The following is a 60,948-nucleotide window of genomic DNA, read 5'->3' as shown; positions in this document are numbered from 1 at the left end:
CATTATTTGCTCAACAAGGAATTAAATTATCTTACAGTGATGTCATAGCAAGATCCACTAAGACTGTCCTAGACGATCTGCTAAGTTGTATTTTCTTGCATCTCCTAACATTATATCCTTATACCATAACTTGTGCCTTCTTTTGTTTCTTGACTCAATTTTTATGTACACTTCATGTGAATTAAAATGCAATTGACTTGTTATTGAATCAAATATTGAGTGTAATCCTTTGTTTGATTGAAAGATAACAAATGTATAGTGTAAAACCCTAAACCCTTAAAGCGATAGATTACACAAATAATACGAAACATGCAAAGGATTTAGATTCTACTTCTTCTATAAATCCAAACATGCATAAATAATTTTTCAAAACATCACAGCGGAATATAATATCATCACATGATCTCATCAACAGTTAAAAAAAATCTACAAGTAGCCATGCCACATAATCATAATACATCTCCAAATAAATCTGACACCTCAACATACTGAGTGATAAAAATCTCAACAAGTCAAAAAATGGAAATAATAGACAGACACCCCTAATCAGAGCTCGACACACTAAGACTCTGAAAACAAAAGACGAGGTAGCTCCAAAGCTAGCCTTCAGCAACTCACCAAGCAAAGCAACAACTACTTTTGTACGCAGTCTACCCATCTATACGAATAAGGTAGGCAGTCAACAAAATGACCACTAGGGGTTAGTTCACATTTCATAATTATAATATAATCAATCAAACATAAGAATTCAAGGATTTCATGCATAACACATATACATATTCACCACTTCTAGAATACTATCAACACATGAATATTATCTTCAATTTAACGCAATTCATAACAACCTACCTCTATTATAATACATTAAGTATATTCATGCTGTAAATCACCATAAAAAACTAATCATTTATAACATCTATCAATGTAAGAATTACTCACCTTATTCCCCATTAGCCGAATCAACTCAAAAGAAATATAATTCATCATTTCAAAAGTATAAGCAAGAAAATCATCGTCACTAAAGAGATCATCAAATCACATACATATAATTCACACTTCATTATTTTCACCAAAATAAACATCATCAATTAAAATCACCAAGTGCACAAGTATCACCAAAAATAACAAACATCATCGAGTACACATCTTCACACAAATTCACATAATTCACCAAATTTCATCAATACACGTAATCACCAATCACATAGTCAAATATGACATAATTTCACCAAATATCAAATGCATGCATTGTTTTATACTCTTCTCTAGATGCATGTGCTACCAATAGGATTTCGGAGATAATTTTACCGTTATTGAATCCTTCAACATAATAGACATCACCAAATACATATGTCAAAATACCTCAAATGACGATGAATGAATGGACTTCAAGTAAGGACTCGACAATGCATAACTCACCAACATATATACATTAACATAATAATCATCACCAATTATGTTTTTTTTACCAACGTTTGCATAATCAAATACTTACATTCATACAATCAATAAGTCACAATTCAACAAGTCATCATCAATTCATCAAGTTAAAATCACCAAAGAATCATCATCAGTAACAACAATCACCTCAAAGAAACAACAAAGTTTCAAATTACATTTCACATAAAAGACGGACAACTATCCACATCACGACATTCATCATATTAAACATCCAATCAACATTGATTCATTCTTATTCTATCATATTATCATGAACATAAACCAATTGCAAGTTATCCGCTCATAAAATCACATTTTGACAAAGTTTGTCTATTTTTACAACTTTCTACATTTTCCAAGTAATTTGACAAAACAATGTAAACGTGTTCAAATACCCCAACCTAGTACATACGCTACTCACATATGATCACAGTAGCATATGCATGTAAGCATCATAGGTCACTTTCGATTAATTCCAAAAATTCGCCTAAGTTCATCTCACTTTATTAATTTTCAAAAGAATTTCATTTTCAAAGCAAAGCCAATTTAAACCAAGTTAAATCACTCCTAGATCTTCAATTATATTACAATTAGATAAGGTTAGGTGTTTGGAACTCATAGGGATACTTAAAAAGTCGCGAAAACGCGAAAATCGAGTTTCCAGACACCTGAGGGTTGCGCACGGTCGTGCGGACATCACGCACGGTCGTGCAGACCAAGTGTGAATGGTACGAACGGTTCGTGCCCCCATACGCACGGTCATGCATGACGTGAATGTCAGATTCCGATTTTCTTGTTTCTCCGTTTCGTGCGTAAAATTTCAACTGTTAACATAAATAAATTAGTGTTACATAAATATAAAACCAGTTTTTAAAAACTATGATATCATTTATTTCTTTGGTATATGAGTTATTATACATTTAGTTCACTCTTAACACTTGTATAAGTAGTATATATTGTAAATCCTTTCAACAATTCATTCAATTAAACTTAATTACTTATGCTCTCTAATTGATAAATCTAAACACAGTAAAAGCTTCCATACCCTATGGCGGTAAATGAAAGTTTGGAATAACTTGTGAATTACATTTGATTTTGTGGTAGCTTCTGCTACTTTAGTTTTTTACTTTGATTCATATTACAATGGATTTGATTAGTAGCTATTTCCTTCTGGTAATTTATAGTTTGGTCCTAACTTCTTATAGTCTTGTCTTCGAGAATAGCAAAATATACGGTGAATGACAATAATGTGAATTTTGCTGATTTTTTTTTACTTCTTTTTATAGTTCGACCACAGTTATTGTTTTTCCATATAGACATCAGAAGAAGATGGTTCACTTCAGACACTCAAACAAGCGACTTACAAATTTATTTCAAATCGGCCTTTTTTTTTTTAATTTTTTTTGTTTACAAATCTTAACTTGGTTTTCACACTTAATAAAGTTTCAATTAATTTCTAAGTTATCACCTCATTTTATTTACTAGACTGGTAGACAAATAGGTTTAATATCAATCATTATTTTGTACCGTTAGTTGTTGTGGTAATTTTTGCATTACACATATTATTGCAAAGGCACGACAAATAATTAATTTGAAAAAAGACAGACAATTCAAGGGAATATACTACTATTTAAGGTTGCCTATACGATATGAACTTGAAAGGTAGCTACAAAATTACATGATAAGATCATAGAAGTCTCTTGTTTGTGTGCTTGAGCATATGGAAATTTCTTGCTTGCGTGCTTGAGAATTTGTAATTTTTAGTAATTATAGTAAAAATCCCTTGGAAATGCAAGAGGACTAGACTACTCCTAATTTGTGGAAGGAACCAATATAATTATTTTGTGTCTCTTTTTGTGTTTATATTACTCCGCTGCATTCAGAACCTGGACTCAGAACCTGGACTCAGAACTTGACTTAATCATACCTTGACTGGTAAAACACTTAGAAAAAGTTTGGTTTTAACTCAATAATTATGTACACTTCATGTGAATCAAAATGTAATTGTCTTGTTATTAGGTCAATTATTGAGTTTAATCATTTTTTTTTTTACTGAAAGATAAGAAATGAATAGGGATATTCACATAAGATGTTAAATAAACTTCAAACAGAACCCATTCATTAAACATAAAGGTCAAAGTCATACATCCTCCATAATAACAAGATCTATGACATAAATCAACAAAATATTAAGGTTAGCCTTTCATTAACATAATAAGCTTTAAATCATGCTAAAATAAAGAAACCATATATTCTAAGTTTCAAAACAATACAAAATAGTTGGAAATTATAAACTTCTTTGGGAGAGTGATTAATTGTGTTTCTCAATCATGTCACATTTTATGTTTTATGATTCAGAGTTAGAGCTAATTACAATTCGAATCTTATTGTTGTTGAAATGTTTATCTTGTCTATCATATTGCTCAACATTAGTCATTCTCAAGGTGTTATCACATGACTACTTGCATTGTTTTTGTGAATTTGAAATTTTTTTATGCCCTTATACATGATGTCATGTAAAATTCAAAGTAAGGAATGTATAAATCGACCCTAGTTGATCTTCCATTGGGATGGTTTAACCATCCATAATCTTGTCTCTCAAGTTCATATCAGCAAACCTTGCAGAATGTTGGACACATTTTAATTCTATTGTATCAATATATAACATCAATGAATTAATGTTACAGAAATATAAAACTAGCTATTAAAAACTATGATATCATTTATTTCTTTGGTATATACGTTATTGTACATTTAGTTCACTCTTAACACTTGTATATGTAACATATATTGTAAATCCCTTCAACAATTCATTCAATTAAACGTAAATACTTATGCTCTCTAATTTGATAAATCTAAACATAGTAAAAGTTTTCATACCTATAGTGGTAAATGAAAGTTTGAAATGGCTTGTGACTTGCATTTGATTTTGTGCCTCTTGTCCATATGTACAAAATATTGTTATTGATCAAAACATATACAAATTCCTACTAAATGAAGTAAGTTACGAGGGAAATCTATGTTTTGTTGAGCTTGTTGAATATTTTGTATATCTTGCGCACATAAACAACATTTTAATGTAGGTGTATCATGCATTTGTATTGTAGTACAAATGGATCATATATTATTGAAACATGAATGATAAAACCAATTGTAATAGACACAAATACTACACATATTTTTTTTTTGAAGAAGCTAAATTAGCTCACTAAATTGGCACTAAAGAGAATCGAACCTGAGATCTTGAGGAGGAGCCAAACACTACTCATATTATTATCATTAATCTCTTCTTCATTTCAATAGGGTTTTGCACTTCGTGTATTACAAAATTATTTCATCACATGTGAGACTATAGTTTATATAAACGTAAATAGATGAGATTCAACAAATAACTAATCAAAGTGCTTACTATGGACCTTCACCCCAGAACAAGGGCCACAAATGTCCAAATTTTCTTGCCAAAACATGTGTCCTAAAACAATAACTCCTAAACTTGACCTCAACTGCTTTATTTGATATCTCAAACACTAACTGTTCACACAACTTTACACCTCAACAAGACACTCCCACCTCACCTATAGCTATAACTCAACCTGATGTTAATCCTTCTGACAATCAACCTAGTCCAAATAATGTCCTCACACCTCATACAAATCATAACAATGTTGACATACCTCCATCACCTCTTGGAACTATTACAGCATCACTTACACTTCAAACTACAGTACCTAAAGCTTTGGGGTTTCTGGGATGAACACAATTTCTCTTGATCAAAAGTTATTTTAGTCATTTAAATAATAGTCACTTAACGATTTTACTCAATTAATTAATAATTAATAGTTTATTGAAAATCAGAATAAAAGAAAAACACTTAAAAAACGGTTGAAAACCCACAAAATGGATTAATCCCGATCATTCAATATTGTAATTATATTATGGCTGAAATTACATATTTATATATTTATCCATCATTTGGAAGACTGGCTCATATTAGAATTTGTCATGTTTGTTTATTGCATAAGTAAATCCCATTTTGTTTTGGCTCTATCATGAAGTCTGTATATTCAATTGAGGTATCTTTTGATATATTGAAAAACTATGAGAAAGCTTTGGAAAGACCTGCTGTTGATGAGTCTAAGAAAGCTTTGGAAAGAAGTCACAAGAAATTTATGGTGATGACTTTTCTTCATGGATTTGATTGAATTTTGGGTTCTAAGTAACCGGTTGATATTGTTTTTGAAGCATTGAAAAGCTAAAGAAACTCTGTTGGTCGCATCTCAACTACAGATTATACACAAAAGTAAGTTAAGAACTCATGTTTTACCGTTGAAGTAAAAACTAATGGCCATTCTCACGAAAAATACAAAGTTCAATAGATTTTGCCATTAGAGAAGCATCCACACAACAGAGACATCCATTTTTGGATACTTAAATGGTCTCACGAGTACAAATCACTTATTTATAATTTTTTAATAGTAGTCTATAATAAGAACTCAATCCTTTTAACCCAGCATCTCACAAAAATTTCTTAAATAAGACCCACTAATCAACTATCAATAACTTTATATCATTACATTTCAATTTTTTAAAATTGAAATAGTGAGGGTCTTAAGTAAGACCCCGGGTCTTATAAGACACTAAAAAAGATTCTCCTCAATGGGGTACCTAATAGATAGTGGGTCTTAACTGGTTAAGACCTTCCATTGGAGATGTCTTACAAGCTTAAGAAAACTTTGCATGTGCAAGAATCTATTTAAAATTTTCAAATTCTTGCCACAACTTCCAGGAATATAAAGCATGCAGCAAATAACAAGTCACCTTTTCTTAAACATTTCAATTTCATCTTGCAACTTAAAAATAAAAAAGATAAATCCTTGGTGGTATCATACAGATGGGTCATCCCATACCATTCTCTCTTTACAATAAAAATAACTAGAAAATCGAAAGATTCAGCTGCTTTCTTCTACTTATATTAAAAAAGAAAAAGAGAAAGGCTAAACTTAACTACCATGAATCTAGTCGATGTTCAAATAGTTTACATGTACAAATCCGAAAGTTACAGAACAGAGAGCTGATATGAATTTTAGACAACCCTAGAGTATGCTATTCTGAGATAAATGCATGCACTCAATGATGATGGGTATTATCTCCATCATGCTCAGCCTCTTCTGCATCCTCGAATCGTTCATCATTGATTTCAAGCTGCAATCAATAAAACCAAAAAAATAAATAAGCAAGCATAAGGGAAAAGATTATACAAACAGGTAAATCACAGTTTTCCCGTTGATTTAGAGATGAGAGATGATCATATATAGGGTGGAAAGTTGGCGATCCAACATGAGCAAATGTGAAGCAATGTACATTCAAGACATGAATTCAAAACTCACAATATATATGACAAGAATATTGCATACTGGTTGTTCAAGCATCAACAAATTAAAAGGAAAAATGATTCAACCATTAAGATATTGTTTTGGTGTTCTTCTCATTTTCAGTAAATCTATATTTCTTCAACATGGCAGGCTGTTTACAGCACCATCTTTCCCTTCATATATTTTTTCCGCTAATTAGTTAACTCGGATAATAATATTGCGTGAAAAAAATTTAAAAGAATAAATATATTAATTAAATAGATTCTTGGAATACCTAATGACCCATGACAATCAGGATAGATGGATTCATGGAAAAACAAATTTCGCCAAATTCAATAGGATCAACAAATCAAGAAAAAATGAAAAAAAAAATTATAAAAGTAATACTACAAAAATGAAAAAGAGCACATCAAATTAACTAAATAAGTAAAAGTCATAAAAATAGGAAAAACACAGTTTTCCCATTGATTTAGAGAAAGGATCATATAAAGGGTGAAAAGTTGCAGATCCAACATAAGCAAATGTAAAACAATGTAAAGTAAATTTAAGTCATGAATTCAAAAGTCACAAGAAAATATGTGGTTAGAATACTGCATACTGGCTTTACAAGTACCACGAATAAGTGGATCAACAAATCACAAAGGGATGTATTAAATAGACATGATAAAATATATGCTTCAGCCATTAAGATATTATTTTGGTGTTCTAATCATTTTCAGTAAATCTATATTTCTTCAACATGTCAGGTGCTTTACAACACCATCTTTCCCTTAATATTTTTGTCCACTAACTAATTAATTTAGAAAATAATATTCTAGTTTGGGATTTCCGAAATCATAGATGCATCATTTCCTAATCATAGAACATTGATTTCCGAAATCATAGATGCATCATTTCCTAATCATAGAACATAAAAATGGAAAAGAATAAGCATATTAAATAGACTTACACACTACTAGTATGTTTGTGATCCATCAAAGGACATTCAAATTATCCTAAAGTTGATCTTATGAACAAAGCATTATATTGTCAAAAAGATATGGGTCTGATAATTGACCCAAATGAATTGTAGAAACTCTATACAGAGCATGCATGGAGTTTCCCCTCATTCTCGAGATTACATTTGTACGATAACAACTTAATGAATGAGCAGTTAATCACGTTGACTTTTGGTAGGGTTAACAGATCAAGAAAAATGTAATAAAATCATGAAAATGAAAACTACCAAAATGAAAAAGAGCATACAAAAACTAGTTAGACAAATATATCAGGTAAACACATAGGGAATGTAGACATTTCATAATGATAGACATGTTCAAAGTAAGATTGTCTCGAGGAATATGCAGAAAATTACACATCACAAAGTTCCAAAAGGATGGGAAGCACGTCAAGTCAAAGCATCAGACAACCCAGATATATCCGGGTTTGTTGCAGTCAAAGAATGTTGCATTTATTGCATTCAGCAAAGGGCCATTAGAAAAATATTAGAATTGTCACATTTCGACCTCAACAGATCAGATTCAAAACACAGTTGGAATTTGAGTCATCCAATCTTTAATTTAATGGCTCTTATTTACTATAGGCAATGAATACATTAAATCTGGGTGGGTCAGTAAATCGATACTGGATATATAATTACAAGTTAGATCATCGTACCTCAAGGATGTTACGAGCAAGGTCATGATGTCCATTTGAATGACCAAGAGTATTGGTAGGGTTATGAGATAAATAACCTTCATCCTCTGAAAAAAAGAATATATTTTAACAATACTATAGTGACAAAAAAACAGACCATTAAAAGAAACAATCCAACGAATGATTAGGATATAAGATTAAAGCCTTGTTACACTTGCCTGCTTCTTCATCTTCCATCTGATCGGCACTGAAAATCCAATTATGTTCTTCTTCTGGCTCCTCTAAAATAACAAAATCAACTTAAGTAACTCACAAAGACAGGAAAAAACAGAGAGCATATTCTTATGAGAAAACACAAATAACACTAACCATTGTTTGGATCTGGATTAAGCTCTGCACACTCACAGAATACTTGAAACAGAGAATCCACTGGAAAACAAGAAAACATATTGTCAGCAGCAATTAGCAAACAGCATGTCACCTAATTACTAAATCATGTGTACAGCAAAAGCTTTCTGTTTCACTGTTGGATTTCTGAGTAGTTAGTGGTTTACTTGTTAGTCGCTGTTAGTGTTTTTAAATAAAGGCAAAAAATAGTGTTTATAAATTAAACCAAAGCAGGTACAAGCAGTATTGTCAAATATTGACCATGGCGCTGCCATGGTGGTTATCGGTGGCAAGATTTGGGCTCTCCGCTATGGTCAATTTCAGCCGATATGGCAGGATTTTCCACCATAATCCAATAAGATAGTGCCACGTGGTGGCTGATATGGCGGGAGTTTGGCTCTCTGCCATCGACAACACTGGGTACAAGTAGTACAACCCCCAGTTCAACAATACCACTCCGAATGAATAAGATACATTACAACACCAGATGCTGTTACTGCCATATTGAACATCATAAAACAGCAACAATGCACACTGTTTAAAGTCACCAAAACTGAGGGGTAAACCTCACAAAACTTAATCAAGACCACACCAACCCCACCATAGATGATGTTAGTTTCTTTTGTATAAATAATTCTTGTATCCTCTCATTTTAGTATTATTTAATATAAAACCTTGCTCCAATGGAGTTTATCACACACCCACAGACACACACACACACACACACACACACACACTATTATCCTATCAATCCTGATACCTAACATAATGTACATGATTGTTGGAAGAAGAATAAGAATATCATACACTGAGTTGGATCAGATGGAATTAGCCTCATCTCTCTGACATTTGATAAATCAAGAACATGATTGGATTCTGAATCTGAGTCGTCGGAATTGAGATCCTCATCAGCCTCCGTTTCAATCTAAACCAAGTAATAAGAATGAGAAAATTAGTACAGAAAAAGTAAATGCTAAATAAATAGTTTGATGCCGACAACAAACATACATCTATTTGATTTCTAAAATAATCCTTAAAATTTCAAATGTAGGTCAGATTGGGTATTTTTAGGATAATAATATAAAAGTTCCTTGGTCCCCTGGAGATTTTTTGGGTACAGTACCATATAGCAAAATTAAAATTCACTTCAAAATAATTAAATATAAACAATGACAAGGCACAAAATGATTGGATGTTGGACACCGTTCCCAACAAAACTACAGGGTGCCGAAGTGTTCAACAACAACAACCAAGCCTTATCCTACGATTTGGGATCGGCTACATGGATCAAATTATGCCATAATGTTCTATCATAAACCATATTTCATACAATATTCACCTAATACTATTTATAAACATTTTATTTTATGACTAACTATTTTATTAGGAAACAAAGGAAAATAAAGTTTCTGGCATCTAATTTTACGATCAATAAACACGGAAATTAGGGAGGGGTCTCAACAAAACTAAGATTTATAAACCCAGAGCTTGCTTTAGACAAGATTGACGCTATTGGCAATCATAAAGTGCAAAGTATCATTAACATTATTAAGAATCACAAATTAAATTGTACCATCTGTTTGAAAAATAATTAAGAAAAATTATTAAAAAAAGAAAGAAAGAATGAAGCCTCAGTCTAGTATTGTGCATCAGGCACCATATAAGAACGGTTTTTCTTTCAGACGGCACTTGCTATAACAAGTAATCATCATTGGCTTCAGCAAATTTATATAATCAGATAATTGAAAAGAAGGAAAAAATGAAAAGAACAAGAAGAAAGGTACAATTTTCATTTTGCAGTATGAAATGAAAAATATTTAAGCAGAAAATTTATTAAAAAAGTAAAAGAAAAAAGAATGAATCCTCAGTCTGGTATTGTGCATCAGGCACCGTATAAAAATGGTTATTCTTTCAGACGGCACTTGCTATAACAAGTAATCATCATTGGCTTCAGTTAATCACTATAATCAGATATTTGAAAAGAAGAAGAAAAATGAAAAGAACAAGAAGAAAGGTACAAGTTTCATTTTGCAGTATATAGTGAAAAATATTTAAGCAGAAAATTTATTAAAAAATAATGAATCCTCAGTCTGGTATTCTGCATCAGGCACCGTATAAAAACGGTTATTCTTTCAGACGGCACTTGCTATAACAAGTAATCATCATTGGCTTCAGTTAATCTATATGATCAGATATTTGAAAAGAAAAATGAAATGAACAAGAACAAGAAAGGGACAATTTTCATTTTTCAGTATGTAAGGGAAAGACAATGACCTTGTTTTTTCAGTATGAGGGTATATAGATCCTAATTTTAGTAGGAAATTACTGAAATTAAGGTTTATAGATCCTAATTTTGTTGAGAACCTCTTTAGTAGGAAACCACAAAAATTAGGGTTTCTTGCACCTCAGTGGCTCCACACTGCATAGTAACCCACAAGCTTTGATACTCTCGATCAGCTATGGGACTAAATCTTAGGCGCTTAGGTCGCAGATCAAAACCCACCGCCCCTCTCAAAGTATGTTTTACTGAGATCAACAAGGGTCAACTCCACACCACAAACACTGCTTATACAACTGAACCAAATCCATCGGGTATTTAAATTTAACCCATATTTCATATTTTAAATTAACAAATTGATCATTTTCATTTTCTCAAACACAACAAGTATCCATATTTTCCCTTGAGAACAATTTCAGTATTTACTCTAAAAATAGAGGGGGAAAACATGGTTATAGCTTATAAGCTATGAAGCACTGACACAGACACAGACACAACACTGCCACTCGACACCGGTAATACTTTGAGAAAATGAATCAATTGAATCTAACCACAGTGCGTGTGTTAGTGTCCCACAACACACTGTTATTAACCCACATTTTATATTTTGAAGTAACGAATTGATAATTAAATAATTTTCATTCAAACACAAAACAGGTCTCCATATTGCTAAATTTGAGTATTTACACTAAAAATAGATGAAAAAAGTTTGGCTATAAGATAGACACGGTCACACGGACACAACAGCATGATTTAACTGAATCTAATCACATGTGTCAGTGTTGTGCCAGACGCTTGACACTGGACCAGGGTCATCTCCACACCACAAATTCAACACTGCTTAACCAACAGAACATCTGAACCACACTCATTGGGCATTTTAGACTAATTTAACCTACATTAAACATTTTCAAGTAACACAATTTGATAATTTTCATTTTCTCAAACACAAAACACATCTCCATGTTTTTAGTCGAGATCAATCTTTATCTAATCACATTTACTCTAAAAATATATGATAAAAGCTTAGTTGCTATTATTTTTTTGACAGAAGATAAAAGCTTAGTTATAAGCTAGACAGAACACAGCAACACTGACACATCGACACCAGTCAAAATTTGAAAAAATGAATTAACCGAGTCTAATCACTTGTGTCAATGTCATTCCAGACACACTGTTAATCGGAAGTTATAAACCAACTGAACCACGTTCATTGGGTATTTTTAAAACTAATTTAACCCACATTTCATATTTATAAGTAACAAACTGATAATTTTAATTTTCTAAGTATATTCACTCGAAAAATATATGATAAAAACACAGTTATAAGCCAGACATAACACAACAACAATGACACAAGTAACAATTTGAGAAAAACAAATTTAGGTGAATCTAATCACATGTGTCAGTGTCATGTTAACATACACTAGGCCAACAACACTATCGCATCAACATCGGTGATAATTTTAGAAAATGAATTAACTGAATCTAAGTACATGTCAGCTCAGTATCGTGTCATACACTTATGGAACACTAGACCAACAACAAAGACACATCAACATCAGTAATAATTTAAGAAAATGAATTAAACTGAATCCAATCACCTGTGCCGCTGGATACTGAACCATCAACAGTAACACATCAAGTAATAATTTGAGAAAATAAATTAACCAAATCTAATCACAGGTGTTAGTGTCATGTTAACATACATCGGGCCAACAACACTGTCACATCGACATCGGTAAATAATTTAAGAAAATGAATTAACTGAATCTAATTACATGTCAATATCGTGTCAGACACTTATGGAACACTAAAACAACAACACTAACACGTGGACATCACTAATAATTTGAAAAAATGAATTGATTGAAATTTGAATCTAATTATATATGTCAGTGTCGGACACTAACACTTGTCAGACACCGGACACATCTTCAATCAGAAGTTACAAGTAAGTACCTGAGTATAGAGACAAGGAGCAGAGTAAGCCTCAGGATCTCTAGAAACAGCATGAAGAGAAATAGACAAGAAATCAACAGCGTATCCTTTAGATTTATCCACATCACTAACCCATATCACTTGCCTGTAAAACAAACAACAACATAATTAACAGAAAAAATAATTCTGATTATTATAAGTGATTATGAATCATAATTACACTTACTTGGTAGTGATGTAAAGAGTTCCAGGGGATTCGCGAGGAAGATTAGCGAGGGCTATGTCGACACCAGGTAGGACACGTTTCAATTCTTCGCCGTTTTCTGTGTCGATTACTGGCTCGCCGCTTATTGCTCTTAACCCTAATGCCATTTTTCCAGTTTGTTTGCTCTCTGGTCTGAAATTTGTGACTCGGGGAGACTTTGTTGTGTTGGTTTGTAGTCAGGGTTTTTTAGGGGTTTTATTTTGATTTTGATAATTCAAATCCTTCAAAAAAATATTTTTTTTTTTTTGTTTTGATATTTCAAATGAAAAGAATATGAAATTTCTTGTCAAAAATTAATTCCGCTGTTCAAAAATCGAGATTACCCTTGTACCAAAAAAAAATCGAGATTATTTTGTTAAAAACATGAACATCAAGATAATGTTTTTTTTTTTTTTTTTTTTGCGGCGGGGTTCAAATCCGAACCTTGCATATATTATGCATTGTCCTTATCAACTGAGCTAAGTTCATGAAGATATCAAGATAATGTTTTTGGCTATAATATTTTGAGTTAAATGTATTTTTAATAAAGATGTGATGTCAATTTGATTTATGGGGTTTCACTAATCAAATGTGAATGTGATGATAGAAACCATTGTATGTTATCTCACAACTGAAAACTTTGTAATCAAATATTTTGTTAGTTTTTTGTGACATTTTCTTAGTTTTTTTTATATTAAATATCTTATAAATATTAATAGTGGATGTCCAAATAGCAAATAGGTTTATGGGCCATACTAATAGGTTATTGGGCTTAGTTCATAAGCTACTCTATTTCCCTATAAATAGAACTCATTTGTAACAGTGAGTGAGAGATCGGTGAATAAGAATACTGCTCATATTCTCTCTTCTTCTCCTTCTCTCTATTATTATCATCTCTATTTACTTGTATTCATAACACGTTATCAGCACGCTCTAATCACTGAAAAGAATGAGTAGCTATAGAGAAATGTGTCTCGCTGATAGTGCAACTACCCACACCATTCTCAAAGATAAAAAATATTTTTCTTACCTATTAAAAGGAGAATCGACCGTTAATACCATATCTGGTACTACAAAGATAATTGAAGGCTCCGGAAGAGCTAATATATCATTATGTGGAGGGACAAAATTATATATTAAGAATGCGTTGTACTCACCTAAGTCTCATAGAAATTTATTAAGTTTCAAAGATATTCGCCTAAATGGATACCATCTCGAAACAAGAAACGAAGTAAGTGTTGAATATCTTTGCATCACAAAACATGACTTAGATAAAATATGTGTATTGGAAAAACTACCTACTTTTTCCTTTGGATTGTACTACGCTTACATTAGTACAATTGAGGCAAATGTAATTGTAAACCAGAAGTTTACAAATCATGATAAATTTGTGGCTTGGCATGAACGGTTGGGCCATCCCGGATCTATAATGATGCAAAAAATAATTGAAAATTCATGTGGTCATCAATTGAAGAGCCGGGAGATTCTTCAATCTAATAAATTTTCATGCACTTCTTGTTCACAAGGGAAGTTAATAACTCGACCATCACCAACAAAAATTGGAAGTGAATTTCTAAATTTTTTAGAACGTATACATGGTGATATTTGTGGGCCAATACACCCACCGTGTGGACCATTTAGATATTTTATGGTTTTAATCGATGCATCAACTAGATGGTCACATGTTTGTTTATTGTCAACTCGCAACCAGGCGTTTGCAAGAATGATAGCTCAATTAATTCGAATAAGAGCTCACTTCCCTGATTATCCTGTAAAGAAAATACGTCTTGATAATGCTTCTGAGTTTTCATCTCAAGCATTCAATGACTATTGCATGTCCATTGGAATTGATGTTGAACATCCTGTAGCACATGTTCATACACAGAATGGACTTGCAGAATCATTTATCAAGCGTATAAAGTTAATTGCAAGACCACTTCTCATGAGAAGCAAACTCCCAATTTCCACTTGGGGACATGCAATTTTGCATGCTGCAACATTGATTCGCATCAGGCCAACAAGTTATCATGACTTTTCCCCTTTGAAATTGGTTTTTGGTCAAGAACCTAATATTTCCCATCTATGATTTTTGGATGTGTGGTGTATGTTCCAATTTCTCCACCACAACGCACTAAGATGGGTCCTCAAAGAAGGTTGGGAATATACGTTGGATATGAATCTCCATCAATTATAAAGTATCTCGAGCCCACAACAGGAGATTTATTTACAGCTAGGTTTGCTGATTGTCACTTTGATGAATCAAATTTCCCAACATTAGGGGGAGAGAAAATGCAGCTGAAAAAGGAAATCAGTTGGAATGAACTTTCATTGTCTCATCTTGATCCTCAAACTAAACAATGTGAACTAGAAGTTCAAAAGATAATTCATTTGCAAAGCTTAGCAAACCAATTGCCAAATGCATTCACTGATCCAAAAAAATGTGACTAAATCATACATACCAGCTGCTAATGCTCCAATAAAAATGGATGTTCCTGTTGGACTATCTCATATTGCAAACGAGTCTCAACCACGCATGAAGCGTGGTAGACCAGTTGGTTCCAGAGATAAAAATCCTCGAGCAAGAAAAGGAGCTAAAAGAAAAGATGGTCCAAACGAGGATATAGAAACTGTAAAAGAGCCTTCTGACATAATCAATATTTCAGTTCCAGAAGAACCTAATCAGGTACCTGAAATACATGAAAATCAAGAGATCTCCATAAATTATGTCACCAATGGAATACAATGGAACCGACATGAAGTCAACGTTGACGATATTTTTGCATATAATATAGCGCTAAATGTGATGAATGATAACGAGGATCATGAACCAAGGTCTATTAAAGATTGTAGACAAAGCGAGAATTGGCCAAAATGGAAAGATGCAATTAAAGCAGAATTATACTCGCTCAACAAGAGAAAAGTCTTTGGACCTGTCGTCCGAACACCTAAAGGAGTGAAACCAGTTGGGTATAAATGGGTGTTTGTGCGAAAACATAATGAAAATGGTGAAATTGCAAGATATAAAGCAAGACTCGTTGCTCAAGGATTTTCGCAAAGACCTGGGATTGACTTTAATGAGACATATTCACCTGTAGTTGATGCAACTACTTTTAGATACTTAATTAGTCTTATAGCTTATGAAGGGCTAAATTTGCACATGATGGATGTGGTTACTGCCTACTTGTATGGTTCACTTGATAGTGACATCTACATGAAGATCCCTGAAGGATTTAACTTGCCTGATACAAATAGTTCAGGATCTAGGAAAGACTACTCCATAAAATTAAATAAGTCTCTCTATGGGCTAAAACAATCTGGACGTATATGGTATAATCGCCTAAGTGAATATTTGCTAAAGGAGGGATACAAAAATGACTCTGTTTGTCCATGTATTTTTATGAAAAGATCTGAAAATGAATTTGCTATAATTGTTGTCTATGTTGATGACATAAACATAATTGGGACTCCCGAAGAGCTTCCAAAAGCCATAGATTGCCTGAAGAAAGAATTCGAAATGAAAGATTTGGGAAAGACAAAGTTTTGTCTCGGATTGCAAATCGAACATTTAAATAATGGAATTTTTGTGCATCAAGAAACTTACATAGCAAAAGTGTTAAAACGTTTCTACATGGACAAATCTCATCCATTGCCTACTCCAATGGTTGTTAGATCACTAGACGTGGAGAAAGATCCTTTCAGACCTCGAGAAGAAGGTGAAGAACTACTTGGTCCTGAAGTACCATATCTTAGTGCAATAGGAGCACTAATGTACCTTGCTAATTATACGTGTCCATATATATCATTTTCTGTCAACCTATTATCAAGATACAGTTCTTCACCTACACAAAGACATTGGAATGGGGTCAAGCATGTATTTCGTTATCTTCGAGGTACAATGGATATGGGTTTGTTTTATCCTAAAGTACCCAAACTAGAATTAATTGGTTATGCAGATGCAGGTTATTTATCAGATCCTCATCATGGGAGATCACAAACAGGTTATTTGTTTACAAGTGGAAATACAACAATTTCATGGAGATCTGTGAAACAGACAATAACAACAACATCGTCAAATCATGCGGAACTTTTAGCATTAGATGAGGCAAGTAGAGAATGTGTTTCGTTAAGATCCATGATTCAGCACATCCAAAAGAATTGTGGTTTATCCTCCGGAAAAATGGATGCAACAATAATTTACGAAGATAATACAGCATGCATCGCTCAGTTGAAAGAAGGATACATTAAAGAAGACCGAACAAAACACATTTCTCCAAAATTCCTTTTCACTCATGATCTTCAGAAGGATGGTGATATCAACATTCAACAAATTCGGTCGTGTGATAATCTTGCAGACGTTTTTACAAAGTCACTCCCAAGTAAAGTTTTTGAGAAACTTGTACTAAAAATTGGTCTTCGTCGTCTAAGAGATATTTGTCTTTATGGGGGGGGGGGAATAAATGTGTTCTGCACTCTTTTTCCCTTCACATAGGGTTTATCCCATTGAGTTTTCCTGGTAAGGTTTTTAACGAGGAAGTTCACACTCAAAAGGATATAGTACTCTTTTCCTTCACTAGTTTTTTTCCACTGGGTTTTTATTTTAGTAAAGTCTTAATGAGGCATATCCTCAATGGACATCCAAGGAGGAGTGTTATAAATATTAATAGTGGATGTCCAAAGAGCAAATAGGTTTATGGGCCATACTAATAGGTTATTGGGCTTAGTTCATAAGCTACTCTATTTCCCTATAAATAGAACTCATTTGTAACAGTGAGTGAGAGATCCGTGAATAAGAATACTGCTCCTATTCTCTCTTCTTCTCCTTCTCTCTATTATTATCATCTCTATTTACTTGTATTCATAACAAAATATAAGTTTTTTGATGTAATTCGCTCGCTTACATTCAATTTCTTTTATCCAACCTCTGTTAGTGAGATGAGTGAGTTAGGAAACTCATTGAATCAAACTATAAAAAAATATCTAAAGTCTCCTCTCTCCCTATAAACTTCTTCAAATTAAACACTTTTTTTTAAGAACATTTGTAGGATTTGAGATCAAGATTGATGAAGTGTTACAGGATAATTTCAGGTTTTGTTTCATTTAAAAATCTTGGTGGAGCATTGTTAGCCCAGACTTAATTAATGCAGTTGTCATACCCCAAATTTTGACCACTTTTCTCTATTTCTACCCATTTTATTCGTATTTTTAAAGCCAGAAATTTTCGTTATTTCAGACGAAATTTCGACGAAGAGTTTACTTTGAAGTACCTCATTTGGTTTCCGAAAGGGACGATCTTAAATGTTTTATTTTATTAGTTTTATTTTTTTATTACTTTTACTTTAATTTTACATCTTTTATTTTATTTATTAGCATTTTATTTTATTTTAATCCATTTTCTATGCTTTTTAAAAGTCATTTTTGTTCTTTTTAATATTTAATTAATAGTCTTTGTTTTTAAAACTTTTTGTCCAAATATCTTTAGTGCCTTGGTGTCACCCTTTGAGAGGGTATTTTTGTCCAATCCAGTCACTAGTCTTAACCTAATTTGTCACTATAAATAAACTCCCAATCATTGGAGAGAGGAGGCTGCACTGTTCACACACGGACACACCAATCATTGGCAGCCGCACCAATTAAAGCAACAAACCCTAATTTTCTTCCTTTCTTCAATCTTTAGAATCAAAACAAACAAAAATCATCAAAAGTCATGAACAACCTATGAATGTCCATCGTGATCTCTTTTCACCTTTGTCGCGTCATTTTTTGGAGATCAAGGCTATTTGATTAGCTTTTGACTCACTAATTATTTCACGACTGAACATTTAATTTTATTAAGAGAAGGGGAAAAAAGTTCAAACTACCCCTATTTGAAAAGATTTAGGGTTCGGGGGTTAGTTACATAAAGGGAAGGTATTAGCACCCTCTATGTCCGCAGTACTCTACGGGAACCTCTTGGTTTTATTTAATTCAATGTGCTATAACTTGCTTGCTTTTGAAAAGAAGGAATTAATGTGATGAAAAAGAAAATAAAGTGAGACCTAATTTATCTACATTTTTTATTGTTTGGAAGGACGAGTGTCCTCTGCCTACGTACCCGTGAAGGATCAAAACCTCGTAGTTCGGGGTAGAAAACAACGTTTGATTGGTTTTGTGTTTTTTATTAGTTTTGAAAAAGGTTTTAAAAATAAAAGCCAAGTGGCAAATAAGAATTTGTTTGTATTTTTTTATTAAAAAAAAGGAGATAACTCGAAGTATGATTAAATTGATTGATATTTGATTAAAAATAAAATGAAAAAAAAGGACGATCACTTGATTTAGGATCAAGGTTTATTATGGAAAAATGTTTTTTTTTGGTTTTTTGGTTATTTGCATGTTTTTGTGATTTTTGAATAAATATATAAACTAACGGAGCATAAAGAATAAAAGCGCGGCTACCCTAAGTTAGAGATATAAAATCTATGACTATTACATAAAAAGCCTATTTACATTCTAAGGTCTGCAATAAAATTAAAATGCTAAGATAAATAAATAAATACGAAAAAAGAATAAAAAAAAGGTCCAAACACATGGTGGGGTGCAGTGGTAAACAGGGGTGTGCAGAAAGCAGAAAAAAAGAATTGGGCTTAAGGAAACGAACCGGGTCGCGGGTCATGGGTCGACCCGGTTTAGGGATATATAAGGGTTGTAAACCCTAATTCCTTCATTTCTTCTCCCTCCTTCTCTCTCTTCCGTCCCCTTCTCTCTCTAGCTCTCTTCTTCTCCGGCGGAGTGTGTGGGGCGGCCGGCGAGCCATCGCGGCTGCGCCGCCGCGCCGGAGCTAAAAAAGCTCCCTTTTTTTTATTTTTTTTCGCTCTTTCTCTTCTACTTCCCTCCCTCCGTTCACTTCTAAACCTAGATGTTCAAAAACATACACACAGAGACCTAGATCTAAAGGTAAAGAAAATACTACCTCTTTTTGTTTTTTGTGAATCCGGTTTTGTTATGGTGCTGGCTTGCGATTCCCTTTTGTGCGTGCGTTACCGTCTGTGTGTGTGCCCGGTTCGTGGTGTGATTGTCGCTGTTGTGACGGTTTGGGGTTGCGCGCCTCTGTGTGTGCGTGTGTGTGTTGTGTTGCGCGCCGGTTCTGCCTTCTTCTTTGGATCTTGTTGTTGTTGTTTATCGCTTGCGATTGCTCCTGCTTCTGTTGCTTTTCTGTGTTTCTCTGTATGTGTTTGTTGTGCGATGCCGTCCTCTGCTTTTTTTTCGTGTTTTTCTTGTGTTGTGCAGGTCTCTATTTATAGCACTGGGTTGGGGCTAGGGTTTGTTGAGAATGAGCAGAAAATCAGTAGCTTGTGGAGGAGAAAAGGGACTTGTTTCTGTTCCGTTTTTTGCAGATAAGGCTGGGAATTGGATTGGGATGGAGAAAGAAAGGAAACGCGTACTGGATTTGTTTCAGAGGAAGTGTGAACTGGATTCGGACTGGAACAGCATACGCGTGATGCTGTTATTCTGAACCTGGACACTTTTGGACTTTGGACTTTTTGGACTTAAAAAGAAAAAATAATTAAAAGGATAATATCTACATTTTTGGTTTTAAATAACAAGAAAAATTTAAAATGGGAATAAAAGAAATTTAATCTAACTTGGACTAAAATTAAAATTAGAGTTCTAAATTAAAAGATGGAAATAAATAATTAAAGACTGAGAGAAGAGGGCCCGATTCGGAACTTTATGAGGTATTTCAAAATACCTCCCTGCCGAATTTTTTACTGAAATGTGAGTCTGGTCCGAGTTCGGGGACGTGTGTCAGTGGGACCTTAGGTCAAAATTTGGGGTATGACAGATGCCCCTATTTAAGTTTCTTCGCTCAGAGACTCGAAGGTAAAATCTTTGACTCGACGAGCCGAAGAGACTTAAATACAAAAGTGCACCAATTTTTGACCTAAGAGGTTTATGAATGCTCATGATTTAATTATGAATGCATGATGACAATGACGGCTCGACTGGAATGAAAAGACACTAGGATACCCATATTCTTCGAAGAAAGGGATCCGACTTTACTGGGGAATCTGGTTTCACTGGGGAAAATGGTTGTTCCTCATTGTCTCGACATCTCGAAACAAAAGTGCAATGGTTCAGACTTCAATGTCCATTTGTGGACTTGGTTTTGAAAATGAAATAATAGAAGGATACAAGCTATTTGTTGGTTGAAATTGGCCACTTGTTACAGGCTGTTCGTTGGTTGGAACTGGTCGCTGAGCATAAAGATAAAAGATTGACATGAGTTGTTCGTTTGTTGGAACTAGTTGCTCGGAAGGTAAAAAACATTGGCATAGGCTATTCGTTTGTTGGAATCGGTCGCTGGGCATAAAGATAAAAGATTGTCATGAGTTGTTCGTTCGTTGGAACTGGTTGCTCGAAAGGGAAAAAAAACTGGCATAGGCTATTCGTTTGTTGGAATCGGTCGCTTGAAAAGTTTGGATTGGTGACATCTCTAGAACAGCTACGCTGGGGATGATACCTGGAGTTTGAAGTTGACATCGAGATTAACTAGCGTTGTGACTAGTACGGCTTTCCGCCGGGGATGACACTTCGAAACTAAAGTTGAAATTGGCATTGATTAGTGACATGACTTAGCACGGCTTTTCGCCGGGCATGACACCTTTGAAATATGGAAGATAAAATGGAAGATGTTTTACTCGTAGAAACTTGCGGCTTGACGCAATGGTAAACTAAGACTGGACCGAAGTGATATGGCCGAAACGATTGATGAGTTTATGTATGAATTAATGTCGTGCGCATGTTGTGTACGCACGAATACATGATTACTAGTAAATGCATGATTGTTATGAGCTTGTGGTTGTATGAGTGCATGGAGGCGTTGATGTGATGAATGCATGTGTGTATGTATGAACGTGACTTTGACGATCATGTCTTTTGTAGGTGATAGACAGAACTCGATGAGGCAGAATATGGTATGTAAGGTGGGAAATGGATTGGCACTTTTGTACTACACTCTTCGCAACCATTTTGTGAACAAATTTTGAAGAAGAGGTCGCTGTTTGCAAGCCGGCACAGAGTGTCGCTCCATTGATATGCCTTGGCAGTCATGCCTTTTTGGAAGAAGTCCTTAACCCTTACTTGGACCACCTTTTCGGGCTCTTAGTTCCCCGGGATGCTTATTTTGTATTTGTTTATTCAGAGACTTCCCTTAGTGTTGAGCCACGCTTTTAGCAGGATCTAACCTCTCTTGAGTTGACATATGCCTTTTTTACTCCCGAGTGCCGAGTTGTATCTATTTGTTTATGCTTTTTATTATATAACTTTTTAGAAATCTATTTCAAAGTATTATCATCAGTAAAAGAGGAAAAAATCGAGAAACAAAACAAGTAGGAGTCAAAAGAGAGGTAAAGGCTCAAAGTTTATTAATCGAATGACACTATGCCAATGGCATGGCTTCATGGAGTTCTTTACAAAGTTTGAAAAGAAATGGTAATTTAAAATGGAAAGGTACGTTGAACTTCATAACCCTATCTTTCTCTAACGACTTTGAAATCCCGTTATCTTGCGGCTCGAACACTTTTGATAGCAGGTATGCCCCAAGTGTATCTGTGCCTGACTGGATGCAGTTACTTTGTCTTTTTCTTTTAATCCTTAACTTTTGCATAGACTGCCCTTTCGGGTTTTCACTCTATCAGGATGATGATCTCTGTTTATTGTCTCTAATTTTTGCCTGGACCGCCCTTTCGGGTTTTCAGTCCACCGAGACGCTCATTTTTGCCTAAGCCGCCCTTTTCGGGTTTTCGACTTACCGAGCTGTTCTTTAAAATTTTTTAGACAAAGTATTTCTTGACTGCATCTGTGTTCACAGGTCGTGGAAGTTCTTCACCGTCCATGGTTTGTAGAGTCATGGCACCACCTGAGAAGGCTCTTTTAACAACATATGGACCTTCATAATTAGGAGCCCACTTGCCTCGGGAGTCTGGTTGGAAAGAGAAAATCTTTTTGAGCACAAGATCACCTTCTTTAAACTCACGGGGACGAACTTTCTTGTCAAAGGCCTGTTTCATCCTTTTTTGATATAATTGTCCGTGACATAGGGCTGTCATGCGCTTTTCTTCAATTAGATTCAACTGGTCGTATCTATTCTGAACCCATTCAGCTTCTGATAAGTCAGCCTCCATTAGGACTCTCAATGATGGAATTTCGACTTCTACAGGAAGTACTGCCTCCATGCCATATACCAGGGAGAAGGGAGTTGCCCCTGTTGACGTGCGTACAGAAGTACGATATCCATGTAATGCAAAGGGAAGCATTTCGTGCCAATCTTTATAAGTCACCACCATCTTCTGGACAATCCTCTTTATATTCTTATTTGCAGCTTCGACAGCACCATTCATTTGAGGTCTGTAAGGTGAAGAGTTATGGTGCTCGATCTTGAAATCATCACACAATTCTTTCATCATCTTGTTGTTTAGATTCGTTCCGTTGTCGGTGATGATCCGGTTGGGGATGCCATAACGACAAATGATATGATTCTTGATGAATTTGACCACCACTTGCTTGGTCACATTAGCATATGATGCGGCCTTGACCCACTTAGTGAAGTAGTCAATAGCCACTAAGATGAAACGGTGTCCATTTGAAGCTTTGGGCTCAATCCTTCCGATCATGTCAATGCCCCACATAGAGAAAGGCCACAGAGAGGAAAGTAAATTGAGCGTAGTTGGCGGCACATGAATCTTGTCGGCGTATATCTGACACTTGTGACACTTTCTGGTATGCTTGTAGCAATCTGATTCCATTGTCATCCAGTAGTAGCCTGCTCGCAATATCTTTTTAGCCATTGTGTGCCCATTAGGATGAATTCCGAAGGATCCTTCGTGTATTTCATGTATCAATAAATCAGCTTCATATTTGTCTACACATCTGAGCAAGACCGTGTCAAAGTTTCTTTTGTACAAGATATCCCCATTCAGGAAGAAATTACTAGATAATCTTCTGAGAGTCTTCTTATCTTTGTTGGATGCTCCAGGAGGATACTCTCGAGTTTGGAGAAACACCTTAATATCATGAAACCAAGGTTTATCGTCGAAAACTGCTTCAGCGGCAAACACATAAGCGGGTCTATCAAGGAATTTGACACTGATTAGTGGCACGTCATTGTGATGATTCACATTGATCATTGAAGACAAAGTAGCCAAGGCATCAGCCATCTGATTCTCATCCCGAGGGATATGATGTAATTCCACTTTGTTGAAGAAGGTCAATAAACGTCTTGCATAGTCTCGATAAGGTATTAGTCCTGCATGAAGAGTTTCCCATTTTCCTTTGATCTGGTTGATTACAAGAGCTGAATCTCCATATATTTCGATGTTCTTGATTCTCAGATCAATGGCTTCTTCAATACCCATGATGCAGGCTTCATATTCAGCGATGTTGTTAGTGCAGTCAAACCGGAGTCTTGCTGTGAAAGGGATGTGAGCACCTTTAGGAGTAAGGAGTACTGCCCCTATGCCGTTGCCGTATACATTGACAGCCCCATCAAATATCAAACCCCACACTGAATCTGGATCAGGACCTTCTCCGAATAGGGGCTCGTCACAATCTTTCATCTTTAGATACATAATCTCTTCATCAGGAAAGTCAAACTTGATAGGTCGATAGTCTTCAAGTGGTTGGTGAGCCAAGTGATCAGCAAGAATACTGCCTTTAATTGCCTTCTGGGAACGGTACTCGATATCATATTCAGATAATAGCATCTGCTATCGTGCAATCCTTCCTGTCAAAGCGGGCTTCTCAAATATGTACTTGATTGGATCCATTTTAGATACTAGCCAAGTAGCGTGATTAATCATATAATGACGGAGGCGTTTGGCAGCCCAGGCTAGAGCACAACATGTCTTCTCGAGCATGGAGTATCGAGATTCACATTCAGTAAACTTCTTGCTTAAATAATAAATGGCGTGCTCTTTTCTTCCGGTTTCATCTTGTTGTCCGAGCACACAACCCATGGAATTTTCTAACACCGTTAGGTACATGATCAAAGGTCTTCCTTCAACTGGAGGGATGAGAATCGGTGGTTCTAGCAAGTACTTCTTTATGCTGTCAAAAGCCTTCTGGCAATCTTCGGTCCACACAATACCTTGTTCTTTGCGGAGTAGTTTGAATATCGGCCCACAAGTTGCAGTCATATGAGAAATGAACCGGGAGATGTAATTTAGTCGTCCAAGAAAACCCCTTACTTCTTTTTCTGTTCTCGGAGCAGGCATCTCTCTGATGGCTTTGACTTTGTCAGGATCTACTTCGATGCCTTTCTGGCTGACAATGAAACCTAGAAGCTTTCCGGATCTGACACCAAAAGTGCATTTGTTGGGATTTAGACGAAGTTTGTACTTCCTCAGGCGCTGGAACATCTTCTGTAGATACTTGACATGGTCTTCTTCAGTAATCGACTTGACTATCATATCATCCACATAGACCTCAATCTCTTTATGTATCATATCGTGGAAAAGAGTAGTCATACCCCTCTGATAAGTAGCTCCTGCATTGATTAAACCGAACGGCATTACTTTGTAACAAAAAGTGCCCCAAGGTGTAATAAATGATGTTTTCTCTCTATCTTCGGGTGCCATCTTGATTTGATTATATCCGGAGAATCCATCCATGAATGAGAAGACTTTAGACTTTGCAGTACTGTCAACCAACACGTCAATATGAGGTAAAGGAAAGTCGTCTTTCGGGCTAGCCTTGTTCAAATCACGGTAGTCAACACACATTCTGACCTTACCATCTTTCTTTGGAACAGGCACTATGTTAGCTAACCACTGGGGGTAATTTGATGTGATGAGGAAACCAGCGTCGATCTGTTTCTGTACCTCTTCTTTGATTTTGAGAGCCATGTCAGGACGTGTTCTTCTCAACTTTTGTTTGACTGGCGGACACTCAGGTTTCAAAGGTAGGTGATGTACCACAATATCAGTGTCTAGACCCGGCATATCTTGGTAGGACCAGGCAAACACATCAACATACTCTTTGAGGAGCTCTATCACTTGCTTTTTAACACTTGTTCCGAGCGATGCCCCAACCTTGATTTCTTTCTTGTCTTCTTTGGTGCCCAAGTTAATCACTTCTAGTTCGTCTCCATAAGGCTGAATGGTCTTCCTCTCTTGTTCGAGTAGTCGAGAGATTTCGTCAGGGATCTCTTCATTCTCTTCTTCCTCCGCCTCATACACAGGGAACTCAAAGTTGGGAGAGATCATAGGGTTATGTTGTTCAACGGGTTCGTCGATTTCTAATCTGCACATGTGATGGATGATTTTTAGAAAGAAGATACATGCAGATTTTTTTTGAAAATTCATGTTGGGTTTTTTGTATTACCACTTTTCAGAAAAGCATAAAAGAAAATGAGACAAAACATCGGGAAAAAAACGACGTTTTTATTTTATTGATGATAATTTCTTGAAATAAAAAGCCCTAGATAAGCTCACTTTCGCTTGGGGCGGGGCGAAAGGATGTTTTTTTGAAAAGAAAAGCATAAACTAGACAAATGCATTACTTGGACAAGTGAGCAACAAAAGGGACATCTACAGCAACCCAATTGTGGCTGGATACTCCTGGCGTTATAAAACCTCGTGGCACACTTTCAGGATCATCTTCAATGATTGCATGGATAAAGCCCGAACTGTGGAAAGTGCCCTTCTTTGCTGTGGACAAACCAGTAGATGGGAAGAAACCCAAACCTTCTCGGTGCTTGTTTTCTGGAAGCTCTATCAGCTTTCCCCAGCTTGTGGACCCTCCTGCTTGTATGACCTTCTGAGCATCTTTCAGAGACGAGATAGAGGCTTCATTCCTCTTGGTATTCTTATCTTCTATAGTAAACCCTTGAAAAGGTGTCCCTTCGACATCGTCTGCCCCAATGAAAGAGAAAGATGACAAATGACTCACCAATAAAGCGTCTTCACCGTTTACAGTTACTAGCTTCCCATTCTTCACAAACTTCAGCTTTTGATGCAGCGTGGATGTGACAGCCCCTGCCTCGTGAATCCAGGGTCGACCCAGTAGGCAACTATACGAAGCTTGAATGTCCATGACTTGAAAATTAACTTGGAAAACTTGTGGCCCAACTGTGATGGGTAGAACCACCTCTCCAAGGACATCCTTCCTCGAGCCATCAAAAGCTTTCACCATTACCCCACTTCGTCTCAAAGGTGCGTCTTGGTAAGCGAGTTGGGTATAAGTTGTTTTGGACAACACATTCAAAGATGATCCAGTATCCACCAGCACTTTTGACAAAGCATCGGTTTTACAGTTCACAGATATATGCAGCGCCCGATTATGGTTCCTTCCTTCTGCTGGGAGCTCTTCATCACTGAAACTCAAGTTGTTGCATGCAGTGATGTTCCCTACTATTCCGCCAAACTGACCCACCGTTACATCATAATCCACAAAAGCTTGTTCTAAGACCTTCATCAATGCATTTTTATGGGCCTCAGAATTTAGTAATAAGGACATTATGGATATTTTGGATGGAGTCTGCATCAGTTGGTCAACAACCTTGTACTCGCTCTTCTTTATTAACTTGAGAATCTCATCAAACTCTGCACTTGTACCAGCCCCATTGGGTTGATCTACTTCTTTGGTGATACCAGCATCTTTAGTCCGAACCTCCTTGTTTATTGTAGCATCAATCTTCTTTGGGAACACTATGGGAACAACACGCCCATTTCTCAGAACTCTACTGTCTTCAACAATATTATCCACACTAGACAGAGGCGGTATTGGAACCTCACGACCCTCTTCAATCATGGTGGCATTGTATTTGTATGGAATGGCCTTTTTCAGAAGCATATGGCAGTGGACCCGGTAAGCAGATCACCAGAGGGGTGATAGTTGACTTTCGACTGTCATAAAATACCTCCAAAGGCCCCTCAGGAGTTATTACACACACATCATCACACTTCCTTTCGACCACAAGCTCTCCTCGGTCTAGAAGCCCTTGAATATCATTTCTTACTTTCTGACATCCTCCGGAGTTCATAAGGCATATTTCACAGAGATCATGATCATGCTCAAAAAGGTCGACTTTGCATAACTTGGCATGTAACGGGACCAAGGGTGTTCTGATATGTTGGACATTCAGAATGGGACGAGTCTTTTGGCAATCTTCGATCATGTTGACTGTTGCGGCACCATGATTCGGCAATGGGTTTGTTTGAACATTTGGCGCCGAGTCTGTGAAAGTTATTTTTCCATCATTGATCAACCTCTGCACTGTGCTTTTAAAGGCATAACAAGTTTCAATGTTATGGCCACGGCCCCCTTCATGGAAGTCACAAGTTTGGTCAAGTCTATACCAAGATGGTAGTTTTTCTGGGATAGGAGGAGCTGTTCTAGTTTGGACAAGGTTTTTCTTGAGTAAGCCGGGAAGTAATTCTGCATAGGTGACTGGTATTGGGTTAATCGGCATTCTTGGTGGTCGAGGTTGTTGTGGGCGTTGTTGATAAGGTTGTTGTTGGAAATTTTGTTGAGGGTATTGTTGGTATGGGTATTGTTGGTATGGTTGTTGTTGGAAATTTTGTTGTTGAGTATTTTGTGGTGAAGGATTTTGTGGGAATTGAGGATATTGTGGTATTTGAGGGTATTGTGGTATTTGAGGATATTGTGGTATTTGAGGATGGTTATTTGTTTGTTGAAAAGGGTGAGAGGTGGGTGTGATGGCAGCAATGTGTTGATAGGCTGGATAAGTTTGTTGAGGCCTTCCATGAGTCACCATACCGACTTCTTGTTCTTTCTTCCTCGGGAAATGGTTCCCGGTCTTCTTGGTCCCACTGGCAGGAGTTGTATTCTTTACTAAGCGTCCTTCTCGGACTCCTTCTTCTAACTGTACTCCCATACCAACCATCTCCGCGAAGCTCTTTGGTGTACTCCCGACCATCTTTTTGTAATAAAAATGATTCAAAGTTTTTAGGAAGAGCTTGGTCATCTCTTTCTCCTCAATTCGTGGGCTGACTTGGGCAGCGGTGTCTCTCCACCGTTGGGCGTACTCTTTGAACGTCTCTTTATCCCCCTGAGTCATGGCTTGGAGGTCACTTCGGTCCGGAGTCATGTCTACATTGTAACTGTACTGTTCCACAAAAGCTTCACAAAGGTCACGGAAAGTTTGAACCCTTGTTTTGTCTAGGTTTGTGTACCACTTTGAAGCAGGGCCGGTCAAGCTTTCTTGGAAATAGTAGATAAGAATCTGATCATCTTGGGCATACGCAGGCATCCTTCTCACATACATTTTTAGATGTTCCTCAGGACAAGAACTCCCTTTGTATTTCTCGAAATCTGGAATCTTGAATTTGTGAGGTACCTGCACACTTGGTACCAAACAGAGATCGTACGCAGTCTTCCCGAATTTCCCTTTTTCATGGAGAGCTTTCATGTCTCGGCGTAGTTCATCATATTTCTCTCGTAGGTCGCTTACTTCCTCGTAAGCCTCTGCATTCCCTGAATGAAAGATAGGCTCTTCAGTCTGCGGAATTGTATGTATCACAGGTGCTGAGTAGGTCATGGTGGCGGGAGTGACCCTCATGGCAGGTAGGGGTACTTGAGCCGTGTACTGGTGAGTGGGCATCTGAGCTTCACAAATGATAGGACGAAATATCTCCCCAGCAGTGAAAGGTGGAAACCAAGGCGTGGAATGTTGCGGAGCGGACTGCATTGGAGTGTCAGCACATAGTGTCCAAGAAGAAGATGCCTCGGCCTGAGTTCTGACAGGAGGAGGAGGTGCTTGTGATCGGGCCTGCGCCTCTGTTAGGGCCTGAGCTTGAGTTCGCGCTTGTGCCAATGCTTGCGCTTGTGCTTGAATCTGTACTTGGGCTTGAGTCTGAGCTTCCGCCATTGTTTTTATTAATTCAGCCATCTCGTCCATCCTAGTCTGCATGGCTGTCATTTCTTCACGAAGTACCCGATTTTCCTGCTCAAGATAATCCATCTTCTTCTTTACGTTTGCTCGAGTGTAGTGAGTACGGGTTGACTTGTAGATGATACGTGGGGCCACCTTTTGAAACGAGTTGACCCTTTTCTCTGGAAAAGAAAGTTTTGTGTGAGACTTTGACTTGAGACTATGAAATGCAGGATGATGCATGATGTTTATGCAAAAATATAGACGTATTTTTTATCGAAGGACTTATGGAAAATATTTTTGTAAATATCATAGTTGAGAGTTCCATTTGAATAATTTACATACTACGAGATAATTCCCTTTCTAAACAACGAAGCCAAGGGATAGACTTTGCAAAAATAAAATAAGATAAATATCTAATCTTAAAGCTAAAAACAAAAATAAAAGAAAAACTGGGAACTCTCAAGCTCTTTGAAGTAGACTATTCATCAGAATCTGAATGTGCATCTTTGAAGAACTCCCAACGCTCCCCTGCGCTGATAAATTGTGATAGCCTTGTGCTCTGAGCTCGGATCTGAACATTCTTTTTTACTATTTGTCGTCTCAACTTGTGAACCTCATGCTCTCGTTGCTCTATCTCACCACTCATAGTTTCCATCTTGAGCATAGCTTCATCATACTTCCTCTTCCAAGTAGCACCTACATATTCCGATCGGGCCAACTTCTCTTGACATTCCTCCACAGTTGCGGGGGCCAAGGGTAAAGCCGGCGCTGGGGTTGTTGAAGATAGGTACCTCGGCAAGTGGTATGGTAAGACTAGATCAGAAGCTCTATTGATGACCCATTGAGTGTAAGACCCCTGTAAAGAGTCTGATCTCCTCGCCAATTGGCTTCTATTGAGTGTGCGAATGGCATCCCATGCTTGGACAAATCTCCCTCTTTTGTTTGAGGGATCTTCATGGTTGAAGTAGAATTCACCTTGTAAGTAGATGTTATCTGGCTTAGCTTCCATTGGGCATCCGAACTGACGTTTGGCAAGGATAGGATTGTAGCTGATTCCTCCTTGCGTACCGAGAAGGGGTACATTTGAGTATTCTCCACAACTGACAATGATGTTCGTGAAGTTACAAGTGGCACGGTACCAGGTTATGTCGGATGGGGTAAGGGACATGATTCTTTTGGGCCAGGAGAGATTTTCTGGGTTGGCTTGAAAGGAGTGGGTCTGAGGTAAGTGAGAGGTAAACCATTTGTATAGTAAGGGTGCGCAACCAAGTATAGCTCCACGACCTACTTGGGTTCGATCGTGAATGGAATGATATATATCAGCTAACAATGTGGGGACTGGGTTCTTTGTGAGGAAAATTTGAATGGCATGGATGTCAACATAGTTATCAATATTCGGGAACAATACTAGGCCATAGATGAGTAAAGCTAGGATAGAGTAAAAGGCCTCAACATTGTTTGTTTTGGAAAAATCGGAGGCTTGTTGGTAAAGAAATTTAGTAGGTAAGCTTGGGAGATTCCCTTTTAGGGTAAGTTTTTCTTTTATGAGGGAGGTTTTGAGATGGAGGGCATTTGCAATAGTGGCGGCTTTGGGAAAAGGTTCTAAACCAGTAAAAGGTACCTTATCAAGTACGGGCAGGCCAATTAAGTGAGAGTATTCTTCGAGGGTGGGCATAAGCTGGTAGTCGGGAAATGTGAAACAGTGGTAAGCAGGGTCATAGAACTGGACCAAGGTCTCCAAGCACCCCTTATCGATATTTGTCCAGAGGACACCAAGCAAATTCCCATGACGATCACAAAAGTTCTCCAAGCTAGTTACTTCAAATGCAAGCTTCTTTAAGTTCTCTAGATCCAATTTCCTGAATGTAAACTTCCTAGTATTTCTTCTTTCCATGCCTATGATATTTACAAAACACAGTATAAGTCCTTCGATATTTTTGATGAAAAAAGATGAAATTATGAATGAATGCATGTATGCATGATTATGCATAGGTTAAGCTCATCATGTTGGAGTTTAAAGGTAATAACCCCCATTTGGTAAGGACTATGGTTTTATTTGTACCTATATCACGGGTTCTATCCAGTTCCCAAAGTCATCAACTACCTCCGAATGTTATCAGGTTACAAGACTACTCTTGATCCAATAATATCCGTAGGAAAGTTTCATTTGAGTGTAGTATCGCGTATCAACTAATTCAAGACTACTCTTGATTAGCCACCGCACTACGTCCTAAAAGGCTAAGATGGGTTAAGGGTAACTAAAGGTTCTCAACTTCGACGGTCACTTGAAAATATAATGCCAACACGACTATTCATGCCAACATAAATTACTTTCAAGATCCCTCCATTGAGTGGGGTTATACCACATGAACCTAAACACGAGACTTGACTCTCGGAAAGGCCCTTTGGTTATACCACCGTCCTATCTTATGTTTCTCTCAAGCCCGGGTGTAGGGCTTTATCTCACCACTCATATTTAAGAAGAAAGGAAGAAAGAGAGAAAAGAGAAGATAAAAGATATAATTATTTCCATCTTTATATTTTTTTTTTTAGCAAGTTATAGCATAGAGAATTAAATAAAGCCAAGTTAGGCTCAACCCTCTTAGGGGGTCCCCAGTGAAGTCGCCATTTCTGTCGCGTCATTTTTTGGAGATCAAGGCTATTTGATTAGCTTTTGACTCACTAATTATTTCACGACTGAACATTTAATTTTATTAAGAGAAGGGGAAAAAAGTTCAAACTACCCCTATTTGAAAAGATTTAGGGTTCGGGGGTTAGTTACATAAAGGGAAGATATTAGCACCCTCTATGTCCGCAGTACTCTACGGGAACCTCTTGGTTTTATTTAATTCAATGTGCTATAACTTGCTTGCTTTTGAAAAGAAGGAATTAATGTGATGAAAAAGAAAATAAAGTGAGACCTAATTTATCTACATTTTTTATTGTTTGGAAGGACGAGTGTCCTCTGCCTACGTACCCGTGAAGGATCAAAACCTCGTAGTTCGGGGTAGAAAACAACGTTTGATTGGTTTTGTGTTTTTTATTAGTTTTGAAAAAGGTTTTAAAAATAAAAGCCAAGTGGCAAATAAGAATTTGTTTGTATTTTTTTATTAAAAAAAGGAGATAACTCGAAGTATGATTAAATTGATTGATATTTGATTAAAAATAAAATGAAAAAAAGGACGATCACTTGATTTAGGATCAAGGTTTATTATGGAAAAATGTTTTTTTTTGGTTTTTTGGTTATTTGCATGTTTTTGTGATTTTTGAATAAATATATAAACTAACGGAGCATAAAGAATAAAAGCGCGGCTACCCTAAGTTAGAGATATAAAATCTATGACTATTACATAAAAAGCCTATTTACATTCTAAGGTCTGCAATAAAATTAAAATGCTAAGATAAATAAATAAATACGAAAAAAGAATAAAAAAAAGGTCCAAACACATGGTGGGGTGCAGTGGTAAACAGGGGTGTGCAGAAAGCAGAAAAAAAAGAATTGGGCTTAAGGAAACGAACCGGGTCGCGGGTCATGGGTCATGGGTCGACCCGGTTTAGGGATATATAAGGGTTGTAAACCCTAATTCCTTCATTTCTTCTCCCTCCTTCTCTCTCTTCCGTCCCCTTCTCTCTCTAGCTCTCTTCTTCTCCGGCGGAGTGTGTGGGGCGGCCGGGAGAATTCCGGCGCGGTGGCCGGCGAGCCATCGCGGCTGCGCCGCCGCGCCGGAGCTAAAAAAGCTCCCTTTTTTTTATTTTTTTTCGCTCTTTCTCTTCTACTTCCCTCCCTCCGTTCACTTCTAAACCTAGATGTTCAAAAACATACACACAGAGACCTAGATCTAAAGGTAAAGAAAATACTACCTCTTTTTGTTTTTTGTGAATCCGGTTTTGTTATGGTGCTGGCTTGCGATTCCCTTTTGTGCGTGCGTTACCGTCTGTGTGTGTGCCCGGTTCGTGGTGTGATTGTCGCTGTTGTGACGGTTTGGGGTTGCGCGCCTCTGTGTGTGCGTGTGTGTGTTGTGTTGCGCGCCGGTTCTGCCTTCTTCTTTGGATCTTGTTGTTGTTGTTTATCGCTTGCGATTGCTCCTGCTTCTGTTGCTTTTCTGTGTTTCTCTGTATGTGTTTGTTGTGCGATGCCGTCCTCTGCTTTTTTTCGTGTTTTTCTTGTGTTGTGCAGGTCTCTATTTATAGCACTGGGTTGGGGCTAGGGTTTGTTGAGAATGAGCAGAAAATCAGTAGCTTGTGGAGGAGAAAAGGGACTTGTTTCTGTTCCGTTTTTTGCAGATAAGGCTGGGAATTGGATTGGGATGGAGAAAGAAAGGAAACGCGTACTGGATTTGTTTCAGAGGAAGTGTGAACTGGATTCGGACTGGAACAGCATACGCGTGATGCTGTTATTCTGAACCTGGACACTTTTGGACTTTGGACTTTTTGGACTTAAAAAGAAAAAATAATTAAAAGGATAATATCTACATTTTTGGTTTTAAATAACAAGAAAAATTTAAAATGGGAATAAAAGAAATTTAATCTAACTTGGACTAAAATTAAAATTAGAGTTCTAAATTAAAAGATGGAAATAAATAATTAAAGACTGAGAGAAGAGGGCCCGATTCGGAACTTTATGAGGTATTTCAAAATACCTCCCTGCCGAATTTTTTACTGAAATGTGAGTCTGGTCCGAGTTCGGGGACGTGTGTCAGTGGGACCTTAGGTCAAAATTTGGGGTATGACAACCTTCCTTTTAGAATCAATCATAAATCTCAACAAACCACAACAATAACTTGTTTCCTCTCTACTAATCCAACACGTTTCCGGCGACGAGATTAAACTCACCAACAATAAATCGGATCGGAGCGTGAAGGAAGAAGAAGAAATCGAACCGGCCTTACAACGCTGAAGCACAAACCGAATCGGCTCCTCCTTGTTAGAGCAGATCGGAATCCGAGGTAAAGAATGTAGTATTTTATTTTCGTGTTGTTTGATTGTAGATCTAGAACGTGTTGTTGCTTTTCTTTGAAATCTAAGTCCGGATCTATCATCTACACGAAAAAGGATATAATAATATGTAATTGTTTTTGAAAAAGGAGTGTTTTGAAAACTCCGGCACGGTGGTACACCACCGGCCACCGTGCCGGGATTTGAAATCTCGTCGGAGAAGAAGGAGTTTGGGGGCGGTGATTTTTCTAGAGAGAAGGAGGAAGTTTTTGTTTAGAGAGAGAAAGTAATATATGTTATGTTTTTTTGTTAAGGAATTTGCTTTTATACTATTTTTGTTGGTTCTATCTATTCCTGTGTATGCGTGACTATTTTGCTGCCATGTGACCTCAAGACTAGACCGTCGGATCGATCCGACGATCCGGGATGCTCTTGGGAGGATTTACGTGTGCTTTGTCTTTTACGGTCTACTGTGTGCCTGCTGTTTAAACCGTCAGATCTTTGATCTGACGGTCACTGTGCTTCTTGTGCTGTTTCTCTACTTTATGCTGTTTTTTAACCCTTGGATCTTTGATCCAGTGGCTGTGATGAGTATTCCCTGTGATTGGATCTGGATCCTCTGATTAATCAGACGGTCCAGATTGGTCCAGTCTGAGCCCACTGTTTTTAAAATTCATTACTGTTTTATTTTTGTCACCACTGTTTTTACTTTCTGCACCTCTTTTGCTTAAAAAAATTTTCTCTAAAAGTTTACAAAAATATTTTGCTTTGTGTTAATTGTTTATTTACTGTTTTTTTATTATTGTGATAGTATATTTGCATTGGTATTTTAAATCATCTCATGCATGTTTAACTTTTGTCATTTTATTTTATTGTTACAATTTTAGTGTGTATTTAGGAATTGATGTAATTTAATTTGTGCACTTTATTTTCCTTGTCATTTATTTTTTTCTTGAGGCTTTAGCTTGTATCTAGGTCCCTTGTAAATATCCATAAATGAGAATATGCACCGACACATGCACCGACACTTCACATTTATTTCTTATTACGTTACGCCGTTACGTTAGTTTAGAAAAAAATCATTTTCCCAAAAAAAAAAATCAAATATGCAAAACTTCAAAAATATTTTCTTAATAAACCGTGGTTCGTAACCCAAGTTGCTTTTTCCTTTTATTTTCTTAATCAAATGCTTAATTGAATTAATATTCATATTAGACTTGATTTTCTTGTAATTAAAATTTGACCAACCTCATCTTATTTTTCTCTCATGACTTGAGGCCTCTTTCTTTTCTTAAAACCATTTTCAAAAATTCTTAAAATCAACCTAACCCATCAAAGAAATTTTTGAGGTGAACTACATTGGTTTTGATCCCTTTTCTTTAAGGGTATGTAGGCATAGGATTTTTATCCTTCCAAATCAAATAAAAATAACCAAAAACATACTTTTTCTCCCCCCATTCTTTCACTTAGATTTTTTAGGTAATAATTTTCAAATAAGCAATGAATTTAGCACAAGATAATTTAGGTAAGAGGTTCCTACGGAATACCGTAGACGCTTAGGGTGCTAGCACCTTCCCTTCGCGTAACCAACCCCCGAATCCAAAGTCTCGATAAGGGTTTTTACTCATTTTTTTCCTTCCCATGAATAAAAATCGAGAGTTCAAAGATTGACGATTCAAATCAATTAATGGTTTGATATCCGAAAATCACGAGCACAACAGTCAATGACGTTTGACATTTTGTTCTTTAAAGAATTAATTATATTATCTTTAGCATAAAGATTTCGACATGGTCTGGGACTTAGTATTTGTAAGAGTTCAAGAGCTTTGAAGCTCGACAAGAGGTAATTCAAAGAGAAGATTGGTCAAAGTCGAGCAGTTGTTGTCGAAGGAAAATAATTCAAATTCAAAAGCATCAGTTTATTATTAGGACGTCGGGGACATGTAGTTTCTAGTTGAGGAAGTGCAACTTGTGACGGTTTGGTTTTTTGTAGTTATTTCTTCTATGTATAAATAATAGTTTTTCATAGGAAAAACGGGTCGCAAATCATATAGAATTCTAACACTCGAAGTATCGGCGTCTAGAGAAAAGAGTCATACAAAATGTATGTAAACCAATTTGTCGAACCACCTTTACATTTAAATGCGATGCAATTTACATTTCTTTAAGTTTATGTGTTTGAATTTTTAAGCCATTTTACTTGCATTTTTCCTTACTTCTTTCCGTCGAAAGATGTTTCTGTGTTTGTGAAAAATGCCAATTCAAAACAGAAACGTGTGAAAAAGACGCAAGAACATGAAATAGGAGATGCTGTCACTGTGCACCTCTCGGGAAAAACCCATTTTTCACCCCAAAATCTCAATTTTGACTTCTCAATGCCCAAATTTGATTCCAAAACTTGTCTAACCATTTCTACACATGATAAGACACTCAAAACCATATAAAACTTGACCCAAAACATTATTTTAGAAATTCACCAATTATCAACCTAATTCATCGGATTATCTACTCTTTCTACGATCAATTTTAGTTCCAAACCCTAATTCTACAACATCAAAACCTATTAACAACTACAAAGTTAAACCCTTTTTTTCAGAATTATACAACCCATTATTAGAGAAAGCTAGTCCCACCCTTACCTTAAATTAGATGATCGGACTCTACAAGATTGCTCTTCTTCTCACAAGATTCTTCTCTTCTCTGACTTTTCTCTTCTCTTGGTTTTCTCCCTTTTTCTCCAAAAACAGGTTTCACGTAATCCTTATTTTCTTATTCTAACTCTCCCATTTTATATAAATCCTTAACCTACTTATTTTCTCTTATTTCCAAATATGCCCTCCAAGTCTCAATATTCTATTATAATATATATATATATAAAATATTTCTATAACAAATAACAAATATATTTCTACCCCAAATAACATATATATTTCTACACCAAATAACAAATATATTTCTACACCAGATAACATATATATTTCTACACCAAATAACATAATATTTCTACACCAAATAATGTAATATTTTTACACCAAATAACATAATATTTCTACACCAAATAATGTAATATTTCTACACCAAATAATGTAATATAATATGCTACTAAAAACACCAACATATAACACAAAAATAACACACATCACAATAAATTAAACAAATTACTTTAAAGGACTCTAAACTCAATAAAATTATAAATAAATAAAATAGGGCGTTACATTTAGAACATTGCATGCACTTGGAGTTTGGTGAAATGTGTAACACCCCGTTTTCCCAATATAAAAATTTCTAAACATTTTATCAGAGTATTCAGCATAAACGGGATATCACATACAAAACATAGTCCAAAATTAGTTAAATAACAATTTAACTTTAACAAATATTTCAAACGTTGCAGCGGAATTTAGTTCGTAATCCATAAATCAGTTTGGCACGTAGGCCCCATCAAAATATCTCAAATGAGTTAAATCAACTTCACAAAACATCATAATTGTTCAACGTCATAAAACATAAACATGATAGTCACGTAAGAGAATGAAGCATGCAAATAACCCCATCCTGTTACGTATCAGAGCGACCTAGACGACACAGTGAAGGCAAGGCCACTCACGACGGCAACTGCACACTAAGCACGATCACCTGCAAGTTACCCATACGAAGGGCAACATTTTCAAGCAGAAGGGGTGAGATTTCATAACAAAATAATGTTAATCAAAGTAATTCGAATCATAATTAACATTAACATCATAATCATTCTTAAATAACTTTGCATATTCAAATGACAAGTATCACGTATTCACATATTCAATCGTCATCAACAACATAACATCATGGACATGACAATGTGACAATGCTCTTAGACTCCTTATATGCATGTGGTACCAATCGTCATCATAAGTATTAATATACTTTAATCGTGCGGAGGACAAAGCTCCTATAAATCGTGCGGAGGACAAAGCTCCTAATAATCGTGGTGAGGACTAAGCTCAATGAAATGCTATGCATGGACTCTTATGAACAAATCACCGTAATCAACATATCAACATGCATCCAATAATTTGGAGCTAAACGTCATCATTTCATCATATAAATACACTATGCACTTAGTTAAATAACAGCAGCAGCATAAACAAGTCACATAACAGGATGATATCATTATATCAATAGCACATCATTTGTATCATAGTTAAACCTTCATATCTTACATAATTGCACAATACATTAACCATACTCAATTAAATTTCAACATATTTTAAACAGCCTTACAGACTGCATTAAACGTCATCATTAGGTCTCATTATCATAAGGGGGTTCACTCTTGATCCAAACGTGCGACACAGATCGCACAAATACTCAAGACACTCAAAACTGGAAGTGCTCACGAGGCGAGAGTTCTTACTCGCCATGGCGAGTACCAAACAATTCCCAAACTAAAATTGTTCTGGGTCCAATCTTGTCCTACATTCATCCCTAATCATTACTAGGTATGTTCAGACACTCAAAGGCACTCAAGGCCTAACTAAAAAGGTCGAAACACAAAATCTAGCATGCTCTCTGCCTTAGCTCGCTATGGCGAGTAAGGTTGCTCGCTATGGCGAGCGATACCAAAAGAACTCGTGAGGCGAAGGAAAAAGCTCGCGTGGCGAGCGATGAAGATCATCACTCGCGAGGCGAGGTTCATAGCTCGCCGTGGCGAGCGATGAATGTCGCTACGGCCAGGCTTCCTATTTTCACAAAAATCCGACGATTCTCAGGGTTCTAAGCTTAGTATTGATTCCAAAGTTTGTCCTAAACATTATCTAAGGTCCAGGAACACTTTCTACACCAATTTAATCAATTCCTACTGTTTAATCATCAATTTTAGGGATTTGACCTAGTTTTCGTTTTCTCCAATTCAATCCTAATTCTTGCTAACTAATCATCAGAATTACATTCAATTAACAATACAGAGTTATTAGTCTCACCGTTACCTTAATTTGCATAAAATCGCAGCTCTCCCTCTTGGTTTCTCTTCTCTTGGCTTTTTCTCCCTTTTTCTCCAAAAACGTACGTACAACAATGTTTTTCTAAAACTAGGTCTAACTCTTTTATATCTCCTCTTAATTACTTATCTTATCTCACTTTCTCCCCCAAAACTATCTAAAATATCAAAACAGCCCTCAACTAAATATTTTATATTATTTTCAAATCTTTATTTTATTTAACAATAAAATAAATCCCTTAATCTTATCAAATCTTCCAAAACTCATAACTTAACACAATATCAACCAAACCATCAATATAGTCGTAAATCATTCTAATCATATCAAAATCATGCATATATTATATAAATATAATATAATCGCCTAAACTCGATTAAATAAGCAATTAACAAAAGTGGGCGTTACAACTCTCCCCCACTTAAAAGATTTTCGTCCTCGAAAATTTACCTCAAGCAAACAACTCTGGATAAGACTCCAGCATCCTACTCTCAAGCTCCCACGTCAAGCTTTCACCAGTCGCTCCCGTCCAAACGACTCTCACGAGAGGTATCTCCTTGCCTCTCAACGTCTTCACTTTACGATCATCAATCCTCACCGGTAAAGTCTCTACCGTAAGGTTGTCTCTAACTTGCACATCGTCACTCTGGATTACATGAGATGGATCCGGAACATACTTCCGAAGTTGCGACACATGGAAAACGTTGTGCAAATTCGAAAGATGAGGTGGTAAACCCACTCGCTAAGCCACCGTTCCAACTCTCTCCAATATCTGATACGGACCAATGAACTTCGGGGTCAACTTCTTTGACTTCAAAGCACGTCCTACACCAGTCATAGGAGTGACTCTCAAAAATACGTGGTCTCCTTCCTGAAACTCAAGATCTTTTCTACGTTTATCGTGATAACTCTTTTGTCGACTCTGCGACGCTTTCATTTTCTCTTGAATCATCTGAACTTTCTCAGTAGTCTGTTGAACAGTCTCCGGTCCTAAGACCACTCTTTCACCTGACTCGAACCAGCACAACGGAGTTCTGCATCTCCGACCATATAAAGCCTCGAAAGGTGCCATTCCAATACTAGAATGATAACTATTATTGTATGTGAACTCGATCAACGGAAGATGACTATCCCAAGTTCCTCCTTGCTCAAGAACACAAATCCTCTAGCGACTGAATTGTCCTCTCCGCCTGACCATCTGTTTGTGGATGATACGCCGAACTCAATCTCAACTTCGAACCCAAAGCCTCTTGCAAACTTTTCCAAAATCTAGAAGTAAATCTTGGACCTCTATCTGATACGATGCTCGAAGGAACACCATGCAACTTCACAATCTCCTTGATATAAATCTCTGCCAACTGGGCAACAGGGAAACTAATATTAATCGGTAGAAAATGAGCCGATTTCGTCAATCTATCAACAATAACCCAAATTGCGTCGTTCCCTCTAGGAGTATTCGGCAAACTCGTCACAAAATCCATTGATATACTATCCCATTTCCATTCTGGCACATCTAAAGGTACCATCATTCCGGCAGGTTTCTGATGCTCGACTTTCGACTTCTGACAAACTAGACAGGAATACACAAACTGTGCCACATCTCGTTTCAAACCAGACCACCAGAAAATCTTCTTTAAATCATGATACATCTTCGTAGCTCCCGGATGAATACTCAAGCTACTCCTGTGACTCTCTTCAAGAATCATCTTCTTAATCTCTTCATTGTCTGGAATACAAATTCTTCCTCGGAATCTCAACACACCTTGATCATCGATTTTAAAATCATTGTCTTCAGTCCGATCTCTTGCAACTAACAAGTCCACAAACTTTACATCAACTTTCTGCGCTTCCTTGATACTTTTCAGAATTTCACTATCAATCTTCAGCATACCCAGTTTCACACTCTAAGGTGACCATTCGCAAACCAAACTCATATCTCTAAACTGTTCAAGTAATTCGAACTCTCTGACCATCATAGCGGACATATGCAATGTCTTCCTACTCAAGGCATCTGCAACAACATTAGCTTTACCTGGATGATAATTCAAACCAAAGTCATAATCTTTCAGCAATTCTAGCCATCTACGCTGCCTCATATTCAATTCCTTCTGATCGAAAAAATACTTCAAACTCTTGTGATCACTAAACACCTCAAATCTCGAACCATACAAGTAATGTCTCCATATCTTCAATACAAAGACTACGGCCGCCAACTCAAGATCATGCGTAGGATAATTCTTCTCATGAACTCTCAACTGTCTTGAAGCATAAGCTACCACTTTACCTTCTTGCATAAGCACACCTCCTAAACCCAACTTGGACGCATCACAATACACCACAAAAGGTTCATCTGACTTCGGTAAAATCAGCACTGGAGCAGTCGTCAGACGCTTCTTCAATTCACCAAAACTGTTCTCACAATGGACGTCCCACACAAAAGTTTTACCTTTACAAGTCAACTGCGTTAGCGGAAGAGCTAACTTGGAAAACCCTTCAATAAACCTTCTATAGTAACCAGCTAAACCCAAGAAGCTTCTAATCTCTGTAACGGACTTAGGAGTCTCCCATTGCGATACCGCTTCAACTTTAGATGGATCCACAGCAATACCATCATCAGAAATAACATGGCCAAGAAAACTCACTTCTTTCAACCAGAACTCACACTTAGACAATTTGGCATAAAGTTTCTTCTCTTTCAACACTTGCAAGACAATCTTCAGATGCTCAGCATGTTCTTCTTCAGTCTTGGAGTAAATAAAAATATCATCGATGAATACAACTACGAACCGATCCAAAAATGCATGGAAGATGCGATTCATATACTCCATAAACACTCCAGGTGCATTGGTAACACCAAAAGGCATAACTTTATATTCATAGTGACCATAACGCGTTCTGAAAGCTGTCTTCTGCATATCCTCATCTTTTACTTTAATCTGGTGATAACCTGACCTCAAATCAATCTTGCTGAAAACACGTGTACCCACTAACTGATCCATCAGATCATCAATTCTCGGAAGTGGATACCTATTCTTGATAGTTACCTTGTTCAACTGTCGGTAATCAATACATAGCCTCATACTACCATCTTTCTTCTTTACTAGCAAAACCGGCGCTCCCCAAGGTGAAACACTTGGTCTAACAAATTTCTTCTCAAGCAAGTCTTCCAACTGTTTCTTCAACTCAGATAATTCGGAAGCAGACATACGATATGGTTCCATCGACACCGGCTTCGTTCCAGGAACAAGATCAATAGAAAACTCGACTTATCTCTCTAGAGGCACATCAGGAATCTCATCCGGAAAAACTTCAGGAAATTCACACACCACCGGTAGCCTATCAATCACTGCTTGATTCTCAATAGATAAAGAAGCCATCAATGAAAACATCAAGATACCATCGCGTCCCAGTTGCTTCAGCTGCTTAGTAGATAAAAACTCTGCACCACTTTCCTCTTCGAGGGAAGAGAAATGCACTGACTTGCTAAAACAATTAATAAAAACGTGGTTGTACTCTAACCAGTTCATACCCAGAATCACATCCATACCACTCAAAGGTAGACAAACTAAATCCATTTCAAAATCACGACCAAACATAGACAAAGGACATTTCAAACATACGAGAGAAGTAGTCACCGAACCCTTAGCTGGAGTTTCGACAACCATCTCTCCATTCATATCAGACAAATCAAGACCCAAAGCAGAAACACAATCGAAAGCAATAAAGCAATGCGTAGCACCAGTATCAATAATAGCAACTAAAGGAGTATTATTAATATAGCAAGTACCTCTGATCAAACGATCCTCGTTCTCCGTCTGCGTACCAGTCAAAACAAAGACCCTACCAGTAGTCGGCGCCCTCTTAGGCTGAGTACACTGTGAACTAATGTGACCCTTTCCATTGCAGTTAAAACACATAATGTCCGTACGCTTGCATTCAGCTACAATATGACCTTTCTTGCCACACCGGACACACTTCTTGATTTCCTCAGGGCAGACATTGCTTTTGTGGCCTTTCCCACCACAATTGAAACACACAATCTCAGTAGCATCCTTCTTCTTAGGCCGCCTATCATCGACCATCTTCTGTTTCCCTTTATCAGCAGGGGCACTGTACGGCTTAGGACGACTCTGCTGTCCCTTGCCCTTCCCCTCGTTCACTATCTTGTAGTGAGCCTTGGTATCCTCTTCATAGATCCTGCAGCTATTGACCAAATCCGGAAAACTCTAAGCTGTTGGTATCCAATCGCCCTCTTGATGTCGGACCTCAAACCATTCTCGAACTTGATGCATCTCGAGAACTCAACATTCTCAGCAGTATAATGCGGGTAAAACTTCGCCAACTCGACAAACTTGGCAGCATACTCAGTCACAGACATGTTTCCTTGCTTCAACTCAAGGAATTCAATCTCCTTCTTCCCGCGAACATCTTCCGGAAAGTATCTTCTCAGGAACTCTCCCCTGAACACAGCCCAGGTCACAACAGCTCCTTCTTGCCCAAGGGTAGGTAGAAGGCCAACCCACCAGTCATCAGCTTCCTCAGCTAGCTGATGAGTACCAAACCGTACTTTCTGATCTTCAGTGCACTGCATAACACGGAAAATCCTCTCAATCTCTTTAAGCCACGTCTGGGCTCCATCAGGGTCATATCTTCCTTTGAAAGTTGGAGGGTTCTTCTTCATGAAAGTCTCCAACATCCTATTCTCAGCATTCGCACCAGCATTTGCGTTAGGTTATTGTCCCACAGCTTGGGCAACAGCTTGTAGTGCAGCAGCTAACGCAGCATCGTTTCTTCCAGCCATTCCTGATATTCTATAAAAGTAGCAACAACAACATAAGATGGTAATATAAATATTACTAAGACTCGACACGACTCTTCTAATTGACCGGACGGACCGACCTGCTCTGATACCAATTGTAACACCCCGTTTTCCCAATATAAAAATTTCTAAACATTTTATCAGAGTATTCAGCATAAACGGGATATCACATACAAAACATAGTCCAAAATTAGTTAAATAACAATTTAACTTTAACAAATATTTCAAACGTTGCAGCGGAATTTAGTTCGTAATCCATAAATCAGTTTGGCACGTAGGCCCCATCAAAATATCTCAAATGAGTTAAATGAACTTCACAAAACATCATAATTGTTCAACGTCATAAAACATAAACATGATAGTCACGTAAGAGAATGAAGCATGCAAATAACCCCATCCCGTTACGTATCAGAGCGACCTAGACGACACAGTGAAGGCAAGGCCACTCACGACGGCAACTGCACACTAAGCACGATCACCTGCAAGTTACCCATACGAAGGGCAACATTTTCAAGCAAAAGGGGTGAGATTTCATAAAAAAATAATGTTAATCAAAGTAATTTGAATCATAATTAACATTAACATCATAATCATTCTTAAATAACTTTGCATATTCAAATGACAAGTATCACGTATTCACATATTCAATCGTCATCAACAACATAACATCATGGACATGACAATGTGACAATGCTCTTAGACTCCTTATATGCATGTGGTACCAATCGTCATCATAAGTATTAATATACTTTAATCGTGCGGAGGACAAAGCTCCTATAAATCGTGCGGAGGACAAAGCTCCTAATAATCGTGGTGAGGACTAAGCTCAATGAAATGCTATGCATGGACTCTTATGAACAAATCACCGTAATCAACATATCAACATGCATCCAATAATTTGGAGTTAAACGTCATCATTTCATCATATAAATACACTATGCACTTAGTTAAATAATAGCAGCAGCATAAACAAGTTACATAACAGGATGATATCATTATATCAATAGCACATCATTTGTATCATAGTTAAACCTTCATATCTTACATAATTGCACAATACATTAACCATACTCAATTAAATTTCAACATATCTTAAACAGCCTTACAGACTGCATTAAACGTCATCATTAGGTCTCATTATCATAAGGGGGTTCACTCTTGATCCAAACGTGCGACACAGATCGTACAAACACTCAAGACACTCAAAACTTGAAGTGCTCGCGAGGCGAGAGTTCTTACTCGCCATGGCGAGTACCAAACAATTCCCAAACTAAAGTTGTTCTGGGTCCAATCTTGTCCTACATTCATCCCTAATCATTACTAGGTATGTTCAGACACTCAAAGGCACTCAAGGTCTAACTAAAAAGGTTGAAACACAAAATCTAGCATGCTCTCTGCCTTAGCTCGCTATGGCGAGTAAGGTTGCTCGCAATAGCGAGCGATACCAAAAGAACTCGCGAGGCGAAGGAAAAAGCTCGCGTGGCGAGCGATGAAGATCATCCCTCGCGAGGCGAGGTTCATAGCTCGCCGTGGCGAGCGATGAATGTCGCTACGGCCAGGCTTCCTATTTTCTCAAAAATCCGACGATTCTCAGGGTTCTAAGCTTAGTATTGATTCCAAAGTTTGTCCTAAACATTATCTAAGGTCCAGGAACACTTTCTACACCAATTTAATCAATTCCTACCGTTTAATCATCAATTTTAGGGATTTGACCTAGTTTTCGTTTCTCCAATTCAATCCTAATTCTTGCTAACTAATCATCAGAATTACATTCAATTAACAATACAGAGTTATTAGTCTCACCCTTACCTTAATTTGCAGAAAATCGCAGCTCTCCCTCTTGGTTTCTCTTCTCTTGGCTTTTTCTCCCTTTTTCTCCAAAAACGTACGTACAACAATGTTTTTCTAAAACTAGGTCTAACTCTTTTATAACTCCTCTTAATTACTTATCTTATCTCACTTTCTCCCCCAAAACTATCTAAAATATCAAAACAGCCCTCAACTAAATATTTTATATTATTTTCAAATCTTTATTTTATTTAACAATAAAATAAATCCCTTAATCTTATCAAATCTTCCAAAACTCATAACTTAACACAATATCAACCAAACCATCAATATAGTCGTAAATCATTCTAATCATATCAAAATCATGCATATATTATATAAATATAATATAATCGCCTAAACTCGATTAAATAAGCAATTAACAAAAGTGGGCGTTACAAAATGCGTCATAATTGAATATGTGACTTGGTGAATATTTGCATTGGTGAAATTTGGTGAATGATATGATTATGTGAAATTGTGGACTTGAGTATTTAAAGAAATTGTTGTGCAATGATGGGAGTATGATAATATTTGGAGCTAGTATTCTAGGAATGTTGGATATGTACATGTTTATTTATTTGAAATCCTTGAATACTTTTATTTGATTATGTTTATTGTGTGGAATATTATCTAACCCCTAGTGGTCATTTGGTTGACTGCCTGCCTATTTGTTTGAATGGGTAGACGGCTTGCAGGATTTAGTTGCTTTGCTTTGATAGTGAGTTGCTTGACAATAGCGTGGAGCCACCACCTTTCTTTTTTGCACGAGTCTGATTAGGGCTCTGATTAGGGTGTCGGACATTTATGTTTATTGTAATGCCCTATTTTAATATTTAATTATTTTATTGAGTTTAGAGTCTATTTTTATGACTTATGTGATTTATATGATTTTTGTGAGGTATTGTTGATTTATTAAGAGGCTTATTTTATTATTTAATAGAATAAGATTTGAAAATAAAATAAGATTAAGTTTTGGGGGCTGTTTTGGAAACTATAAGAGTTTAGTGGAATAAGTGGAAATATTATGTTATTTGTTGTAGAAATATATATGATTTGTTGTAGAAATATGTATGATTTGTTGTAGAAATATATATATGTTATTTGTTGTAGAAATATATGTTATTTTGTGTAGAAATATATGTTATTTGGTGAAGAAATATTATGTTATTTGTTGTAGAAATATATATGATTTGTTGTAGAAATATATATATGTTATTTGTTGTAGAAATATATGTTATTTTGTGTAGAAATATATTTTATCTGGTGTAGAAATATATTTCTTATTTGGTGTAGAAATATATATATGTTATAGAAATATATTTGTTATAGAGATATAATTGTTATTTGTTATATAAATATTTTATATATATATATTAGAATAAAATATTGAGATTTTGGTAGGCAATCTAATATATTTCTGTACTGAATAATATATTTTTGTACTTAATATAATATATTTTGGTACTCAATTGATATATTTAATTACTAGATCTAATAGGTGCATTACTTGTTTCCAAAGTTTCTCACTTATTAGTTGTAAACTATCTCTATAAATAGAGAACTCACACAGTGCATTCTACACACCGAAATTCACAGTTGATGCTTCTTGTGCTTTTCTTCTCTTCTCCCTCTTTTGACTTGTGTTGACGAGTCTTTCTTCTTTTTCTACTCCCCTTTTGTATATGCATTATGTGAATTATATAAGATGTTTAAGTTGTTGTTGATTATCATTTGATGTTGTTATATCTTGAGATGTTTACGTGCTGCCTATGTTGTTGTTGTTGGTTATGTTAAATATTTATATGCCTTATGTGGAAAATGTATGATGTTTAAGTTGTTGATGCTTCTCATTAATATTGTTATGTTGTGAATTGCTTGTGCTGTTTCTGTTACTGTTGAATATTGATCAAGTTGCAGGTGTTGATCTAAGTTGTAAAGTTGTAAGTCGTCGTTCCAAAGTATTGGAGTCTTAAGTTGTTGAAGATGATGATGTTCCAAATTATTGGACTAATATAAGAGATGATGATTGTGATGTTTAAGAGATTCGAGTCCATGCATTAGCATTCATTTGTTGGGGGCTCATGCCCTGGAGCTTTGTACTCAGCACGATGGAGCATTAGCTCAAATTAACGATGGGGGCTTATGCCCTGGAAGTATATTAATACTCAAATAACGATGGGGGCTCATGCCCTGAATTGGTACCACATGCATATAAGAGGTCTAAGTTGCATAGTCGAGTTGGAGTCGCATTTGCCGAGTCAAAGTCGTTGTTAATGAATTATCATTCATGAGTTGTTAAGTTGTTAATGAATTATCATCTATGAGTTGATGAGTTGTCTTCTACCCATGTGTTGTTAAAGGAGTACCTATGAAGATTATACGATGTTCATGACGTTGTCAAGTTGCTTATGATGTTGTTATGTTGTTTATGATATTGATTATGATGTTATTATGTTGTTTATGATATTGATTATGATGTTGTTTATGATGTTAATTATGATGTTGTTCGCGATGTTGTTATATGATGTTGTTTGTGATGTTGATTTATGATGTTATTATGTGTTGTTTATATTATTATAAGATGATGTTTATGTTGTGATGTATATAATTATTATTATTAAGTGATGATTATGTTGTATTGTATATGATTATTATTATGTTGTATTATATATGATTATTATTATTAAGTGATGATTATGTTGTATTGTATATGATTATTATTATGTTGTATTTTATATGATTATTATTATGTTGTATTATATATGATTATTATTATGAGATGATGATTATATTGTGTTGTTTAAGTTGTTAGTGATGATGATTACATGATGTTATCTATGAGTTGTTAAATGTACTTGATGATGGTTATGTTAAGTTGATAAGTTGTCTTTTATTCATGAATTGATAATGAGATGTTTGATGAATAATTATTATTTGATGATGTTACGTATAGTTGCTAAGTTGTCTTCTATTCATGAGTTGCTAATGAGATGCTTGATGGAGAAATGTTATTACGAATTAATGATGTTGTTATGTTGTATATGAATTAGGATTAAGATGTTGTTATGTTGTATATGAATTATGATTGAGATGTTGTTATGTTGTATATGAACTATGATTATGATGTGATGATCTATGTTGGTTATGATTTGGTTATTATGTGTTATATGATGATGTTTATAATGTGATGAATATGAATTAAATGATAATTAGAAGTTGGTTGAGTTATTAAGAATTATTACATGAAGGATTATTATTACTAATAGAGGAAGTTATTTATGTTGTTAAATATAATTAATGAATTATATGCTTGATATTATTGTTTTGTGAAATCTCACCCCTTCTGTTTGGAAATGTTGCTCTTCGTATGAGTAACTTGCAGGTGATCGTTAGTAGGTTGCTGATGTTGCTGTCGTGAGTGACTTATTCCTCACTGAGTCTTAGGATGCTCTGATACGTAATAGGATGAGAATTTTATTGTTGTCTTTCTATTCCTTACGTATTGTCTTAAGAAGATTTAGGATTTTAATTATTGAATAAATTCCGCTGCGAAGTATTAAAGATTTTGTTATTGAATTTTAAAGGATAAATAGTTATTTATTCAGTTTATGATTTTAAGAAAAGAATGTGACATTCCGTTTATGTGAATACTCTGATTATTTTTATGAAATTTTTATGTTGGGAAAACGGGGTGTTACATTTATTGTGTTTATTCCGTTATTGCATTTTATCTGTTGAGACTTAATTATGTATTTGAAGTTTGAGATTTGAGGTTGAGATTTATTACTCATGTATTGAGGATTATTACTTGGTGATGATATATTGTGTATGATGACTGTCTTCCATTGCGAATTTTCATTAAAACCTAATTATGCATGTTTTGGAGAAATGTTGACGTAGAATCTAAACTCTTTGATTTATTCGATTATTTGCATGATTATTGCACATGGGTTTTAGGGTGTTTCACCTAGAACCCAAGTTAAACATAAACAATAATCAAACATACTTTAAATAAAAATATAATATAAGTGAGGGAATAAATATCCACTTTGTTCTCATACACAAACATCTTGATATCAATCCTTAGTCTTGTTATGAGGATAACCTGCATATAATAATAGAAAAGAAACATGTAGAAAATAAGGGGTGAGATTTTATAATAGAAAAAGATATATTCGAATAGAGTATATAAGGAAATAAGATATAAGCGGATAGTGGGTATCAAACCCGCATCATTAGTTTGGAAGGCTACGGTTTATAGTCGACGTTCATTAATGAATGTTTCTAATTAAAAACCAAATGTGAAACTTTTGTTTCATTCAGCTCCTTTATAGAGTAATTTAAGATATACATGAAATACGTTAAAAAAGTTACAATTAACATCTATGTCATCCTTTCGGTATGAATACATATATTAAAAAAAATTAAAGTGGTAAAGTAGTAATGCATAGGAACAAACACACAAATATATGTTTATGACTGCAAACCATTTGAGGCGTACACATAATTATACAAGAGATACATATATCAAATAAACCGTTCCTACACAGCTACTACATATGCATGCCCTACACATAACTTGTATTTAAGAAAGAATATGGTGACAAGGGAGGTAAAAGAAGAATACCACCCCTCAACGCGAACTTTAGCACATCACACTCACTAGTATTAGAATGTTAGGTGACTAGTCAGTGTTTATCAACTATAAATATGCCCTAAAATCAAGGAATCATAAAGAGTCACTAGGGTTTCTACACCAAAGAGTTATCTTCCCTTAAATTGGGTTGACAATACCCATGAATTCTTAACCATCTAATTCATTTAATACTTTCACCCACATGTTAAAAAAATTCAATATGATGCATTTTTCACAAAGTAACATAAAAAGTTATCATTGTTTTATTCTCATCTCATAAATGTTAACATCAGTTCCTCCATTTACAATAAAGGTACATCATAAATATATTATCATCCAATTGAAAAGAAGGATTAACTCTTGTACTATTCATCAGAAAATTATACGTAGCACATAAATCCTCAAGAGCAACCTTGTAATTAATTGAAAGAATGATTCATTCTTATAGTAATCCATATTAAATATAAATTACCCATTCTATTTATATTTTCATTCTAGTTTTAAGGTTTCGTTTGTCAATTAGAATTTTCAATTACAAGACAACTTTTTTTGGAGCTTTTATAACCTATTGTTTGAGTTTGATAAGTTTCTTCAAACCGATTACCTCTTATTTTGATGGATTTATATCACGGGGTTGTCCATAATTCGTTATACTGTTCTTTTTAGACCCATGCTTATAATGTTTCATTGTAACCATTGGTAATGATGAACTAACATAATTATATTAAAAATTATAGGAAACAAATGCATGTATAGAAACAATTTTTTTATGTATAAGTCTTTGATACTTAAATATAGTTTCATTGTCCCATGATTCAATCTAACTTTGTTGATGTGTTTACAGCAAATTACAGATTATGTAGACATGTTTGGTGGGGTTTTCGACTTGTGTATGTAATTAATCTCAACAAACAAACATGGTGTTGTTTCCTTATTGTACATGTTGTGGCATAATTGAGTACGTGTCAAGATCATCTTTTATATTTAATATTTTATTTATGTAAGATATGTCATAGATGATATATTTTTAATTTGTAATAACATAGTTATGTACTCGGTATGTTTGAAGCATTTATATGTTCGTGATGCCTATTATATGTTAACTTAAGGATGTTTTTATAGTGTAGGTTTTTGTGTGATCATTGATTATTATGATCATGAGGATTATAAGTAAGATAAATATAAAATATTATTAGGAAAACTATGATTATGATGAAAATAGATTACAAGCATGGCAATCGACTAAGGTTATGGATATGAATAAAAATAGAAACATGACTTTGTCGTACAAACAAAAATGATTAGTTAGTGCTTTTTTTGGATCAAGTTTACATGACTTATAGATATTATTTATGAAGAATTTGATAAGGATTTGTTGATGTTATGCAACTTTCGGGTGTATGGGTGCACAAGGTGTATTATTGGTCTTATCTTTTAGAAAGGATATTATCATTATTATGAACATGGATAGATGCCGCACTATAGTGGTCTATTCTAGCGCAGGTTATGGACTATGATAAACTTAAAGCAGTTAGACTCCATTAGAAGTAACACAGTGCTTTTACATTGTTAGCGAGAGCTTTTTTGGTATCATAATTTACCAATTTAATTGTCAACACTTAGTTTGACATGCATGAAATACATAGGAATATTCTAAAAGGAAATTTAATACGATTGGGTCTAGGATGTGTGGTGTTTTTTTTTGTGTATTGTACTTATTTCCATCCCATTATTGTGATGTTTCTAGTGTCTTAGTCCATGTTTAAAATGATTCCCCTTTATAGGACTTTGGATTTTATTGTACTGTTGGAGTACCCCTTGTACTCCTTCTTCAATTTAATATATATTCTACTAAAAAAAATATTTAAAATGGTTTGCGATTAAAGAAATTGCAAGGTCGAAAAATAACATGAAAAAATAATTAAGATAATTTATAACAATAACAATATTATAATGACAAATAATTAAAAGACTTAAATCTAATAGAGAAATATGTTTTACCTTATTGGGTATGATACTCACAATAACCGTCATTGCACCACAAAAGATGTTTATTAGCACCACGATATTTTCTCCTGCAATCGGCGTAAGTATAACACTCTCCTATAATGTAAAATAAAGATAAAAAATTTATTACTAAATATGAGATAAATGTTTTCTAAGATAAAACAAAATGAGAATGAGCTTACTTTCAACATAAATTCCAAGAAGATACAAAGAAACAAAAAGGATCATATTATAAACATACTTGAGAATTTCAACCATTTTTTTTTTAACTTTGCCTGTAACAAATATTGAATTCTCTGATCACTTTATATAGTAAAAAACCTCATCCATTGTTTACATCAAGTAAATAATTTTTAACAATTCTTTCGTTGCACCAAATTCATCACTAAATATAATTAATAATAAATGTAACTAAATTAAATTTATGTATCATGTTTGTCCCTTTAACCTATATAATAGATATTACATAAAAATGTTGCTTGTAATTATAGTTAAAGCCTATTCAATATTTTTTTTATTACTTGTTTAGGATTTCATAATATATATATATATATATATATATATATAGAGAGAGAGAGAGAGAGAGAGAGAGAGAGAGAGAGAGTGAGAGAGGGCGAGAGAGGGAGAGAGAGGGGGGGGGGGATGAGAGTGAGAAAGGAAAACCGACATTATATTATGTTGGTATAAGTGAAACTGAACTCATATATCAAAAACAATGTATCATATTTGAATCTAGTGGTAAAATAAAATATGTTTATAAGGAGAGACCTTATTAAATGTCGGTGATAAGATTTATCGGTTTAGATTAGTTTTCAGTAGCCAATAATTACTCTGCACCTTTAATTTATGAAGAAAAAGGAAAGAAAAATTATAAAAGATAATGAATATTCTCGAATGATGATACAATTATTTGTAGGAATAATACCCTAGTGAGATGATATTATATTTTAATATTAATTTACAGCTAGCATTGATAATTCTTCATGATATGTATATTTTTAAGGTTTTTTATTTATGTTAGTTTTCTTTGATCATTAGTTAATTTCAGGAGTTATTTGAAATATTTTATTGGTTTTTAATTCATAAACTTAATAATATGTTCATGCTTTCATTTCTTTGATGAATTATACATTTTTCTTAGTTTGTTTTGCATTGGTTTAACATTGGTTGAGATTATTGACAAGCAAAGTCTCTATAGGGTATTTTAATCACATCTTTTATAAAAAGAACTTATGTTGAGCTTAACTTGTTGTCTAGTGGGACATCACACAATATAAACAAGTAGATTTTACCAACATTCAATCAAATTTTGCATTGTGATGGAGTAGCTCACATTGCGATGAATTTATGTCTTGGACAATATTTCCATGTTTTAAAACTTTCTTTTAGGGTTTTAACATCAAAGGACTTAAAGACATATAGAATAACACTTGGCAAACTATAAAATAAAATTTATACCTTAGGAATGAGAGTTTGATATTTCTTTTATTTTTTATCATGTGTAATATTGTTATCTCTAATGTTTTCAGAAAGTGCTATGTGTACAACACATTAGTCGTGCAAATCCCACAAATGGTGATGTGGCCCTTATAATACATCATGTTTGTCTAAAATTACAACCTTCTTTTAGCAACACAATTTGTTTTTGTAGCGTTCAAATACTTTTGTTCCTGCTATCGTTTCTGATGACGTCAGCTTCAAGTAGACAACTTCTGGTGAGCCGCTTCTGATGATCTGCTTCTGATGAACTTCAGATGCTATATTTTTCAAACTTTATCTTGTAACTCAAGCTTCCATTTTGTAAATACCATTCCTCTAATTTGTTCTTCCAGAACCTATGCTTGATATTTAAAGACATTAAATTTTTGTCTTTGGTCCTGCACACTTGAACAAATATTAGCATATCCAATTGACATTTTTAATACCTTGTTATCATCAAAACTCAAAGGGTAATGTTAAACACATTTTGTTCCAACATGCGCCTTGGGTCTTGGAGCCCTTTGGGAGAGCGATGAGGCCTTTAGGAGGGTTTTTAGGTCCTTTGGAAGGGCTTCTAGGTCCTTACGAAGATATTGATGGTCCACAACCCCCCAAGCACGAGTCTTGGGACAAGGAGAAATGATTAATTTACTTTTAAAATTGTGATATGCTTTGAAAGTTATTGTTGTAGGTAAACTCCACCAAAGGCAACACACTGTCCCAACTTCCTCTATCATTTAACACACAAGCTCTTAGTAGATCTTCCAAGGACTGGTTTTTCCTTTCAGTTTGTCCATCTGTTTGTGGATGGTATGCAGAACTCAATCTCAACTCGGTTCCCAAGGCTTCATGTAAAGCTCTCCAGAAGTGGGATGTAAACTTTGGGTCTCGGTCTGAAATAATGCTTGATGGCACACCTTGGAGTCTCATTATCTCTTCAATGTAGATCTCTGCTAACTTGGCACCATTGTGAGTGGTCTTTAGAGGTAGGAAATGAGCCAACTTAGTTAATCGATCCACAATTACCCAAATGGAATCATTCTTCTTCTTCGTCTTAGGCAATCCCGTAATGAAATCCACTGAGATACTAGTCCACTTCCATTCCGGCACATCTAATGGTTGTAGCTTTCCCTCCGGTTGTTCGTGTTCCACCTTCGCTTTTTGACAGATCAGACACGATGTAACATACTCAACCACTTGTTTCTTCATCCCAGGCCACCATAAATTTTGTCTCAAATCTTGATACATCTTTGTCACACCCGGATGGTTGCTCAGTTTACTCTTATGAGCTCCCTCTAAGATTGACTTTCTTATTTCTGATACATCGGGCACACACACACGTCCATTACATCTCTAAATATTATTTGGTCCAACCTTAAAATCCAATGCCTTCCCTTGTACCATGAATTCCATTCTTTCTTGTATGAGCTTGTCATCCTGATGATTTGCTATCTCTTCCATCAATCCATTAGAAACCTTATTCATACTCAATTTCAGCCTTCCCGACGAAGAATCTATTTATAAATGTAAATCACGAAACTCTTCCCACAGTTCTTGTTGTCTAACCATCATTACTACTGAAGCGGCAAGCAATGTTGTCTGCTTAGAGAATCTGCTACAAAATTAGCATTTCCAGGATGGTATTCCAAACTAAAGTCATAATCTTTGAGAGTATCCATCCACATTCGTTGCCTCATTTTGATTTCCTTCTGATCAAATAGATATTTCAAGCTGTTATGATCACTGAATACCGTAAAAGTACTTCCATACAAATGGTGTCTCCAAATTTTCTATGCGAAAATTACTGTAGCCAGTTCCAAATCATGAGTGGGATAGTTCTTCTCATGAGTCTTTAATTGTTGTGATGCGTAAGCCACCACCTTTTTACCTTGCATCAAAACGCTCCCTAATCCATGATGAGAGTCATCACAATACACTTTATACAACTCATTTGGTTAGGGTAGAATCAATATAGGTGCATTTGTAAGATGCTCCTTCAATAACTTGAAACTCGCTTCACATTCCTCTGTCCAAGCAAAAGGGTAATCCTTCCGAGTAAGTTGTGCCACACTGGAGCACGTCTCCCTGCCAGGATCACGCTACACATGTCCACTTCTGTTCCTAATTATACGCCGCATAATCTGGAGACGGTTATTCCAAGATCGCGTCTATATAAGGGTGAACTTACTTTACCCTCAAAGTACACAACACTTTTTACAACTCTCCTAAGACTTCTCTCTCAGTTCCATTACTTACTTGATCGTTGGAGTGCTAACGTGCCTGCTGGCACCCGTCCCACCGCAGAAGACACTTCGCCGCCGCACCGGAAGCCGTTATCGATCATCGAAGCATTCTCCACAACTGTTGCGACTCAACCGTTCTCATTGGACATATCAATAAAATTGCACGTATTTCTTAATTTGTGGGTCGAGTCATACTTGGATATGTGAATCGGTGTATATGTGAATTTTTGGTGATTGTTGCGAATACTCGAAAAAAGTGAATTGTATGCATTGCTTGATTGTGCTTGTGTACTTAATGATTTATGATGATGTTGATTTTATTAATCATGTGGAATTAAACAATGTTATTTACTTTCATTTGATTATGCTTTAATTATGAATTGTGAACGAACCCTAGTGGTCATTTGGTTGACTGCCTGCCTTACTTCCTTAGGTATAAATCTTATTACATAGTTTGCCAATTGTTTATTCTATTTATCTCTAAGTACTTTGATGTTAAAACAGTAAAAGAAAGTTTAAAAACACTTAAATATTGTCCAAAACATGAATTTGTCGCAACGTGAGCGATTCCGCCACCGTGCAAAATTTGATTGAATGTTGTGAGGTAAAATCTACTTGTTTATATTGTGTGTTGTCCCACTAGAAAATAAGCTAATATCAACTTAAGTTCTTTTTATAAAAGATGTGATTAAAATACCCCATAGAGGTTGTGTTGCTTGTCAATAATCTCAACCCTTCGTTTAAGCAATCAAAAACAAACTATGAAAAATGTGTGGTTCATCAAAGAAATGAAAGCATGAACATATTAATATATTCATGAATTAAAAATCAATAAAATATTTTAAATAACTCCTGAAATTAACTAATGACCAAAGAAATCTAACATAAATAAAAAACCCTTAAAAATGTACATATCATGAAGAATTATTAATGCTTTAAATTAATATTAAAATATATTATCATCTCAATAGGGTATTATTCCTACAAATTGTGTCACCATTCCAGACCATTAAGTATCTTTTATTTTTTTTCTTTCCTTTTTCTTCATAAATTAAAGGTGAAGAGTAATTATTGGCTAATGAAAACTAATCTAAACCAGAAATTTTATCACCGACCTTTAATAAGGTCTCCCCATAAACACATTTTATTTAACCACAAGATTCAAATATGATACATTGTTTTTGATATATGAGTTCAATTTCACCGATACCAACATAATATAATTTCAGTTTCATTCTCTCTCTCTCTCTCTCTCTCTATATATATATATATATATATATATATATATATATATATATTATGAAATGCTAGATAAGTAATAAAAAATAATTGAATATTGGTGAATAGGTTTTAACTATAATTACAAGCAACATTTTTATGTAATATCTATTCAATAGAGTAAAGGGACAAACATGATACATAAAATTAATTTAGTTACATTTATTAATAATTTTATTTAGTGAATGTAAACATTGGATGCGGTTTTTTACTATATAAAGTGATCAGACAATTCAACATTTGTTAGAGGCAAAGTTAAAAAAAATGGCTGAAATTTTCAAGTTTGTTTATAGTGTGATCCTTTTTGTTTCTTTGTATCTTTTTGTAATTTATGCTGAAAGTAAGCTCATTCTCATTTTGTTTTATCTTAGACAAAAGATTTCTTTCATATTTAGTAATTTTTTTTTTATCTTTTCTTTACATTACAGAAGAGTGTGATACTGACGCCGATTGTCGGAAAAAATTTGCTGGTGCTAATCAACATCTTTTGTGGTGCAATAACGGTTATTGTGAGTGCCATACCCACTAAGGTAAAACATATTTCTCTATTAGATCTAAGCCTTTTAATTATTTGTTCACTATAATATTGTTGTTGTTATAATTTGTCTTAATTAGTTTTAAATGTGATTCTTCGCCCTTGTAATTTCTTTAATCGCATTAGAACCATTTTAAATATATTTTGTTAGTAGAATATATATTAAATTGAAAAAGGATTACAAGGGGTACTCTAACAATACAATAAAATCCAAAGTCGTATAAAGGGGAATCATTTTAAATAGGTACAAAGACTCTAGAAACATCAAAATAATGGGATGGAAATAAGTACAACACACAAAAAAATTACCACACATCCTCGATCTAATCGTATTAAATTTCCTTTCGGAACATTCCTATTTATTTCATGCATGCCAAACTAAGTGTTGACAATTAAACAGGTAAATTATGATGACAAAAATGCTCTCGCTAACAATGTGAAAGTACCATGTTACTTCTAATGGAGTCTAAATGCTTTAAGTTTATCATAGTTCATAATTTGGGCTGGAATAGACCACTATAGTGGCATCTATGCATGTTCACAATAATGATAATATCCTTTCTAAAAGATGAGACCGAAAATACACTTTGTGCACCCATACACAAAATAGTGGCATAACATCAATGAAACTTTATGAAATTCTTCATAAATAATCTCTATAAGTCATGGAAACTTGATCCATAAAAATCACTAACTAATCTTTTATGTTTGTATGACAAAGTCATGTTTCTATTTTTATTCATAGCCATAACCTTAGTCGATTGCCATGCTTGTAATCTATTTTCATCATAATCAAAGTTTTCCTAATAATATTTTATATTTATCTTACTTATAATCATTATCCTCATGATCATAATAATCAATAATCACACAAAAACCTACACAATAAAAACATCCTTAAGTTAACATATAATAGGCATCATGGACATATAAATGATTCAAAAATACCGAGTACATAACTATGTTATTACAAATGAAAAATATATCTTCTATGAAATATATTACATACATAAAATATCAAATATAAAAGTTGATCCTAATGCTCTTACCCTCACAAACATATGCAAACAATTAAAATAGCACACTTATATTATAGGCAATATAATGACAAAACATATCTCTTAAGATAATACTCTTAGGAATCAAAAAACAATCTTTGCTAACATTATCTTTTTAATCCTTGGTAGATCTTGGTTAACCCTATATATATATATTAATTGAAAATCTGTTTTATCATATTCGTCCCAAATATGTACTAAATCTTTCATCCACTTGAGAATATTGAAAAATCGAAATAAATGCTTTGATAACAATAACACGCACTCAAGTATGCCACAACATGTACAATAAGAAAACAACAACATGTTTGTCTGTTGAGATTAATTACATACACAAGTCGAAAACCCCACCAAACATGTCAACACAAAGACTTATATATATATATATATATATATATATATATATATATATATATATATATAAATCTATACACACATTTGTTTCCTAGAATTTTAAATATAGTTATGTTAGTTCATCATTAGTAATGGTGGCAGTGAAACGTTATAAGCATGAGTCTAAAAAGAATAACATAACGAATTATGGACAACCCAATGATATAAATCTATCCCAAAATACGAGGTAATCAGTTTGAAGAAACTTATCAAACTCCAACAATAGGTAATAAAACCTCCAATAAAAGTTGTCTTGTAATTGAAAATTCTGATTGACAAACGGAACCATAAAACCAGAATGAAAAATATAAATAGAATGGGTAATTTATATTTAATAAGTATTACTATTTATGTTGTTAGTACAAGAGTGAATCCTTCTTTTCAATTAATTACAAGGTTACTCTTGAGGATTTGTGTGCTACGTATAATTTTATGATGAATAGTATTGGGACAAGCCACGTAGCTCAAGATAGGCAATGATGGTGATTGGATGATATTATATTTATGACGTACCTTTATTGTAAATGGAGGAACTGATGTTAATATTTTTGAGATTAGAATAAAACAATGATAATTTTTATGTTACTTTGTG

At 35.3% G+C, this 60,948-nt stretch overlaps 1 protein-coding gene, 2 long non-coding RNA genes and 1 pseudogene across 3 annotated transcripts in view; 1 reads left to right on the top strand and 3 right to left on the bottom strand.

Moving 5' to 3' along the window:
- Positions 1–6,259: 6,259 nt before the first annotated feature.
- Positions 6,260–13,504, bottom strand: LOC11433399 (chloride conductance regulatory protein ICln). The gene is made up of 7 exons (XM_003605518.4): positions 13,280–13,504; positions 13,075–13,198; positions 9,642–9,759; positions 8,817–8,876; positions 8,666–8,728; positions 8,469–8,554; positions 6,260–6,642 (listed from the first exon to the last, which is right to left on the bottom strand). The coding sequence occupies exons 1-7, from the start codon at positions 13,423–13,425 to the stop codon at positions 6,568–6,570; spliced, it is 672 nt and encodes a 223-aa protein (XP_003605566.1). The 5' UTR covers positions 13,426–13,504; the 3' UTR covers positions 6,260–6,567.
- Positions 13,505–21,776: 8,272 nt separating this feature from the next.
- On the bottom strand, positions 21,777–30,407 carry LOC120579894 (uncharacterized; annotated as a pseudogene).
- Positions 30,408–50,618: 20,211 nt separating this feature from the next.
- On the bottom strand, positions 50,619–53,713 carry LOC11434262 (uncharacterized). Its single transcript, XR_003010886.2, has 3 exons — positions 53,553–53,713; positions 53,365–53,466; positions 50,619–50,832 (listed from the first exon to the last, which is right to left on the bottom strand). It is a non-coding gene; the product is annotated as an uncharacterized lncRNA (long non-coding RNA).
- A 4,839-nt stretch (positions 53,714–58,552) lies between these two features.
- Positions 58,553–60,948, top strand: part of LOC11434719 (uncharacterized) — a 3,377-nt gene continuing 981 nt past the window's right edge. Inside the window, exons 1-2 of the long non-coding RNA XR_003010885.2 lie at positions 58,553–58,710; positions 58,799–58,900. This is a non-coding gene — a long non-coding RNA (uncharacterized lncRNA). The remainder of the gene's footprint in view (positions 58,711–58,798; positions 58,901–60,948) is intronic.

Source organism: Medicago truncatula, chromosome 4 (genome assembly GCF_003473485.1).
Source record: "Medicago truncatula cultivar Jemalong A17 chromosome 4, MtrunA17r5.0-ANR, whole genome shotgun sequence".
NCBI lineage: Eukaryota > Viridiplantae > Streptophyta > Magnoliopsida > Fabales > Fabaceae > Medicago > Medicago truncatula.
The sequence above is the reverse complement of the archived record's forward strand: the minus strand, read 5'-3'. Positions and strand labels throughout refer to the sequence as shown.

Bases quoted from the DNA above. Each gene is read 5' to 3' on its own strand.
- LOC11433399 (XM_003605518.4), bottom strand. From the start codon at position 13,425: ATGGCATTAGGGTTAAGAGCAATAAGCGGCGAGCCAGTAATCGACACA. The intron at 13,199-13,279 runs GTAAGTGTAATT...TTTGTTTTACAG, and splicing joins ACTCTTTACATCACTACCAA to GCAAGTGATATGGGTTAGTG. The intron at 9,760-13,074 runs GTACTTACTTGT...TACTTGGTTTAG, and splicing joins CTCCTTGTCTCTATACTCAG to ATTGAAACGGAGGCTGATGA.